This window comes from Zea mays, chromosome 2, assembly GCF_902167145.1.
Source record: "Zea mays cultivar B73 chromosome 2, Zm-B73-REFERENCE-NAM-5.0, whole genome shotgun sequence".
NCBI classification, from domain to species: Eukaryota; Viridiplantae; Streptophyta; class Magnoliopsida; order Poales; family Poaceae; genus Zea; species Zea mays.
Genome location: NC_050097.1, coordinates 106,712,003 through 106,784,091, shown reverse-complemented (window position 1 = coordinate 106,784,091; position 72,089 = coordinate 106,712,003).

The following is a 72,089-nucleotide window of genomic DNA, read 5'->3' as shown; positions in this document are numbered from 1 at the left end:
TAAAACTGAGCCAAACCGAAGTTTTGCTGACTCTGCATATTTGCTGAAATTTGTACTGTGAACGGTCCGCACCTGGACCCCAGATGGTCCGCACTACAAAATATTTATACTGAGGACAGTCTGCACTGAGGCCCCAGACGATCCGTAGTTCAAAAATGAAAAGCAAAACAGAACTTCCTGAGTATTGTCCAAACACTAGTCCTTCAACTGCAGATGGTCCGCTATATGGGACTTGACGGTCAGCAGTACAAAATCTTCGCGAAACAAAGAAACTCCAGGTTTCCATCCATCACCTCAAAGACCCGCAGACGGTTCGCCATGCTGGCCTAGACGGTCCGCGGTACCTCAATTTAGCCCACATTCAAAAATCGCTTTTGAATAAGTTTTTACTTCAAAAAACCAAAGTGTTGTTAGCCCCTGTGCACATGCATCAACTATATATTCTATGAGGCACTAAGAATCTCAACAAGAAGACATTAAGAATCTCAACAAGAAGACATTATTGACCCCTCTTGATAGTACGACTATCTAGCCTACTAACTCGGTCAATATTCTTCTCTAAACACCTTTTGACCGGTAAAACAAAAACCTATTGTTACACCTTTGCCTTGAGCAATCAATTCCATCTCATCAAATGATGAACAACGGTCATCCATAAGTGTAACCAACCATGCTACCTTTTACCATTTGTCCATAGCATGAAGTTCCTCCATCGTCATCATCAAGCCACTTGATCAATAGCCCAGATCAACACTTGGCTTGATATCTCTATAATGATATTCTTGGGGGTATGCTTCGTAGCCGAAGATCCTAAAGAAAGAGAACACATTTGGAAGATCTTCTTAGGAACAAGCGCCGAAGCTATTACCTATAGAGCTTCGGCATAATGACAGATCTCAAGACGAAGGGCCGAACCGACTTAAAGATGGATTGACTTAAAGACCCATGATGTTTTGTGTCATTATTGTAGTCGATTGTAAAGTACATAAATGTAATTTTACACAGGCTGCATCCTGTGCCTATAAATAGGTGAACAGTACCCCGACACTGTTCACAGAATCCTGTAATCGCTAACGCATTACGCTAGAATTGTTTTCTATCAAGACGAAGGTATAAATGTACTTGAATATTATGTTTTAATATTTAGGTTCATATTATGAATTATATGAATAATGTAATTTGTTTCTAATAGATCTTCTTTTAATGTCTAATATTTTATATTTTATATTTTATTTTACATTATTGTATGTCTGATCACGAAGGTATGACCTTCGTGGTATTCTGTCCATGGCCTTCGTCCGAAGTTCATTAAATCCTTAGGGAAATAATGCTTCAGCGGACGAAGGGCATTATTATTTAACATTTTGTGTTGCCTTGTTCTTAATTCATAGTATTTGAGAACAAGTCCCCAACATTGGCGCCCACCTCCAGTGAACTCACTTCCATATTTTTTGAGCTGATGGCTTCGTTCAACAACCAAGCTGGAGCTGCTTCGGCTCCGAAGCTGGTACTCCCGATAACAGGTGGTTCATGCTCAGAGCCAGCTAACAAGAAGTAGAAGAAGGAGGCACAGAGAAGGGTACAACATGTCGGGGTGCAAGGACCCTTCATCAAGTCAAGATGGTCCCACATCCCAATTACCTTCTTTCAAGAGGACCTTCAGCTCAAGGATTACCCTCACAATGATGCTATGGTTATTTCTTGTGTTATCAAAGGATTTCTGGTCCACAATGTTCTGGTTGACACAGGCAGTGCAGCGGATATTGTATTTGCTAAGGCCTTCAGACAGATGCAAGAGCCCGAAGATAAGATCCATGATGCTACACATCCCCTTTGTGGCTTCAGAGGAAGGCAAATTGTAGCACTCGACAAGATCACGATGCCAGTGACCTTCGGATTTATCAATAATACAAGGACTGAACAAGTTGTGTTTGATATTGTTGACATGGAATACCCTTACAACGCAATCATTGGTCGTGGGACACTCAATGCTTTTGAAGCAATTCTTCACCCAACATATCTTTGCATGAAGATACCTTCGGATCAAGGGCCTATTGCCATTCATGGAAGTCAAGAAGCTGCCAGAAAGGCCGAAGGAAACTGGACAGATTCAAAAGCAATCCATAATATAGATGGAGCTGAAGCTTGTGAGTAATACAAGTACAGAAGGGAGAAGGCTGCTTCGGCTGATCAGCCGAAGCCCATGCTTTTATGTGAAGATATAGCAGAGCAGAAGGTGTTGCTGGGGTCTCAATTGTCTAAGGAGCAGGAGAAAACCTTGACAAGGTTTCTATTCAACAATAAAGATGTCTTCGCATGGTCGACCAATGATCTCTGTGGTGTGAACAGGGATGTCATTGAGCACTCGCTCAATGTTGATCCATCCTTCAGACCCAGGAAGCAGAGACTTCGGAAGATGTCTGATGACAAAGCCGAAGGTGCTCGGAACGAAGTGAAAATACTTCTTAGTGCTGGCGTCATTAGAGAAGTAAAGTACCCGGAATGGTTAGCCAACACCGTTATGGTGAAGAAGGCCAATGGTAAATAGAGAATGTGCATTGACTTTACTGATCTTAATAAGGCTTGTCCGAAGGATGAATTTCCATTACCAAGAATAGATTCTCTAGTAGACGCAACAGCTTCGTCAGAGCTCATGAGTCTACTAGATTGTTATTCAGGTTACCATCAAATCTGGATGAAGAAAGAAGACGAGCCAAAAACCAGCTTCATAACCCCAGTGGTACATATTGTTATCTTCGGATGCTTGAGGGGCTCAATAATGCTAGAGGAAGCTTCAGCAGAATGACAACGAATGTCCTTCATTCTCAGATAGGCAGAAACGTGCTAACATATGTTGATGATATCATAGTAAAAAGCATGAAGCAAGAAAATCACATTACTGATTTGCAGGAGACATTCGCTAATTTTAGGCAAGCTGGTCTGAAGCTAAATCCAGAAAAAATTGTCTTCGGAGTAAAGAAGGGGAAATTCCTTGGTTGTTTGGTTTCAACAAAAGGGATCGAAGCTAATCCAAATAAAATCAAAGCTATCCTTTGGATGGAGCCGCCAAGCACAAAGAAAGGGGCTCAACGGCTAACAGGAAGACTGACATCTTTGAATCGATTTATATCCAGATCAGCAGAGAGAAATTTACCATTCTTTGAAGTGCTGAAGTCAGCCGAAGTTTTTCAATGGGGATCAGCTCAGCAAAAAGCCTTCGAAGAGCTGAAGCAGTATCTGATAGATTTAACAACCCTAATTCCACCAGCGCCAGGGGCTCCTCTGCTGCTGTATGTGGCAGCTTCGCACTCTGCAGTAAGTGCGAAGCTTGTCCAAGAGAAGCTTGAAGGACAATTGAAAAAGCAGGCTCTGGTATACTTCGTCTCCGAAGTTCTCAGTTTATCAAAGAAAAACTATACAGAACTGGAGAAGTTGTTGTATGCTGTCTTAATGGCCTCCAGGAAGTTTCGACATTATTTTCAAGCATACCATATAATTGTTCCTTCATCACAGCCTTTGAAGGATATTATGAGAAACAGAGAAGCTACTGGAAGGATTGGAAAGTGGGCTGCGGAACTCAACGAGTTCATCATTGATTATGTGCATAGATCTTCGATTCAGTCCCAAGCGCTAACAGACTTCATCGCTGACTGGACGCCAGGGGCTCAGGAGGAAGAAGCAAGTAAAGATGCCGAAGCTTGGACAGTGTTCTGCGATGGTTCCTGGGGAACCTTCGGGGCAGGTGTTGCACCTTCCAAAGTCAGAACATGCTATGCAGTGAAACTTGATTTCAGCTGCACAAATAATATTGCTGAATACGAAGCTTTGCTTTTGGGGCTTCGGAAGTTGAAGGCAATGGGGATAAGAAGGGCGGTTCTCAAAACTGATTCCCAAGTTATTTCTGGTCATGTTGACAAGAGTTGCAAAGCAAGAGATCTGAAGCTTGAGAAATATTTGGATACAGTTCGAAGGCTTGAAGCTTCCTTCGAAGGGTTTTCTGTCAAGAATATTCCATGAGGAGAAAATGAGCACGCTGATCTGCTAGCCAAGTCAGCGGCTGTGGCAGAACCTCCAAGTTATTGGGCCCACATGCACCTGTCCTTGTCTCAAAGACCTCAGACGGCTATGCATGTGCACCAGATAACTTAACAGGATCCGTTCGAGTGCCCCAAGGACCTCGGATAAACCACTTACAACCAGGGTCGCAAGATTAAGTAACACGAATCACACACACCAACATTTTGCAGCGGAAATCTTTTTACCAAATTTTACAAGTTACATCAAGTTTACATTGTACATGATCGGAGTGATTAAAAAAAGGTTCAAAGAATAAACTTTGAAATGTTATAAATTATTTATAGTTTTGAAATATATGCTAGCTTAAGTAACCATCCTCAATAAGAAGTATAGAAGAGTTACTTAGACTTATAAGAAGGCCGAGCCCACCGGCACTTAACACCATCAACAGCAGCACAAAACTATAACCTGAAAAACAACAGGGAATAAAACCCTGAGTATGGAATTACTCAGCAAGACTTACTCGACTAAAGAAAAGACTCTCAAGGGTATGCTGGCTAGAGGGATTCAAGGTAAAGCTCATCAAGTTTCAAAGACTCTTTTTGCAGAAAAGCTTACTAGAAGTGGGTCCTTAAGCCAAAATTTTACATCACAAGTTAAGTACTTTTCCTGAATCTAGATTTGCCTAATCTAGAGCATTCACTTGTCCTACACTAGCTTTCTTTTAAAATCCAACTTTTGTTTCGCTTGTTATCTACGATGAAGGGCAGCGATCCAGTCTTCATATCCGAGAAGTAACGGTGATCCGAATCGATTAATACCCAGCTGGGGATCTCCAACCACACGACATATGTAGCACTTAACCCTTGCATATGTCAACCATTCCCACGGATCCTCCACTACATGAACTGGTCCGCGCTACCCGGGAGCACATTACCCTACCATCCAGCCTCTTGCCAGGAGGATAACTGCTACTCCCACCATCTCCCACGCCCAGTGCGCGGTTGTCATTTCACGTATGGAATAGCCGGGTTCAGGCTTACCCATGATGAGGTATGTGGCCAGCTAAAAGGTCCTAGATCAACAGGCCTACAATTGGTACGGTCCTTAATCGACTCAGACGGAGACACTACACCGAGACTCCCTTCTCGTGCAAGTCAACCGCCCGGTCTCAGCTTTATTATTTTCAACCCAAAGTTTGGTACCTGACAGAGGTACATCTTTTCTGATGTTGAACCCATCACGGCCGTGATGGATCCACCATCAAGTTTTATTTTTGAAAACTTCCCACCCACTGAAGCATCACTTTTGTTTTAAAACAAAACATTTTTGTTTGCTAAAGCAAGGCTAAGCATCATAAAATTCTTTTCAAAACGGTTATCAAGGAAGGGTAATCAATTTTCAAGGAAGAAAATGCATCAACGGTTTAGCACACAACTCCTATCACCTAATGCATCAAACAAGGTGATAAAGATTTTAAAACATCAAGGAGGTGGCAAATGCACCGGGGCTTGCCTGAGTAACACTAGGTTAGTGTTGTTAGATGACGACCACTTGACGATCATCCTTGTCCTAGCACTTGATCAGGCAGATTCATCCATCAACATCACCATGCGGAGTAACTCGCGCTTGGGGTCGACTTGGCTCGTCTTCCGCATCACGCGATTAATGATCGTACCTCATGAGATGCACAATGCACATGTATGAGCATAAAGTAACCGGATGATACAGAAAAGAGAACCAAATACTTAGCGGCAAGACATCGACACAATCCTTCGTAAGCATTAGACACCTATAACTCACTAAACACCTATGCTACGAGCACGAGGACCGACATAATTAATATACCCAAACCATCAATCAAACACTATCTGAAACAATAAATCGGCTTACCTACGACTAAATTTGACGCGCTATCCGCGAGCACGGCAAGGATTCTGTTTCGGCCCTGGTGTTGAGTACTTGGTGAACATCACGCTGCTAGCTCCGTCTTCACTCAACTCTTGGGATTTCTTGATGACACACGAAATGACGACGAGATCGATAACACACAGGTGTGACGAGACAGGGTCTGTGGAGATGTGCACAAGGGAAGGTGAGCTCGTGGTGCCGAGAGTCAACGGTGTGGTTCGAGATGGCTGGGCACACAGGTGAGCTACGAACAGTCCCGCGCATAGCACGATGACCAAAGGCCAGAGGCACAGCTGGTGCTGTGGAGCTCGACACAAGCACACACACAACGTCTTCATTGCGTCCATTTCGCGTGCGCATCACGGACACTATGTCGCGCAGCACGCGCAAGCAGCTGGCCGAGAAGAGTAGGGAGGGCACCGTCGCTGTGCGGCGTCCGGTCTTATGCTCAGCAGCATGGCATGGCCGAGGGCCAGTACAGGACCGAGCGGTTGAAGCGATGCCGACAGCGAGCATCCCCACTGAGCATGGCGCTTCGGCAAGGATGTGCCAGCCCGAGGCAAGGCGAGCTGGGGAAAACCGCGACGCTGGGAGTAGAGCGCGCGCAGGGGAGCTTGGCATGGGCAGCGGCCCATGTCCATGACGAGCAGGTTGGGTGCAGGGACGCGACGAGGACGCAGGGGCAATGGAGAGCTGAGCCGTGAAACATGCCGGCGAGCTGGAAACAGAGGAAGGGCATCACGATCTGCAGAAACTGAGCGGCGAGAGGCGTCGTCCATGTTTTACCGAGGCTAAGAGCGATGAAGGGAGTCGTCGGTGGTACTGATAGGAGGGACTCGGACCTCGGTGACGCTTGCCGACAGGAGCTAGCGCCGAGTGGACTAAGGGAGGGAGACAAGGCCAGGAAGAGCGAGCGTGTAAGGGAGGAAGACAGGGAAGGCGCGGGCCAGGCTCGGCCATGGGCGCGACAAGCAGGCTGAGGCTCTGCGCGCGCGACGGGCGGAGCCGAGCGGGCGAAAACGCCATGGGCGAGCGCAGCACGGGGTCAGGCCAGGAAACTCTGGCCGGACGCCATGGGAGGGGCGGAGTTCAAGGAGGAGCTCGCGGACGAGGAAGCTCCATGCCCGGCGTAGAGAACAGCGACGCATAGGAGTCGCGCGGTCAGCCATGACGAGCAGAGAAGTACCGAGCGGGTCCAGGGAAATGGGTAGGAGCGACCGGCGCGCGCCAGGGGAGACAGAGGGAGCAGGGCTCGGCGCTAGAGAGAGATGGAGGGTGTTGGAACTTGCTCTCCTGGGCAAGTTGATCCAACGGGAGAGTGAAAGCAATGTAAACAGGGTTTTAACTCGAGATGACAATAGCTCTGTTAATCTAGCCTCTCAAGGGCACTGTGCGGGGGTATTTATAGGTACCTGAGTGCCCAACATCCTGAGTTAAGGACGCATGTGCCCTCAGCCACCTAGGTTATCCCCGGAATATTCCCATAAAGCAGGGTTACAGACTGTAATTACAGGGAAACCTTTACAAATTAGGCCCGTAATGCGCAGCGGCCACGCAGGGCCTGTTACAATGGGCCGGATCACACGTGGGCCTCCATGTCGGGCGAGGCCGCGGGATGGGATGACCTCGTCATAGGCCTTCATCCAGCGACGCGTGGGACGAAGGGTAAGTCTGCCAGTCATCTTGTCTTCGTTGGTGCAGCGAGGCTGGCGAAGGCATCGAGCGAAGGGTGGCATCTTCGCCTTCGCCCCAACATTTGCCCACCGAGGGACCAGTTCGACTAAGTCATCTGGTGCCGAAGGCGTCGCTAGATGGTGGAGACGCTGCCCTCGCTCGAAGTGGTTCCGCGGGGGTTTTTGACATGACCGTTGATTGAAGCTGCACTGTTGGACTGCGGGCTTCCCGAAGCGTCGCGCCCTATGTATATAAAAGGGGGCGGGGGCGGCGCAGATTGAAATTTACCTTTCTGCGCGCCGCGAAAACCCTAGCCTCCTTTTCAAACTGCATGCTTGCACGTCTGCCCTCCTTGCTCCTGTTCGTCGGAGAACTGGCCCGCGTGAAGCAGACCGCGCGCCGCCGTCAACGGTACGTAGCCATGCCGTCTTCCTCCTCGTCTGCTGCGACCACGCCGACGGTCGAGGCGTCTTCTGAAGATCTCTCGGGCACTGTGGCGGCGGCGGAATTGCGACCGGGTGATACAGTGGAATTCGGTGTTTCGCGGATGTCGTTGGTCCGCGTGCAAGATATGCAACGGTTAGGGTATTTTGGCGGCGGGGTTGGTTGGGTCCCGGGGGCAGAGAAGGTCCCCGAGCCCGAGGGCGAATTGGTTGTTTTTGAGGCATTTTTCATCGCCGGCCTTCGCCTGCCTCCGCATCGTTTTGTGTCGGAGGTTCTACAGAAGTTCGAAGTCCAAGTTCATCAACTGACACCAAACGCCGTGGTGGTGTTGGCGAAGTATGTTTGTGCAACGACGTCGTATGGCGGTCAGCCTTCGGTGGAGGTCTTCGCCAAGCAATACTGTCTGCACTGGCAGAAGAGAAAAATTGGACATAAGATTGCGCAATTCAGATCGTGCACTTTCACGCCGAAGTCCGGGAAGACTTCGATGGAAGTTGTGGAGCTGGTCCCCTGTGCCCGAAATAAGTGGGGCAACTGGTGGGACTACTGGTTCTATGTTTCGGAGGCTGAAGTTGAAGATCACCCAGGGCTCCCTGCCGCCATTATGTGTTCTCATTATTATGTGGTGTACCCGCCATTTGAAGTGGCGGAGGATGATGAAGATGAGAGGGCCCTTCGGATTGCTGCCCGCACGAGTAGTGGGCGCGATCTAGTTGAGGAAGTCATAGGGTATGGGGTGTGGCCCTTGGCGCATGGATGGGCGCTGGGCGAAGTGTGCCCTCGCGAGATGCCCTCCCTGGGTGGACGGAAGGTGCGAAGTCCGCTTTTTGCTTTGGATGTGCGAGGGCGGGATCCTGTCGCGGTTGTGCGTGAGGCGGAGGATGGGGTGGTGAGAATTGTTGGGCGCTATGTGCCGAAGACGGAGGCCCAACGGAGTTGGGATATACATGGATCCAACGACCACCTGAATAGGGTCTTCGAATTGAATTGTTTGTCGTATGGCGGTTATCCCGGGGAGGACGTCATCGACCGCCGTGGGAAGAATCCAGCGGCCGTGACTGAGGACGACCCTGCGCCGGAGGCCGCCCCAACCATTAAAAAGAGGAAGCTAGGTACTGCGGTGGGAGAACTGGGGGTCTCCGATAGCTTTGCTATGGAGTGGATGGGGACATGCGTGGCCCCCAAGGGAAGGATGTCTTCGCCCGAGCTCCGGGAGTCTTCCACGCGAATGCTGGAGGTTACCGGGGGTCGATGGCCCAGGAACGTTCCTGTCCCCCGCGCGGCTGGCGAAGACTTCTTTACGTCTCGCATGGCTCGTGACTTGAGAGTGTTTCCTTACGGACGGAATATTGCTGCTGTTGTGTCGGCAGTGATGAACAAGGATCGCCAGGAAGCTGCGCAGAAGCGCTGGGCGGTCATCAAGCTCCCCGAAGCTAGGCCGAAGAGGGCGCGGGGGACTGCGAAGGTTACCGTCCCCGGCGGTAGCCAGCCGACGCTGGCGGTGAAGGCAGCCGCCCCTGGGTCCAGCAAGATGCCGGAGAGCGCGAAGGCGGTCGGCGCTGGCGGAACGAAGTCTGCCCATACGGAGCTGCGAAGGTTCGGGAATTTCCTTCGCCGGGGAGAAGCGTTGCCGACTTCGGCACAAATATTAGCGTGGACGACTATCTCGTTGGTAAGTTTTTTTTTGACCGGTGATACGTTGCTGGGTCGGGCGAGGGGCAACTTATTGTCGTCCCGCCTGCGGTGGCAACCACGGCGTTGTAATACCCAATTTGTAAAGAGATCATGTAAAAGGAGAAAAATTATTTTTCCTTTAGGTATATGTGTATATTGTATCTACTTATCATCACAAGTGAGAATCATATTTAAAGACAAATAACTAATATAAAAGCTATACCACTAAAACATGCATCATGCTGGTTTTTCATTTTTGGGCATTTTGTGACAATGTGAAAATAATATAAAAATAAATATGTCAATATCCAAATGGGGATTTAAATCCTAAAGGAAATTCTAGAATAGAGAAAAAGAGAAGAAAACATTATACAAATAGGATAAAATAAAAATATAAATGAATTAAAAATTTAGTTCATATTATTATATAGACATTTAATCTAGGTTTGAACTTCACACATACAGATTCAAATTTGAAATTTAAATTTGAAAAAGAAGAGAGGAGGAAGAAAAGAAAAGATAAAAGAAAGAATATCTAACTGGGCCTTAGTCTGCACATTTGGCCCATCTCCCTTTATTCGCTCTCGCGCGCGTCAGCCCATTTACCCATCAGGCGCCGACACCACGTCCCCACTGGTCACTCACTCAGTCGGTCTCCGCGCGCTAGCCGCCACTGCACGACTAGCCCCACGCGTCAGCTGCGACAATATCGCACCGTGTCACTGGCCTCTGGGCCCCACTTGTCATTCCGTCGCCGTCGTCTTCAACCCCGCGCATGGCGGAACTTCTACCGGGTAAATCGGACCCGTCCGCCGGGGATTTTTGGGGCCGTTCCCTTCCCTGGCGTCAACTCCGTGCGCACTCCCTGTGCGGATTCCACGCCAACCGACCAGTGGACCACCTCGCTGCCAATGGAGGACTGGCGCGGGGAGATCGGGGGTTGTTGCGCAATTCCGGGTCGCACTGCTCCTACATGTAGCGCCCTAACCTCGAGACAACCCATCATCCACCTCTGCGCTCCTCTCCACTTATCCGTTTGCCTCGCGACTTCTTTCTTACCTCAACCACCTGCACACCGAGCTCGTCGTGGGGAAAACAGGGGCTGCCGCAGGGGAGCTTCGGCTAGCCGTCATCCACACCTCCAGTGTGGGGCTCGGGGTTCCTTTGGCTGTGGGGTAGGCGCTCGTGGCCACGCCCCCTGGGAGTGGACTGCGGTGCGGGCAATCGCTCGTCGGACTTCGTCAAGCGACACCACCGCCGTGGCCAGACTCGCCCGCGCAATAATCCGTGGTGAGAATGCCCTCATGCTATTCGCCCTACTCTTCGCTTCGCGTAGCACCATTCAGGGTGAACCGTAGGGCTCTGAGTCGAGCGTTGTGCACCTCCGGCGATGGCTCGCCGTGGCCACTGGGCGGCGCCGCCGCGCTCTGTTGACCAAGGTAGGAGCAATGTAGGTAGCCGTCGATCGTGAGTTGGACGACGCAGATTAGATCCTAGGTGCCGGTTCGGTCAGAAGAAATCCAAACCGTTGGGCTGTGGATGGACGCTCGGGAGTTGATATTGTTTAGTAAAATCTGGGTCCTTGAGCGTAGATCTGACGGTAGCAAGTGAAGGCTGGAATTTAACCATGGTCAATCTAATCGCGTTCGTCTGTAGCGGATTGGACGGCCGAGATCGGCGCGCCCCACTTCGCGGGACATATTCGCAATTGAGCCCCTAAGTGTACATGAAAACAACCCGACGTCCACCCTGTATAGTGCACTGAGTCTTAGAAATTCTTTCACAGAAGCCCCTGTACTTTCAAGAAATCGAGGCCCAGTCCAGAGGATTAGAAAATCAGAGAAATTAATTGAGAAATAGATTTTAGTACATATTTAATTGCAGAAACTTGTTTAATTTGTAGAAAATTCATATGAACTCCAAATTGGTCCATTCCAGTTCCTAAATTTTTGTAATATTATTTTCTATCAAATAGTACTACTGTTTTGGCATGAAAGACTCATTAGAATTTATTTCCCACTTAATCTTATATTAAATGCATAAAACATTAGAAAATCCATAACTTAAAATATATAACTCCAAATTTAATGATTCCAGTTCCTGTGATCTTATTTTAATGTCTAGTTTATTACTGTATATTCTATTTGCATGTTTGATGTGATGTTAATTTATGCTATGTTATGTATGTATTGTGTTGATGCGAATAGACGAGCAAGCCACTGTGGAACCTGAGGTTCAACAAGTAGAGATAGCTGAGCAGGAGCTCGTGGAAGGCAAGTTGTGCCCTTGATCACTTCTTTTACCCATTCATGTTCTTATTAATCATAATGATCTGCATAGGTTAATTTTGATGGGACCCAATAGGTTACCCTAGATTTTGACTATCTTTATACCTTGTTTCACCACTGGTTTTACTACTAAATTTTTGGGTAGTACATGCTATTGCTTTATGTGGCTTTGGGTATAAAGATATTCATCACTCATTGTTATACTTTTTATTATGTGTTTATTATTACTATGCATGATAAGATCATTATGTTAATGGGAACATGGAGAACCACCCGGGAAAACAGTGCTACCACAAGGGTATAATGGGACGCCCTTGGCTGATTAACTAGGAAAGCTAGTGGAGGGCTACCTTACCCGAAAGGGGCAAGGGCAGTAGGGGAGTGGTCAGTGTAGGGAGGTCCTTGGGTTGATTTTGCTGCGATGGCGGTCAGGCAAGAACCCTGCACTGGAGCTTCCTATAAACTGTAGCGGGTAGTCTGAAGCTAGTGAAACTTTGTAAAGGCCTCGTAGTGGTACCCTGCCTCGCTTCCTTGGTAGAGGTGTATGGGGTCTGATCAACTCCGTGGCAAATGGGTAACACGGCTTGTGGGTAAAGATGTGCAACCTCTGCAGAGTGTAAAACTGGTATACTAGCCGTGCTCACGGTCATGAGCGGCTCGGACACTCACATGATTAATCTATGGAACTTAAACTTAACCTGTCATTTCATTGCATCTGGGATTATTTTATTATTACTTTTATTTATTATTTCTAAGGTTTGGTATTTACTTACACTTAGTAACTGCTAATAAAATTTTGACCAACTTATAAAAGCAATGCTCAGCTTCAGCCTTTATATCATTGATCAGCCTTACACTTCATGAACTCCCACCTTTGGTGAGTTCATGCCACATTATTCCCCACAACTTGTTGAGCGATGAACATATGTGAGCTCACTCTTGCTGTCTCACACCCCCCCACAGGAGAAGAACAGGTGGTTCAGGAGGAGCCACAAGGCGAGGAGTATGATCTGATCTAGGTGGCGTTTCTCAGTTGACATTGGCGCCAACGATCCTTAGTTCGTTTTATGTTTATTCTTTTATTTTGTATTAAGTCTTCCGCTATGTAATAAATACTCTGATGTTTTATGACATTTATCTCTATACACTCTGTTATTGTATATGTTGTCTTCTTGGCGCATGTATGAGATGCACCCGGCTTTGTTCCTTAAAACCGGGTGTGACAGAAGTGGTATCAGAGGAAATGTTGACTGTAGGACGAAACCTAGATAGAAATGGACAAAACCCTTACCTACTTACCTTACTCTGATTCTTTCTTATCTTATCTTGATCCTGTCTCACCTTCTACTGTTCTACTCTGATCATTCTTACCTTTTCTACTCCAAGACAAGACGGATTTCACACCTTGGAATCCCTACCCCTATGACATTTTTAAGAGATAGGAGGCCTAAGACCAAACCAAAACTATTTTCTCTATTTTAAAAAAAATGTTGTTTGATTGTTCTGATGATAAATGTCTGATTTGCTTCTTTGATTGATTGAAATATTATATATGGACATCTTAGCATGTACCACCATAAGATAATGTATTGTCTTTATTAGGACACACTTAGCTAATAAATCACCCAAAGTAACATGCCTCGTAATTACATGCCTTGTCTACAACCCTTTCTTTCGTACCCTATGTTTCTAACCCAGATGGGCTACCCCTATAGTGTTAGAAGAGAGCACTATAGACGTGATCCTTGGTATGTCATGGTTAAGAAAGGCAAAGGTTGTTTATACACTGTGCTAAAGGAAACAATTGAACTCACCAGTTCTAAAGGAGAAAGATTTGAAGTTGGAATTGCAGCAAATACCGCCACCAGACTAGCGGCATTCTTAGTAGATGGGAAGTTTGTTGGTGACAACATTCGTGTGGTTAGAGATTTTCCGGATGTCTTTCCTGAGGAGTTACCAGGGATGCCACCAGATAGGGAAGTTGAGTTTGTCATTGATCTCTTACCTGGGACTGTTCCTATTTCTAAACGGTTATACAGGATGTCCTTAGAAGAATTAAAGGAACTTAAGAAGCAATTAACGGAATTACAAGAGGCTGGGTATATTCGTCCGAGTTCCTCACCTTGGGGAGCACCGGTGTTATTTGTGCAGAAGAAGGATGGATCGCAACGGATGTGTGTGGACTATAGATCACTTAATGATGTCACAGTAAAGAACAAGTATCCATTACCCTGTATTGAGGATTTGTTTGATCAAATGAGAGGAGCCAGGGTATTCTCGAAGATTGATCTCCGATCGGGATACCATCAGATGAGGATTAGACCATCGGATATTGTCACACCCGGATTTTAGGGGTCTAAAACCCGGGCTCGAACATAAACATCAGGTGTGCTGGGACCAAGTCTCACACATATGATGCATAGTGGCACAGGATCGAATGTCACATATTTACTATATAACAGGAGTTCTGTACAAAAATAATTAAATAATTACATCATATGAGGAAACGATCCAGCAACCCAAAGTTGACTGGGAGACGACGGCCTAGATCTCTCTCACGAACTCATCGCAGCATCCTCCATGCGCCTCATCCTGCGGTACCTGTTCTTGACCTGTGGGGGGGGGTGTGAGACAGCAAGAGTGAGCTCACATACGTTCATCGCTCAGCAAGTTGTGGGGAATAATGTGCATGAACTCGCCAAAGGTGGGAGCTCACGTGAAGTGTAAGGCTTACCAAAGAGGACGGTTAGAGCTGAGCATTGCTTTTAAAGTTGGTCAAAATTTTATTAGCAGTTACTAAGTATAAGTAAATACCAACCCAATTAAGTAGTAGAACAAAAGTAACAACATCACCTGCGATGCAATGCATATGACAAATTGAATTTAAGTTCCATAAATTAATCATGTGAGGGTCCGAGCCGCTCATGACCGTGAGCACGGCTAGTATACCAGTTTTACACTCTGCAGAGGTTGCGCATCTTTACCCACAAGTCATGTTACCCATCTGCCAAGGGATCGCGACTTCCCATACACCTCTACCGAGGAGGCGAGGCAGGGTAACACTACGAGGCCTTTACAAAGTTCCACTAGCTTCAGAAAACCCGCTACAGTTTATAGGAAGCTCCAATGCAGGAATCCCTTGCAGGACCGCCATCACAGCAAAATCCTCCCGAGGGCCTCCCCAGGAATCCCTTGCAGGACCGCCATCACAGCAAAATCCTCCCGAGGGCCTTCCCAGGAATCCCTTGCAGGACCGCCATCACAGCAAAATCCTCCCGAGGGCCTCCCTACACTGACCACTCCCCTACTGCCCTTGCCCCTTTCGGGTAAGGTAGTATTCCACTAGCTTTCCTAATTAATCAGCCAAGGGCGTCCCATTAAACCCTTGTGGTAGCACTGTTTTCCCGGGTGGTCGCTCCATGTTCCAATTAACATAATGATCTTATCATGAACAGTAATAATAAACAGATAATAAAAGTGTGATCATGAATATTATATCTTTATACCCAAAACCACATAAAGCACTAGCAAGTACTACCCAAAAAGTTCAGTGGTAAACAAGGCATAAAGATAGACAAACTAGGGTAACCTATTGGGTCCCATCAAAATTAACCTATGCAGATCATTATGATTAATCAGAACATGGCTGGGTAAAAAGAAGTGATCAAGGGCACAACTTGCCTGGCACTTGAGATTCCAGGTAAAACTTGCTTTTCAGATGACACGTGTCCTCGCGCTAGTCGTAGCAATATAAACAAACATGGTATAGATAAAATTAACACCACACCAAACATAAGAATATACTACATAATAATGATCTACGCGTTGCTACGAGACTAACGCAACTTGAACGGATCAAATCGGAATTAAAACGGGAGAGTTATGAATTTCTTAATGTTTTATGTACTTGATATAAGATTAATTAGGAAATAAATTTTAAAGTGGCTTTCATATGAAAACAGTGGTATTAGATGATAAACCATAATATTTCAAAATTATAGGAACTGAAATGGGCTAAAAAGGAGTTAGTATGAATTTTCTATGAACAAATGAGTTTCTAGAATTATTTATATACTAAAAATCATTTTCTATAATTAATTATTTATTTTCTCTGCTCCCTGGGCTGCGCACATAAAACAAAGAACCCGGGGGTTTAGCTCATAAAATTCCCTATGACTCAGATATTCCCCGTGGGGGATGGCGGGTTCTATTCCAAATAAAACTAGGGTCTCTTTAGTAAATATGCCGAGGCGAAGAGGTATGGTTTAATCTCGGGCGCTGGATCAGACTTGGACGCGCCAGATTAGAACGATGTATACGCGAACCGGTAAGGAATCGCGTCCGTTGGATCCATCAGATGCGGCCCGGATTTAATTACCCCCGATTCCATCCTATCCACTGGTGACTAGATCTACGGTCAGGATTTCTCGCTCGAAGGGGTAAGCTATGCCCTAATCCGCACCGCAGATCGCACGATCGACGGCACACATTGCCTCTTCCTTCCCTCGCCACGCAGCTACGGTGGAGACTAATCCCCACCCGACGGCGCTCCAAGTAGGGTGGTGACGCCATGGCCGGACTGCGTGGATCACCGGCGTGACGCACAAAACCTCCATCCGATCGATGCTACACGACGCACCATGCAAGACGAATAGGATGGATGGGTACTTACCCCACAATTCCCTACGTACTGACATGGCGACGGTAAGCGGCGGCTTGAGTTCCCCCGATGAGAAATCCCGACCGGTGTTGACCGAGTCGGAAATAGGGGTGGCCGGAGATGGGAACTGGGACGACGGAGACCAAAGCGCGGCGGAGTGGCGATACGGTGCCGAACTCGCCGCGGCGCGGATCAATACGACGGCGGCGGCACCGTCCTCCATCTACTACTGCCCATGGTGTCTTGGGACGAGAGGGGGAAGGAGCGGCAAGATTTATACCCAGGGCTGAGTCCGAGTTCAACGGTTTCAGGTTGACTGCGCGAGCGCGGAGAATTCGCTTTGAGCTCCACCATGTTTGGAAGCTGGGAGGAGATCCCGCACGGTTTGTTACGCGATGAAGGAGATGGCTACGGATGAGGATGAGGCCGACGGTGCGGACCCACCAGTCAGCGGCTTGGAGAGGAGACACACACGCGATGCGAGGGATGCGCCACAGACGTGCGGGCGGGATGAGACACGACCCAGCGCGCAGGAGTGGTGGCTGACAGGGCTGACCCTCCTGTCGGTGAGACGCCAGGGTGCGTGTGGGTTAGTGGGCCGCGGAGAGAAAGGTTGGGGTTTGGGCCGAGGTAGGGGAAAACCGGCCCAAAGTCATTTCAAGGCTTTTCTATTTTCTTTTATTTACAATTCTTTTGAATCCAAATTTTGAATGTAATCTCAGGTGCAAATTTAAACTCATTTGAACTATGCATATTGGTCATACCAAATTATGAGGATGTTATTTAATTATAATATTATTTTATATTGGATATTATTTCCTCCTTTCCTCTAATCTTCTTCTCCTCATTATTATTTTATCTTTGTTCATATCATTATTATTTTAAATGCACAAACAAAAATCCAAGATTATGCCACGGTTTATTTTTTTGTCTTAGTGGAGTTTTACTCATTTTTAATCATGATCAGGCACATGTGATGATAGATAGAGACGCACACACATACATAAACGAATGTAATTTCTCCTTTTTGATTTTCTTAAGAAGTGGGTATTACAAATCCTACCCCCTTAACAGAAATCTCGTCCTCGAGATTTGTAAGAAAAGGGATACAAAAGAATTGGTTTGTAATTCAGCTTGTAGTCTATAGTTGGTTCAAAAATCTGGAGTCTCATTTTTTTATAGTCAATAGGGGTTGATTAGAAGAGCATAGGTATCCGGCTACTTATTATGTGGATATAAGCTGGACAGGTTGTGGTAAGAAAGATTATGGCAAGGAGAAGACTTCATCCGAAATATTTAAATCTTGATTCATCTCGAGATTCGCTTGACTGTTATATCCTTTCTTGTCGAGGTTGATCTCCTCCTTTCTTTTGGTCTTGGTGTCTCCATCCGAGCTAGGGAGCTGTAGTTAAGATAGCTAGGGTCTGTGGATAGGATTTTTTTAATAGGTTTACATAGATGGATTATGTAACTTATTGGGAGTATATGGCTGAGTTGATCTATGGCACTAACTTAGGCTTAAGTGAATTAGGAGTATGGTTTTATCCTTTGTACCAGCATTAAGAATCACCCACAAGGTTAAATCATAATAGATTAGATAGGGCCTAATTTTTGTCGCCAACATTATCTAACTTATTTAAGTAACTCAAATTTGGATTAGATCATATTAGGTTAGACAGGATCTAGATTAGATTGGTATGACTAGTTTGACTAGATATGATCTAATTAATTTGTATTAGATCATGATTGTTAAACTAGGGTGGATAAGTATGCTTATTAGGATAAGACGGATCCATAAAGATAAGATAGAATCTTTTGAGGTCAGTTAGATCTATTAGGGTGACATAATTTTTTTTTAAGATAAGATGAATCTCCTAAGGTAATAGAGTATCTTTTAAGATAAGATGGATCTATGATGATAGATATATTTTAATGAGGGATAATCTAGTTTATCTAGTTATCTTATGAATTTTATTTATTTATATTTATACTATATATATGCAGATGTAGTTGTGGACATTACTCCACAACTCACCACACTCAATCAAAGATCCAAATCAGACATGTATCACAAGAACAAACATCCAAGCATACGAATATTTACAAAAATAGTTTTGATTTTTTTTTGTTCCTATGAGTAGGTTTCCTATTCCTAAAGGTCATCTTGGAGAGAGGATTTCAAAGTGTGAAATCCACATTTGTCTTTAGAAAGAAAAGATAAGAATAATCAGAGTAAGCGGAATTAGATGAGAAAAGATTAAGAAAAGTTTTTAGAAAAGAATCAGAGTAGCGAAGGTAAGTATACATTGGTTGTCCATTCTATCTAGGTTTCGTCCTACAGTCAACATTCCTCTGATACCACTTCTGTCACACCCGGATTTTAGGGGTCTAAAACCCGGGCTCGAACATAAACATCAGGTGTGCTGGGACCAAGTCTCACACATATGATGCATAGTGGCACAGGATCGAATGTCACATATTTACTATATAACAGGAGTTCTGTACAAAAATAATTAAATAATTACATCATATGAGGAAACGATCCAGCAACCCAAAGTTGACTGGGAGACGACGGCCTAGATCTCTCTCACGAACTCATCGCAGCATCCTCCATGCGCCTCATCCTGCGGTACCTGTTCTTGACCTGTGGGGGGGGGTGTGAGACAGCAAGAGTGAGCTCACATACGTTCATCGCTCAGCAAGTTGTGGGGAATAATGTGCATGAACTCGCCAAAGGTGGGAGCTCACGTGAAGTGTAAGGCTTACCAAAGAGGACGGTTAGAGCTGAGCATTGCTTTTAAAGTTGGTCAAAATTTTATTAGCAGTTACTAAGTATAAGTAAATACCAACCCAATTAAGTAGTAGAACAAAAGTAACAACATCACCTGCGATGCAATGCATATGACAAATTGAATTTAAGTTCCATAAATTAATCATGTGAGGGTCCGAGCCGCTCATGACCGTGAGCACGGCTAGTATACCAGTTTTACACTCTGCAGAGGTTGCGCATCTTTACCCACAAGTCATGTTACCCATCTGCCAAGGGATCGCGACTTCCCATACACCTCTACCGAGGAGGCGAGGCAGGGTAACACTACGAGGCCTTTACAAAGTTCCACTAGCTTCAGAAAACCCGCTACAGTTTATAGGAAGCTCCAATGCAGGAATCCCTTGCAGGACCGCCATCACAGCAAAATCCTCCCGAGGGCCTCCCCAGGAATCCCTTGCAGGACCGCCATCACAGCAAAATCCTCCCGAGGGCCTTCCCAGGAATCCCTTGCAGGACCGCCATCACAGCAAAATCCTCCCGAGGGCCTCCCTACACTGACCACTCCCCTACTGCCCTTGCCCCTTTCGGGTAAGGTAGTATTCCACTAGCTTTCCTAATTAATCAGCCAAGGGCGTCCCATTAAACCCTTGTGGTAGCACTGTTTTCCCGGGTGGTCGCTCCATGTTCCAATTAACATAATGATCTTATCATGAACAGTAATAATAAACAGATAATAAAAGTGTGATCATGAATATTATATCTTTATACCCAAAACCACATAAAGCACTAGCAAGTACTACCCAAAAAGTTCAGTGGTAAACAAGGCATAAAGATAGACAAACTAGGGTAACCTATTGGGTCCCATCAAAATTAACCTATGCAGATCATTATGATTAATCAGAACATGGCTGGGTAAAAAGAAGTGATCAAGGGCACAACTTGCCTGGCACTTGAGATTCCAGGTAAAACTTGCTTTTCAGATGACACGTGTCCTCGCGCTAGTCGTAGCAATACAAACAAACATGGTATAGATAAAATTAACACCACACCAAACATAAGAATATACTACATAATAATGATCTACGCGTTGCTACGAGACTAACGCAACTTGAACGGATCAAATCGGAATTAAAACGGGAGAGTTATGAATTTCTTAATGTTTTATGTACTTGATATAAGATTAATTAGGAAATAAATTTTAAAGTGGCTTTCATATGAAAACAGTGGTATTAGATGATAAACCATAATATTTCAAAATTATAGGAACTGAAATGGGCTAAAAAGGAGTTAGTATGAATTTTCTATGAACAAATGAGTTTCTAGAATTATTTATATACTAAAAATCATTTTCTATAATTAATTATTTATTTTCTCTGCTCCCTGGGCTGCGCACATAAAACAAAGAACCCGGGGGTTTAGCTCATAAAATTCCCTATGACTCAGATATTCCCCGTGGGGGATGGCGGGTTCTATTCCAAATAAAACTAGGGTCTCTTTAGTAAATATGCCGAGGCGAAGAGGTATGGTTTAATCTCGGGCGCTGGATCAGACTTGGACGCGCCAGATTAGAACGATGTATACGCGAACCGGTAAGGAATCGCGTCCGTTGGATCCATCAGATGCGGCCCGGATTTAATTACCCCCGATTCCATCCTATCCACTGGTGACTAGATCTACGGTCAGGATTTCTCGCTCGAAGGGGTAAGCTATGCCCTAATCCGCACCGCAGATCGCACGATCGACGGCACACATTGCCTCTTCCTTCCCTCGCCGCGCAGCTACGGTGGAGACTAATCCCCACCCGACGGCGCTCCAAGTAGGGTGGTGACGCCATGGCCGGACTGCGTGGATCACCGGCGTGACGCACAAAACCTCCATCCGATCGATGCTACACGACGCACCATGCAAGACGAATAGGATGGATGGGTACTTACCCCACAATTCCCTGCGTACTGACATGGCGACGGTAAGCGGCGGCTTGAGTTCCCCCGATGAGAAATCCCGACCGGTGTTGACCGAGTCGGAAATAGGGGTGGCCGGAGATGGGAACTGGGACGACGGAGACCAAAGCGCGGCGGAGTGGCGATACGGTGCCGAACTCGCCGCGGCGCGGATCAATACGACGGCGGCGGCACCGTCCTCCATCTACTACTGCCCATGGTGTCTTGGGACGAGAGGGGGAAGGAGCGGCAAGATTTATACCCAGGGCTGAGTCCGAGTTCAACGGTTTCAGGTTGACTGCGCGAGCGCGGAGAATTCGCTTTGAGCTCCACCATGTTTGGAAGCTGGGAGGAGATCCCGCACGGTTTGTTACGCGATGAAGGAGATGGCTACGGATGAGGATGAGGCCGACGGTGCGGACCCACCAGTCAGCGGCTTGGAGAGGAGACACACACGCGATGCGAGGGATGCGCCACAGACGTGCGGGCGGGATGAGACACGACCCAGCGCGCAGGAGTGGTGGCTGACAGGGCTGACCCTCCTGTCGGTGAGACGCCAGGGTGCGTGTGGGTTAGTGGGCCGCGGAGAGAAAGGTTGGGGTTTGGGCCGAGGTAGGGGAAAACCGGCCCAAAGTCATTTCAAGGCTTTTCTATTTTCTTTTATTTACAATTCTTTTGAATCCAAATTTTGAATGTAATCTCAGGTGCAAATTTAAACTCATTTGAACTATGCATATTGGTCATACCAAATTATGAGGATGTTATTTAATTATAATATTATTTTATATTGGATATTATTTCCTCCTTTCCTCTAATCTTCTTCTCCTCATTATTATTTTATCTTTGTTCATATCATTATTATTTTAAATGCACAAACAAAAATCCAAGATTATGCCACGGTTTATTTTTTTGTCTTAGTGGAGTTTTACTCATTTTTAATCATGATCAGGCACATGTGATGATAGATAGAGACGCACACACATACATAAACGAATGTAATTTCTCCTTTTTCATTTTCTTAAGAAGTGGGTATTACAAATCCTACCCCCTTAACCATCACACCCGGATTTTAGGGGTCTAAAACCCGGGCTCGAACATAAACATCAGGTGTGCTGGGACCAAGTCTCACACATATGATGCATAGTGGCACAGGATCGAATGTCACATATTTACTATATAACAGGAGTTCTGTACAAAAATAATTAAATAATTACATCATATGAGGAAACGATCCAGCAACCCAAAGTTGACTGGGAGACGACGGCCTAGATCTCTCTCACGAACTCATCGCAGCATCCTCCATGCGCCTCATCCTGCGGTACCTGTTCTTGACCTGTGGGGGGGGGGGGGTGTGAGACAGCAAGAGTGAGCTCACATACGTTCATCGCTCAGCAAGTTGTGGGGAATAATGTGCATGAACTCGCCAAAGGTGGGAGCTCACGTGAAGTGTAAGGCTTACCAAAGAGGACGGTTAGAGCTGAGCATTGCTTTTAAAGTTGGTCAAAATTTTATTAGCAGTTACTAAGTATAAGTAAATACCAACCCAATTAAGTAGTAGAACAAAAGTAACAACATCACCTGCGATGCAATGCATATGACAAATTGAATTTAAGTTCCATAAATTAATCATGTGAGGGTCCGAGCCGCTCATGACCGTGAGCACGGCTAGTATACCAGTTTTACACTCTGCAGAGGTTGCGCATCTTTACCCACAAGTCATGTTACCCATCTGCCAAGGGATCGCGACTTCCCATACACCTCTACCGAGGAGGCGAGGCAGGGTAACACTACGAGGCCTTTACAAAGTTCCACTAGCTTCAGAAAACCCGCTACAGTTTATAGGAAGCTCCAATGCAGGAATCCCTTGCAGGACCGCCATCACAGCAAAATCCTCCCGAGGGCCTCCCCAGGAATCCCTTGCAGGACCGCCATCACAGCAAAATCCTCCCGAGGGCCTTCCCAGGAATCCCTTGCAGGACCGCCATCACAGCAAAATCCTCCCGAGGGCCTCCCTACACTGACCACTCCCCTACTGCCCTTGCCCCTTTCGGGTAAGGTAGTATTCCACTAGCTTTCCTAATTAATCAGCCAAGGGCGTCCCATTAAACCCTTGTGGTAGCACTGTTTTCCCGGGTGGTCGCTCCATGTTCCAATTAACATAATGATCTTATCATGAACAGTAATAATAAACAGATAATAAAAGTGTGATCATGAATATTATATCTTTATACCCAAAACCACATAAAGCACTAGCAAGTACTACCCAAAAAGTTCAGTGGTAAACAAGGCATAAAGATAGACAAACTAGGGTAACCTATTGGGTCCCATCAAAATTAACCTATGCAGATCATTATGATTAATCAGAACATGGCTGGGTAAAAAGAAGTGATCAAGGGCACAACTTGCCTGGCACTTGAGATTCCAGGTAAAACTTGCTTTTCAGATGACACGTGTCCTCGCGCTAGTCGTAGCAATACAAACAAACATGGTATAGATAAAATTAACACCACACCAAACATAAGAATATACTACATAATAATGATCTACGCGTTGCTACGAGACTAACGCAACTTGAACGGATCAAATCGGAATTAAAACGGGAGAGTTATGAATTTCTTAATGTTTTATGTACTTGATATAAGATTAATTAGGAAATAAATTTTAAAGTGGCTTTCATATGAAAACAGTGGTATTAGATGATAAACCATAATATTTCAAAATTATAGGAACTGAAATGGGCTAAAAAGGAGTTAGTATGAATTTTCTATGAACAAATGAGTTTCTAGAATTATTTATATACTAAAAATCATTTTCTATAATTAATTATTTATTTTCTCTGCTCCCTGGGCTGCGCACATAAAACAAAGAACCCGGGGGTTTAGCTCATAAAATTCCCTATGACTCAGATATTCCCCGTGGGGGATGGCGGGTTCTATTCCAAATAAAACTAGGGTCTCTTTAGTAAATATGCCGAGGCGAAGAGGTATGGTTTAATCTCGGGCGCTGGATCAGACTTGGACGCGCCAGATTAGAACGATGTATACGCGAACCGGTAAGGAATCGCGTCCGTTGGATCCATCAGATGCGGCCCGGATTTAATTACCCCCGATTCCATCCTATCCACTGGTGACTAGATCTACGGTCAGGATTTCTCGCTCGAAGGGGTAAGCTATGCCCTAATCCGCACCGCAGATCGCACGATCGACGGCACACATTGCCTCTTCCTTCCCTCGCCGCGCAGCTACGGTGGAGACTAATCCCCACCCGACGGCGCTCCAAGTAGGGTGGTGACGCCATGGCCGGACTGCGTGGATCACCGGCGTGACGCACAAAACCTCCATCCGATCGATGCTACACGACGCACCATGCAAGACGAATAGGATGGATGGGTACTTACCCCACAATTCCCTGCGTACTGACATGGCGACGGTAAGCGGCGGCTTGAGTTCCCCCGATGAGAAATCCCGACCGGTGTTGACCGAGTCGGAAATAGGGGTGGCCGGAGATGGGAACTGGGACGACGGAGACCAAAGCGCGGCGGAGTGGCGATACGGTGCCGAACTCGCCGCGGCGCGGATCAATACGACGGCGGCGGCACCGTCCTCCATCTACTACTGCCCATGGTGTCTTGGGACGAGAGGGGGAAGGAGCGGCAAGATTTATACCCAGGGCTGAGTCCGAGTTCAACGGTTTCAGGTTGACTGCGCGAGCGCGGAGAATTCGCTTTGAGCTCCACCATGTTTGGAAGCTGGGAGGAGATCCCGCACGGTTTGTTACGCGATGAAGGAGATGGCTACGGATGAGGATGAGGCCGACGGTGCGGACCCACCAGTCAGCGGCTTGGAGAGGAGACACACACGCGATGCGAGGGATGCGCCACAGACGTGCGGGCGGGATGAGACACGACCCAGCGCGCAGGAGTGGTGGCTGACAGGGCTGACCCTCCTGTCGGTGAGACGCCAGGGTGCGTGTGGGTTAGTGGGCCGCGGAGAGAAAGGTTGGGGTTTGGGCCGAGGTAGGGGAAAACCGGCCCAAAGTCATTTCAAGGCTTTTCTATTTTCTTTTATTTACAATTCTTTTGAATCCAAATTTTGAATGTAATCTCAGGTGCAAATTTAAACTCATTTGAACTATGCATATTGGTCATACCAAATTATGAGGATGTTATTTAATTATAATATTATTTTATATTGGATATTATTTCCTCCTTTCCTCTAATCTTCTTCTCCTCATTATTATTTTATCTTTGTTCATATCATTATTATTTTAAATGCACAAACAAAAATCCAAGATTATGCCACGGTTTATTTTTTTGTCTTAGTGGAGTTTTACTCATTTTTAATCATGATCAGGCACATGTGATGATAGATAGAGACGCACACACACATAAACGAATGTAATTTCTCCTTTTTGATTTTCTTAAGAAGTGGGTATTACAGATATTCCCAAGACGGCTTTCTCGACTCGATATGGATTATATGAGTTTACTGTTATGTCATTTGGATTTACCAATGCACCGGCTTATTTCATGAATTTGATGAATAAGGTGTTTATGGAGTATTTGGACAGATTCGTCATGGTGTTCATCGACGATATTCTTATCTATTCTAAGAATGAAAGTGATCATGATCAACATCTAAGGTTGGTGCTACAGAAGTTGCGAGTTAATCAACTCTATGCTAAGTTCAGCAAGTGCGAGTTTTGGATTGACAAGGTGCCATTCCTTGGTCATATTATTTCTAATGGAGGAATAGCAGTGGATCCTGCTAAAGTGAAGGAGATAATGGGGTGGAGAGTGCCCACTACAGTTACTGAGATTCGGAGTTTCTTGGGATTAGCAGGCTATTATCAGAGATTTATTGAAGGATTCTCTAAGATAGCCAAGCCTATGACCTCGTTGCTGGAGAAAGGAAGAGAATTTAAGTGGGATGAGAAATGCCAAGACAGCTTCGATCAATTAAAGAAGAGGTTGATGTCTCCACCAGTGTTGGTGCCGGATCTACAGAAAGGATTTGACATTTATTGTGATGCATGTGGCCAAGGCTTTGGATGTGTACTTATGCAAGAAGGACTCGTGATTGCCTGCGCGTCTCATCAGTTGTGGAAACATGAGTTAAACTACCCCACTCAAGACTTAGAACTGGCAGCCATTGTGCATACGCTTAAGATCTGAAGACATTACATTATGGGAACTAAGTGCCAAGTATATACGGATCATAAGAGTTTGAAGTATATATTCACTCAGAAGGATCTCAACCTTAGGCAACGCCGTTGGTTGGAGCTCATTAAGGATTATGATTTGGAGATTCACTATCACCCGGGCAAGGCAAATTTGGTTGCAGATGCCTTGAGTCGGAAGGAGCATGTTCACTCCGCTTTTGTTGTCCAGCTACCCGATGAATTAGCAAAAGATTTTAAGAGGCTCAACCTGAGAATTGTTACTCACACTGAAGGAGTTACCATTGAGTTGGAACCTACCTTGGAGCAAGAGATTCGTAAAGGTCAGGTTGGAGATGCTAAAATTCAAGAGATTAAGGATCTGATTACGGAAGGTCGAGTTCCGGAATTCATGGAAGATGAACAAGGCACTGTGTGGTTCAAGGATCGGATATGAGTCCATAAGATTGAAAGCCTTCGTGAGACTATTTTAAAGGAAGCCCGTGACTTGGATTACTCTATTCATCCTGGTAGTACCAAGATGTATCACGATTTGAACAGAAATACTAGTGGTATGGATTGAAGAGAGATGCGGCTGCACATGTGGCTATGTGTGATGCATGTCAAAGAGTTAAGGCTGAACACCAGAGACCAGCGGGACTGTTGCATCCACTAAAGATACCCAAGTGGAAATGGGAAGAGATTGGTATGGACTTCATTACCGGATTGTACCTCTACGCGGTGTACTGAAGAAGATCATCTCGGATAGAGGATCATAGTTTACCTCCAGATTTTGGAAAAGTTTTCATGAGAGAATGGATACGAAGTTGAAATTTAGTTCAGCCTATCGTCCTCAGACTGATGGACAGACTGAAAGGACTAACCAAGTATTGGAGGACGTGTTGAGAGCTTGTGCCCTTCAACATGGTAGTAGTTGGGACAAGAGCCTACCTTATGCTGAGTTCTCATATAATAATAGCTACCGGGCCAGTCTGAAGATGTCCCCGTTCGAGGCTCTATATGGCAGGAAATGCAGAACTCCTCTATATTGGATCAAACTGGAGAAAGACAGTTCTTTGGACCTGAGTTTATTCAAGAGGCAGAAGAACAAGTTCGAATGATAAGAGAAAAATTTGAGAATTGCACAATCCAGGCAAAAGAGCTATGCTGATAATAGGAGAAGACTACTGGAGTTTAGGGAGGGTGATCATGTTTATTTGAAGGTGTCACCACTCCAGGGTATGAGGAGATTTAAAGTTAAAGGAAAGTTGTCCCCTCGCTTCATTGGACCCTTCTTGATCTTAAAGCGAGTGGGAGAAGTTGCATATCGACTGGAGTTACCCGATCATCTGTCAGATGTACATGATGTATTCCATGTATCTCAGCTGAAGAAATGTCTCAGGGTACCTGAGGAGCAACTACCAATAGAAGACCTTAGTGTTCATGATGACCTGACTTATGCTGAGTACCCTATCAAGATTCTGGACACTTTGACTCGAGTTACAAGAAATAAGGTGATAAAGATGTGCAAAGTACAATGGAGTCACCATGGAGAGAATGAAGCTACTTGGGAAAGAGAAGAAGAGCTTCGCATAGATTTTCCCCATCTTTTCCCTAGATCTTCTTAAATCTCGAGGACGAGATTATTTTTAAGGGGGTAGGATTTGTAATACCCAATTTGTAAAGAGATCATGTAAAAGGAGAAAAATTATTTTTCCTTTAGGTATATGTGTATATTGTATCTACTTATCATCACAAGTGAGAATCATATTTAAAGACAAATAACTAATATAAAAGCTATACCACTAAAACATGCATCATGCTGGTTTTTCATTTTTGGGCATTTTGTGACAATGTGAAAATAATATAAAAATAAATATGTCAATATCCAAATGGGGATTTAAATCCTAAAGGAAATTCTAGAATAGAGAAAAAGAGAAGAAAACATTATACAAATAGGATAAAATAAAAATATAAATGAATTAAAAATTTAGTTCATATTATTATATAGACATTTAATCTAGGTTTGAACTTCACACATACAGATTCAAATTTGAAATTTAAATTTGAAAAAGAAGAGAGGAGGAAGAAAAGAAAAGATAAAAGAAAGAATATCTAACTGGGCCTTAGTCTGCACATTTGGCCCATCTCCCTTTATTCGCTCTCGCGCGCGTCAGTCCATTTACCCATCAGGCGCCGACACCACGTCCCCACTGGTCACTCACTCAGTCGGTCTCCGCGCGCTAGCCGCCACTGCACGACTAGCCCCACGCGTCAGCTGCGACAATATCGCACCGTGTCACTGGCCTCTGGGCCCCACTTGTCATTCCGTCGCCGTCGTCTTCAACCCCGCGCATGGCGGAACTTCTACCGGGTAAATCGGACCCGTCCGCCGGGGATTTTTGGGGCCGTTCCCTTCCCTGGCGTCAACTCCGTGCGCACTCCCTGTGCGGATTCCACGCCAACCGACCAGTGGACCACCTCGCTGCCAATGGAGGACTGGCGCGGGGAGATCGGGGGTTGTTGCGCAATTCCGGGTCGCACTGCTCCTACATGTAGCGCCCTAACCTCGAGACAACCCATCATCCACCTCTGCGCTCCTCTCCACTTATCCGTTTGCCTCGCGACTTCTCTCTTACCTCAACCACCTGCACACCGAGCTCGTCGCGGGGAAAACAGGGGCTGCCGCAGGGGAGCTTCGGCTAGCCGTCATCCACACCTCCAGTGTGGGGCTCGGGGTTCCTTTGGCTGTGGGGTAGGCGCTCGTGGCCACGCCCCCTGGGAGTGGACTGCGGTGCGGGCAATCGCTCGTCGGACTTCGTCAAGCGACACCACCGCCGTGGCCAGACTCGCCCGCGCAATAATCCGTGGTGAGAATGCCCTCATGCTATTCGCCCTACTCTTCGCTTCGCGTAGCACCATTCGGGGTGAACCGTAGGGCTCTGAGTCGAGCGTTGTGCACCTCCGGCGATGGCTCGCCGTGGCCACTGGGCGGCGCCGCCGCGCTCTGTTGACCAAGGTAGGAGCAACGTAGGTAGCCGTCGATCGTGAGTTGGACGACGCAGATTAGATCCTAGGTGCCGGTTCGGTCAGAAGAAATCCAAGCCGTTGGGCTGTGGATGGACGCTCGGGAGTTGATATTGTTTAGTAAAATCTGGGTCCTTGAGCGTAGATCTGACGGTAGCAAGTGAAGGCTGGAATTTAACCATGGTCAATCTAATCGCGTTCGTCTGTAGCGGATTGGACGGCCGAGATCGGCGCGCCCCACTTCGCGGGACATATTCGCAGTTGAGCCCCTAAGTGTACTTGAAAACAACCCGACGTCCACTCTGTATAGTGCACTGAGTCTTAGAAATTCTTTCACAGAAGCCCCTGTACTTTCAAGAAATCGAGGCCCAGTCCAGAGGATTAGAAAATCAGAGAAATTAATTGAGAAATAGATTTTAGTACATATTTAATTGCAGAAACTTGTTTAATTTGTAGAAAATTCATATGAACTCCAAATTGGTCCATTCCAGTTCCTAAATTTTTGTAATATTATTTTCTATCAAATAGTACTACTGTTTTGGCATGAAAGACTCATTAGAATTTATTTCCCACTTAATCTTATATTAAATGCATAAAACATTAGAAAATCCATAACTTAAAATATATAACTCCAAATTTAATGATTCCAGTTCCTGTGATCTTATTTTAATGTCTAGTTTATTACTGTATATTCTATTTGCATGTTTGATGTGATGTTAATTTATGCTATGTTATGTATGTATTGTGTTGATGCGAATAGACGAGCAAGCCACTGTGGAACCTGAGGTTCAACAAGTAGAGATAGCTGAGCAGGAGCTCGTGGAAGGCAAGTTGTGCCCTTGATCACTTCTTTTACCCATTCATGTTCTTATTAATCATAATGATCTGCATAGGTTAATTTTGATGGGACCCAATAGGTTACCCTAGATTTTGACTATCTTTATACCTTGTTTCACCACTGGTTTTACTACTAAATTTTTGGGTAGTACATGCTATTGCTTTATGTGGCTTTGGGTATAAAGATATTCATCACTCATTGTTATACTTTTTATTATGTGTTTATTATTACTATGCATGATAAGATCATTATGTTAATGGGAACATGGAGAACCACCCGGGAAAACAGTGCTACCACAAGGGTATAATGGGACGCCCTTGGCTGATTAACTAGGAAAGCTAGTGGAGGGCTACCTTACCCGAAAGGGGCAAGGGCAGTAGGGGAGTGGTCAGTGTAGGGAGGTCCTTGGGTTGATTTTGCTGCGATGGCGGTCAGGCAAGAACCCTGCACTGGAGCTTCCTATAAACTGTAGCGGGTAGTCTGAAGCTAGTGAAACTTTGTAAAGGCCTCGTAGTGGTACCCTGCCTCGCTTCCTTGGTAGAGGTGTATGGGGTCTGATCAACTCCGTGGCAAATGGGTAACACGGCTTGTGGGTAAAGATGCGCAACCTCTGCAGAGTGTAAAACTGGTATACTAGTCGTGCTCACGGTCATGAGCGGCTCGGACACTCACATGATTAATCTATGGAACTTAAACTTAACCTGTCATTTCATTGCATCTGGGATTATTTTATTATTACTTTTATTTATTATTTCTAAGGTTTGGTATTTACTTACACTTAGTAACTGCTAATAAAATTTTGACCAACTTATAAAAGCAATGCTCAGCTTCAGCCTTTATATCATTGATCAGCCTTACACTTCATGAACTCCCACCTTTGGTGAGTTCATGCCACATTATTCCCCACAACTTGTTGAGCGATGAACATATGTGAGCTCACTCTTGCTGTCTCACACCCCCCCCCACAGGAGAAGAACAGGTGGTTCAGGAGGAGCCACAAGGCGAGGAGTATGATCTGATCTAGGTGGCGTTTCTCAGTTGACATTGGCGCCAACGATCCTTAGTTCGTTTTATGTTTATTCTTTTATTTTGTATTAAGTCTTCCGCTATGTAATAAATACTCTGATGTTTTATGACATTTATCTCTATACACTCTGTTATTGTATATGTTGTCTTCTTGGCGCATGTATGAGATGCACCCAGCTTTGTTCCTTAAAACCGGGTGTGACAGGCGTCTACCTCAGTGCTTGGGGTGAAGGGTGGCGCTTTCAGCGCTGGCGGCGAGATATCGGCGGCCACTGCCGTCAAGGATGAAGCAGGCACTATGTCCAGCCAGATGAGGGAGGCGTCGCAGCAGCTGGCGCAACAGCTGAGTCAAGTAAGTTGAGCTGGACTTCGGTGTGTGCCGCTTTCATGGTGATTGTGGTCTCATGTGTCTGTTAGGCGGCCGACTTCGCCGACTGCGTGGCGTCGGGTGCCCTTAGTGCAGACGTGGCTGCCGAAGTCGAGAGACTTCGTGTAACACCTCAGGTGTTACCATGGCTAGAGCACACCTTGGTGCTAAGGACTGTGATCACATGTGATAATAACATAAGGAAACACATAAGAACTTTGGAGGTCATGTGTTGATCAAGGTTTGTTAATGACCTAAGAAGTATTACTCAAACCTTTGTACACTTACTACCTTGGGCAAGAGGGGGCAAAAAACCCTAGACCTCTCTTAAACCCTATCTCCCAAAGCCATGTATAAGAGGGGGAAAGAGTGTGGGCAAATGTGCAAAACATGAGTAATCTTTAATCAAACCTTAAGTAACCTTATAACCAGCAATTAGGGGAAGGAAATATTGCAAAAAGACCCCTGGAGAAACCCCAAATCAAATCTCCAAGTGGAGAGAGAGATAAAGCTCTCTATTTCTCTCTAATACATGGTTTTTGTCACCCCAAGCACTACTACATGGTTTTTGTCACCCCAAGTGGAAAGAGTGTGGGCATGGTTTTTGTCACGAGGTGGGCAGTGTGACACACCCGATTTGGCGACCGAAGATCTCCCTACCTAGGCCATATCTGCCAGGGCAGCTCATGGATGAGAGACAGCCCTAGGTGCCAGGAAAAGACTCGCGCCGGATTTTTGCCAAGATTCGCACGTTTGCGACTTGGGTGAGCTGTGGAACACGGGCAGAAGAAAAGCTCCACGTGTTCGACGCGCTCTGTGTGCGCCAGAGCACGCCCGCGCGCGCCCCGCGTCGCGCCAACGGCCAGCCGACGCCATGGCCCGTGCCCGCGCCTATAAAGCCACTCGGGCGTCGACTGCACTCTTCCGCGCACACTCAACCCTCACCGGAGCTCAGCTCACCGCCGTTTGCCCGTGCGCGGCGTGTCCGCGGCCACCCGAGCCACTGCCACCGTAGACCGGCCAGCCCAGCCTTTCCCAACCCCGTCCAACCCTCGGAGACGAGTGTGCACAGCTCAGTGAAGCTCCCCGAGCGAGGAATCGAAGCCTGCTTCACCAGAGAGGCCAGTCCACGGTCGCCGGAGTTCACAACCCCGCCGGAGTACGTGGACCGGGTAATCCACTCAACCTTTTTCTGATTCCTTGTGCACACGGTCTCTACGTTACCATGTGAAGCTCACCGTGCCCTTGGATTGAACCAGATCACCGTGGTTTGGCTGGTACACTCGCCGCCGACGAGAACACCCGCCTGCGCACGTGGACCGAGCGATTCCGGCCATCCCCGCCGTCGAGCCGCACCTCGCTGTGACCGCCAGAGCCTCCCCGAGCCAACCCTGCCCTTCGCCGGACCTATCTCGCCGCCGGTAAGCCACGCCACCCTTTTCTTTCCCGCGGGTACTGTTTACATTGGGGGAAGGACCGCGGGTGAGAGGAAGAGAAGGTCAGGGGGCTTTTTGAACTGTCAGCGACCCAGGGGAATAGTGGCGCAGGGGTAGATTTGTGCGAGTTGATTTAGTTTAAACCCAGGGACCTCGGTGTAAACGGCTTTTTCAGAAAACCTTATTAAACCTGATTTTAAATTTGAACAGAAACTTTGAAAATCCATAACTTCTGTTTAGTTCATCCAAATTTGGTCAAACCAATTTTGTCAGACTCTAAATAATGTAACCTACTTAAGAAAAATATAAAACCCCCTTATGTACTATAGAAAACTTTAAAGTTCTGATTTAATTATAGTTTTGGCCAAAAGCTCAATAATAGAAAGAAAAATAGTTGTACCATTTGACTAGGGTTAGAAAAATTTGGAGAAGTTTATATCTATCTACTGACCTGTTTAAAAATGTTAAACCTCTCTGTCCACCCCATTAAGTTAGTTTTTACCCCTTATTCTATAATATGCTTAAGGTTAAGAAAAATAGAAAAGGTGATTTAAATAATGAACCAGAGAGCACCCCTATTTTTGTTAAGGTACTTGTCCAATGAAGTTCACTAGAAAAATCTATCCTACCCTGGTTTAGTATAAAATAAGTAGGATACCTTTTAATTGAATAAAACAAGGATAACTTAGAAAAAAACCTACAAAAATAACCCCAAGGTGAAAACACCCCCACCCTTGAGATAGTTAATGTTTTGTTATTAAGAACTTAGGAAAAATATGAAATCTGCTGTTTGACATTTTTCAAATAACCATGTAGTAGAAAGTGCCTTTTAGGCATTAAATTTTAGAAAATCATAACTGAATAACCACCCCTTAGCTTTCTGTGATTTTTGGCACAGAAGCCTATTTTTACTGTTAGATGCCAACAAAAATAACCTTTAGGACAGAACCCACCTCTAATTAAGAGTTGTAGTACAAAGTGGCTCATTTACCCAACTTTTATTATTTTTGTCTAAAGCACAACATTTTTATTTTGAACCTCAACTTCCTAGAAGGGGCTATAGTGACCAATGGCAACCCACTGTAATTTTTACAAAAGTTTTGGAGAAAGTTAAGCTACTGTTGCAGTTCAAACCCCACTAAATTTCATAAATAAAAATTAAAGAAAGGAAAATGAATAATGGAAATTAGTGTCATCCTAAAGCCCTTGTAAATTGTCCACTGAAATATATAAAGGCAATACAAATCCACTATGTTATCTTCAACAAAAAATCTAAACCTAGGAGTGATAAGCATAAACCACTAAAGGCCCCGTATGACCAAGCAAACCCTAGGTTACTCCTTAACTTAGTTTTTCCTCTCTCAACATAATGCTATTAAATCTTGCATAATCATGACATACATGTTCATTGCATTTCAATAGACTGTAACCTTGCTGACGGAGAGTACGTCCTCGTGCCGGAGCAAGGAGCTGCTCAGGAGGTAGCCCCTGATCCAGCCCCAGAGTCTGCATCAGAGGATCTGCCTGCCACTGCTTTGGAAGGCAAGCCCCGGTTTTATGCATAACCTGTTATTTATGCTATTTTACTTCACTTAACGATTGTAGGATTGATTGTGCACTTAGGTGTAGGGATTGTTTGAAACCCTAGTTGCATGATCCCAGGAATCTTGTTGAGATGAATACTAGTATGCTAGGTCGAGTAGCTGCTTTATTAATTAGTATCTCGGTAGAAGTCGAGTGATTTTCTAGCACTCGCGCGAGGTCAGGAATTGGCTGTATCCACTTTCTTAACATATTGATGTTGGTTTGTGGGCAACAATCCATGGGGATTGGTTGTCTACGGGATAAGAATTGGAATAAGGATTAAGGTGTGGTACCGTGAGTCAAGCGTTTGAACGTACTAAACACATACCGAGAAATATGGTAAATCGGTAAGCCTAGTACCTGAGTGAACCTGCCCGCAGATTGCCCTCCTCACGCGACCTGAGACGAGGTCTCCCATTCCGGTTATGGTGGGTACAAGTGCGGTCACTGCACGACGGCAGTCGGGGTCAGTGAGGCATTGTACGCCAAGGCGGTGAGCCCCTTTCTGTTGCCAGGGAATCGATGGGGACGGTTGATATGTGTGGGGACGGAGTGCCCCTACATGTCGTGTGTTTAGGTTTACCTTGCAAGGTTTAAAAACTCGATTCGAATCGTCTGCTTCTCGCAGCTAATGAGACTGCTTGATCCATGCTGCTACATTGAGTAATAAGTGGAATTGTGCTGAGATGATACAAGATGTTGATTGCTAAAAATGTTTGCTACTATGTATGAGTAGATAGTACACATTTAGCCTTAAGAGAGTCACACTTAAATTGGCAAAGTTAAAACTTGACTTAGAAACTCAGCTAGTGCTTTTGGCAATCAAACCCCACAGCCAAACAGTTGCATGTCTAGAGGTAGAGGAGTAGACTCCTCACACCGGGTAAGTCTAGCTGAGTATTAGTATACTCAGCCTTGCTTGTGGCATAATTTTACAGGTTCTCTGGAGGACATGGTTGCTGGAGTGACTTGGCCGTCCACCTTACCACCGGGCTGGACTGTCGAGTGGGACCCTACCTCGGCTGAGGAGGAGCATGAGGAGTGATGGGACAGGCTTCCCCATCTCTCTGTTTATTTACCGTTAGCTTTATTCCGCTGCACTTCGAACAATGATGACTACTTTTGCAAAACTCCGATGATGATGTAATAATTTAGTACTCTTTAATGCATGGTTTTATGCTTTATTGTATTTGCTCTGTAACTCACCATCGAGTGAGACTGTGGTACTTGATCCTGTCAAGTGGCCGTGTCGGACTAGATCCGAGGGATTGACGGGTTATTCCCATTTAAGTGTGGTCTAGCCTCTACGGCGGGGCTTAGACACTTAAGTTGGAATAATTTGGACAGTTCCGCCACAGCTGGTATCGGAGCTTGTACCACCACAGAGGAATCAATAAAATGTGAATACCATCATTTTTCCAAAATAAAACGTGATAGAAACAATGTTGGATAGATAGTATGACGAGCAGGATAGACCTAGGACGAGAAGCCTTAGGGTGATAGAAGGGTAGCTAGGTGGCTACGTAATTAGGCCCTATAGGCCACCTTAAGGGATGGGAGTTCTTCCCTATCCCCTTATATTGGTGAGGTTGTTCAGGACGAGCATGCATGCATTTCTAAATTAAACAAATGGATATTTGAGTAAAGACTTAAAAACAAGATGATAACCAACTAAGTCACCAGTACCATTTTAATTAACTAAAGAAAGGCTGAGTTTTATTTTTCTTGTTCTTTTTATAATTCTTTTTCTTTTACTTACGCTTAACCGTACACAGATGACTTCCCACGGATCCTCAGAGGACGGAAATGCACTGTCCCACACTGACGGGCTTGCACGAGAGGGCTTTCCCCGCATTTTGTGGGAGGTACTTCAGGGGGCCGGATACACGACACCCCCTCAGTACGCGGTGCAGCAGTTCGAGAAGCACCGAGTGCCCCGTTGTAGGGTGAGGATGACCTTGGAGCCTCATCCCCTGCAGCCAGGCTGGCGCTCTTTGGACTCCGAGTCTTTTGGATACCGAGCTGAGGACACGACCGAGGCGATCGCTCTGCACGGGTTGACCACTTTCTGCGGATTCCATCCTTTGGAGCTGGCTACCCACCCCATTGGCTTGTTCCCCGCTGAGAGGGAGGACGACCCAATGTGGAAGGATAGGGTGGAGCATGCCAAGGATATCTGGGCCATCTACCCAGGACAGACTGCGCACTTGATCGTACGGTGCATGAATGCTCTGTACCGTCTGCAAGTGATGCGCGGTGAGGCGATGTCCCATCTGATGGCACTATTGGAGGCAACAAAGATTACTTTGGACAACAGGGAGGAGCTCGTGGTTGATTTGTCCACTGAAATGGTGGAGAAGGACTTGCAGGTGGAGCAGCTATCCACTGATATCCAAGAGTTGGAGGAATTAGTGGGCACCAGGGAGAACACCATCGAGGTTCTCGAGGATCAACTCATTAACACTCAGCAGCAGCTTGCTGAGGCTAACGAGCACTTGGATATGCATCACCAAGAGATCCAGGATATGGAGGCCAACGAGGACGTCGACATCGAGGGAGGAGATGAGCCTGCCTCTAGTGTGGACACTACTGGCTCAGGGAGACCACCTTCCCCCGAGTCGAGTGTTGCCTCGTTCGCTCACTAGGTGTCCAGAATAGAGTTAGACGTCAGTGATGGTAGGACTCCTCGCAGCTAGCTTAGCTTTTGCACCCTTGGGGTACTGGGCTAGATAGAGTTGAGTCTTTTTGGGACAAATGATGTAATCGTGATAAACTCTCTTGGAAGCATGTTTGATGGATGCTGTTATCAGTTTTAAATTTGGAAGGAGAAATTTATGCCTTTTTAAATCCTTTTGTTGAAGTTGGAGTCTATCATTTTGCTTTTGACTCTTTTCGCCGCGATTAAACCTTGAACTTGGAGATATGGTGTTAAGTATGTATGTGGTTTTTCAGATGGCCGGGAGGCAACGTCGTGGCCAGAATGAGCGCGTTCCTCCACCGCCGCCACCGCCTCCCACTCTGTAGGAGCTAATGGCTCAGCAGAATGAGATCTTGAGGCAGCTAGCTCAGCGTCAGCCCCCACCTCAGCATTATGGTGGTGGAGACCATCAGCGTCACCCCGCGGCAGCTACCTACCAGGAGTTCCTCAGCACCCAGCCACCATTGATCACCAGGGCAGAGGATCCACTTGAAGCAGATGTGTGGTTGCGAGTGGTGGAATCCAAATTCCTGCTACTCCATGGAGCTTGCTCAGAGGTCACTAAAGTCAGGTTCGCCACCCAGCAGCTTCGCGGACCCGCAAGGACTTGGTGGGACCATTTTCTTGCCATGCAGCCAGAGGATCGAGAGGTGGAGTGGAGAGAGTTTAAGGCAGCTTTCAGGGGACACCACATACCAGCCGGGATTATGGACCGAAAGCTCAACGAGTTTCTGGCACTCACTCAGGGCAACAGGACAGTGTTGCAGTATGCCCAGGCTTTTAATGACTTGTGCCAGTATGCTGGATATCATGCAGATACAGATGAGAAGAAGAGAGACAGGTTCCAGAGGGGGCTCAGCACTAAGCTCCGTGACCGTCTCAACACCGTCAGGGCCAACAGCTACAATGAGTTGGTCAACATGGCTATCTCCCAGGAGGACTATATCACAACTCGTCAGGCAGAAAAGAAGAGGAAGACCCCTGTGGCAGGACCCTCAGCTCAGCCACAGCGCTTCAGGATTGTGTCTGACACTCAGAACAGGGGACCCCAGCAGCAGCAAGGGAGATGGGTGATCCGACCACAGTAGCAGTAGCAGGCACCCAACCGCACCCAGTTTCCAGCTCAGAGGAACAGTCAGCAGCAGCAGCAGTACCGCCAGGCAAATGACAACAGGTGTTTCACGTGTGGCAACACCGGGCACTATGCCAAGAATTGCCCCAGGAACCAGCAGAGGCAGGGGCAGAATGTTAATCAGAATCAAGGCAAGAGGCAGAAGGTGCAAGTGAGGCAAGGCAGGCTGAACTTCACCACCATGGCTGATATTCCCGAGGGAGCACCCGTCATGACCGGTATCTTTACAGTTTTGAATTATCCTGCTATTATCCTTTTTGATTCTGGTGCATCACATAGTTTTATCAGTGCCAAATTTAGTGCCAAGTGCCAATTACCTTTCCACCACACCAATGGGGGTATCACAATTTCAACACCAGGAGGCAGGGTTGCCACTTATCAAATCAACCGGCAAGTGCCTATAAAATTTGGTAGTATTGTGATTAGAACCACCCTTCTCATCTTAGGGTTGGATAGCGTGGACATTATATTGGGAGCTGACTGGTTGACCAGGCATCACACAGTACTGGATATTGCAGCCAGGGCCATTGAAATTCATTCCCCTGCTTACGGCGAGACTGTTTTATATTTGCCCGACCAGGGATGCACCCGTTCTTGTGCCTTTGTTACGTTAGAATCCCCAGTAGAAAAGATCCCAGTGGTCTGTGACTATCCAGATGTGTTTCCAGATGAATTGCCAGGGATGCCACCTGACCGAGACATTGAGTTCGCAATTGAGTTGCAACCCGGGACTGCTCCTATCTCCAAGAGACCGTATAGGATGCCTCCCGCGGAATTGGCAGAACTGAAAAAGCAATTGCAAGAGTTGTTAGACAAGGGGTTTATTCGCCCAAGTACTTCACCATGGGGATGTCCAGCTTTATTTGTGAAGAAAAAGGATGAGAGTTTGAGGATGTGTGTTGACTACCGCCCTCTCAATGCGGTGACTATCAAAAACAAATACCCGCTGCCCCGTATTGATGTTCTGTTCGATCAGTTAGTAGGAGCCAAAGTGTTCTCCAAGATAGACCTTCGCTCAGGCTACCACCAGATTAAGATCCGTGCAAGTGATATTCCCAAGACGGCTTTCTCTACCAGATATGGACTTTATGAGTTTTTGGTGATGTCTTTTGGGCTAACCAATGCCCCGGCTTATTTCATGTACTTGATGAACTCAGTATTTATGCCAGAGTTAGACAAGTTCGTGGCCGTTTTCATTGATGATATTCTGGTTTATTCCAAGAATGAAGCCGAGCACACCAAACATTTGCATACTGTACTTCAGAGACTGCGTGACCATCAGTTGTATGCTAAGTTGTCTAAATGCGAATTCTGGCTGAAGGAGATCAAATTCTTGGGTCACACAATTTCTCAGGATGGGATATCAGTTGATCCTGAGAAGGTACAAGAAGTGATGGATTGGAAACCCCCGACTACAGTGAAGCAAATTCGGAGTTTTCTGGGATTGGCAGGGTATTATCGACGATTTATTCCGGATTTCTCCAGGATTGCCAAACCAATGACTGAACTGTTGAAGAAAGGAGTCAAGTATGATTGGAGCCAAAAGTGTGAAGATGCCTTTCATACTTTGAGGCAGCATTTGACAACAGCCCCAGTGCTGGCTCAACCTGACAACACCAAGCCATTTGAAGTTTATTGTGATGCTTCTGGTACTGGATTGGGATGTGTCTTGATGCAAGATAACAGAGTGATTGCTTATGCTTCCCGAGCACTCAAGCCCCATGAGCAGAACTACCCTACACATGACCTGGAGTTGGCAGCTGTGGTTCATGCTCTTAAGATATGGAGACACTACTTGATGGGAGCTCACTGTAACATCTACACTGATCATAAGAGCCTCAAATACATCTTCACTCAGGCAGATCTGAACATGAGTTGGAGTTAATCAAGGACTATGATTTGGAGGTGCACTACCATCCGGGCAAAGCAAATGTTGTGGCAGATGCCTTGAGCAGAAAGGCCCAGTGCAATTGTATGAGCATGGATGCAAGGGTTACCACCCTGTGTGATGATTTGTGCAAGCTGAACCTGAAAGTTGTTCCTTCCGGTGAATTAAATTATATCTCGGTGGAGCCCACATTGCAAGAGCAAATAGTCAGGGCGCAGGTTGAGGATAAGGGTGTTCAGGTTATCAAAGACATGATCAAGCAAAAGGCAGAGAAATACAAGTGTTTCCGACAGGACATCAAGGGAATTTTATGGTTTGGAGATCGATTGGTTGTTCCCAAGGACCCTGAGCTCAGAAAGAAGATACTGGATGAAGCTCATCTTTCAAAATTCTCCATGCACCCTGGTAGCAACAAGATGTACCATGATCTCAGATCTTTATATTGGTGGACCAGAATGAAGAGGGAAATTGCCAAGTACATATCTGAGTGTGACACCTGCCAGAGAATCAAAGCCAGTCATTTGAAGACAGCAGGTCCTTTGCAACCCCTTCCCATACCATCTTGGAAATGGGAGGACATTTGCATGGACTTTATAGTGGGATTGCCCAATACATCCAGGCACCATGATTCTATTTGGGTTATTGTGGACAGATTGACTAAGACTGCTCATTTCTTACCAGTGCACACCACCCACAGGACAGAGAAGTATGCAGAGATCTACATTGACCAAATAGTTCGTCTGCATGGGATACCAAGGACTATAGTTTCAGACAGAGGAGCACCATTTGTGGCACGATTTTGGGAGCAATTGCAGGAATCACTTGGGACCCAGGTCATACGAAGCTCAGCCTATCATCCCCAAACCGATGGCCAGACAGAAAGGGTGAATCAGATTTTGGAAGACATGTTGCGGGCATGTGCACTACACTACGGAAAGGATTGGGACAAGTGTCTTTCCTTGGCAGAGTTTTCTTACAATAACAGTTATCAGTCTAGTCTGAAGATGGCACCTTTTGAAGCCTTATACGGGAGAAGGTGTAGGACCCAACTGAATTGGTCTCAAGCAGGAGAGAGGGAAATTTTTTGGCCGGATTTGGTACTTGAAGCAGAGGCAAAGGTCAGAATCATCAAGAAGAACCTAGAAGCTGCTTAGGCCAGGCAAAAGAGCTATCATGATAAGAGGCGGAAGCCTCTACAGTTTGAGGTGGGAGATCATGTTTATCTTAAGGTGTCACCCACCAAGGGTGTCCAGAGATTTGGGATCAAGGGCAAGTTAGCTCCTCGCTACATTGGACCCTACGAGATCAAGGAAGCTTGTGGACCCGTAGCCTATCAATTGGAATTGCCACCTCACATGTCAGCAGTTCACAATGTGTTTCATGTATCTCAATTGCGGAAATGTGTTTGCCTACCCACTGAAGTGCTGCCAGAACCAGACATTGAGATAGAACCAGACTTGTCCTACCAGGAGTACCCCGTCAAGGTATTAGACCAAAAGGAGAGATCAACTCGGGCAAGGTCAATCAGAATGTATAAAGTTCAGTGGAGTCACCATTCAGTAGAAGAAGCTACATGGGAGACTGAGGATTTTCTATGCTCCCGCTTCCCCGACTTTCTGCCCAAAGGAGTCAGTATGTACCCCAAAACCCCACCCCCACCTGCCCTTTGAATACAATTATAAGAAAAACTTAGATAACCAGGATAGTCTAAGTTGTGGATTTAACTTAAAAAGGGCATCCTTCTGAAGTTGCAAAGAGAATGACATTCGAAGAGCAGTTAACAAGAGAAACTTGAGTATAAGAAAGAGTAGCACACCCGTTTGTCTCGTAGCACCCTCTAGAGGACTCTGCCTAAAATCTCGGGACGAGATTTCTTAAGGGGGAGGGCTGTAACACCTCAGGTGTTACCATGGCTAGAGCACACCTTGGTGCTAAGGACTGTGATCACATGTGATAATAACATAAGGAAACACATAAGAACTTTGGAGGTCATGTGTTGATCAAGGTTTGTTAATGACCTAAGAAGTATTACTCAAACCTTTGTACACTTACTACCTTGGGCAAGAGGGGGGAAAAACCTAGACCTCTCTTAAACCCTATCTCCTAAAGCCATGTATAAGAGGGGGAAAGAGTGTGGGCAAATGTGCAAAACATGAGTAATCTTTAATCAAACCTTAAGTAACCTTATAACCAGCAATTAGGGGAAGGAAATATTGCAAAAAGACCCCTAGAGAAACCCCAAATCAAATCTCCAAGTGGAGAGAGAGATAGAGCTCTCTATTTCTCTCTAAGTTAAAAACTACACCTACACTAAAGATCAGTCGTGTTCACCTCGAAGCTGGCAACAAATCCACCTATGTTCTATACCAAAAATGTGGCATACCACCTAAGGCACTCACTAGAAAAAGCTGAGCCCGAGACTTGGACGTTTGACATGCCTTGGCATGGTTTTTGTCGCGAGGTGGGCAGTGTGACACACCCGATTTGGCGACCGAAGATCTCCCTACCTAGGCCATATCTGCCAGGGCAGCTCACGGATGAGAGACAGCCCTAGGTGCCAGGAAAAGACTCGCGCCGGATTTTTGCCAAGATTCGCACGTTTGCGACTTGGGTGAGCTGTGGAACACGGGCAGAAGAAAAGCTCCACGTGTTCGATGCGCTCTGTGTGTGCCAGAGCACGCCCGCGCGCGCCCCGCGTCGCGCCAACGGCCAGCCGACGCCATGGCCTGCGCCCGCGCCTATAAAGCCGCTCGGGCGTCGACTGCACTCTTCCGCGCACACTCAACCCTCACCGGAGCTCAGCTCACCGCTGTTTGCCCGTGCGCGGCATGTCCGCGGCCACCCGAGCCACTGCCACCGTAGACCGGCCAGCCCAGCCTTTCCCAACCCCGTCCAACCCTCGGAGACGAGTGTGCACAGCTCAGTGAAGCTCCCCGAGCGAGGAATCGAAGCCTGCTTCGCCGGAGAGGCCAGTCCACGGTCGCCGGAGTTCACAACCCCGCCAGAGTACGTGGACTGGGTAATCCACTCAATCTTTTTCTGATTCCTTGTGCACACGGTCTCTACGTTACCCCGTGAAGCTCACCGTGCCCTTGGATTGAACCAGATCGCCGTGGTTTTGGCCGGTACACTCGCCGCCGATGAGAACACCCGCCTGCGCACATGGACCGAGCGATTCCGGCCATCCCCGCCGTCGAGCCGCACCTCGCTGTGACCGCCAGAGCCTCCCCGAGCCAACCCTGCCCTTCGCCAGACCTAACTCGCCGCCGGTAAGCCGCGCCACCCTTTTCTTTCCCGCGGGTACTGTTTACATTGGGGGAAGGACCGCGGGTGAGAGGAAGAGAAGGTCAGGGGGCTTTTTGAACTGTCAGCGACCCAGGGGAATAGTGGCGCAGGGGTAGATTTGTGCGAGTTGATTTAGTTTAAACCCAGGGACCTCGGTGTAAACGGCTTTTTCAGAAAACCTTATTAAACCTGATTTTAAATTTGAACAGAAACTTTGAAAATCCATAACTTCTGTTTAGTTCATCCAAATTTGGTCAAACCAATTTTGTCAGACTCTAAATAATGTAACCTACTTAAGAAAAATATAAAACCCCCTTATGTACTATAGAAAACTTTAAAGTTCTGATTTAATTATAGTTTTGGCCAAAAGCTCAATAATAGAAAGAAAAATAGTTGTACCATTTGACTAGGGTTAGAAAAATTTGGAGAAGTTTATATCTATCTACTGACCTGTTTAAAAATGTTAAACCTCTCTGTCCACCCAATTAAGTTAGTTTTTACCCCTTATTCTATAATATGCTTAAGGTTAAGAAAAATAGAAAAGGTGATTTAAATAATGAACCAGAGAGCACCCCTATTTTTGTTAAGGTACTTGTCCAATGAAGTTCACTAGAAAAATCTATCCTACCCTGGTTTAGTATAAAATAAGTAGGATACCTTTTAATTGAATAAAACAAGGATAACTTAGAAAAAAACCTACAAAAATAACCCCAAGGTGAAAACACCCCCACCCTTGAGATAGTTAATGTTTTGTTATTAAGAACTTAGGAAAAATATGAAATCTGCTGTTTGACATTTTTCAAATAACCATGTAGTAGAAAGTGCCTTTTAGGCATTAAACTTTAGAAAATCATAACTGAATAACCACCCCTTAGCTTTCTGTGATTTTTGGCACAGAAGCCTATTTTTACTGTTAGATGCCAACAAAAATAACCTTTAGGACAGAACCCACCTCTAATTAAGAGTTGTAGTACAAAGTGGCTCATTTACCCAACTTTTATTATTTTTGTCTAAAGCACAACATTTTTATTTTGAACCTCAACTTCCTAGAAGGGGCTATAGTGACCAATGGCAACCCACTGTAATTTTTACAAAAGTTTTGGAGAAAGTTAAGCTACTGTTGCAGTTCAAACCCCACTAAATTTCATAAATAAAAATTAAAGAAAGGAAAATGAATATTGGAAATTAGTGTCATCCTAAAGCCCTTGTAAATTGTCCACTGAAATATATAAAGGCAATACAAATCCACTATATTATCTTCAACAAAAAAATCTAAACCTAGGAGTGATAAGCATAAACCACTAAAGGCCCCATAGACCAAGCAAACCCTAAGTTACTCCTTAACTTAGTTTTTCCTCTCTCAACATAATGCTATTAAATCTTGCATAATCATGACATACATGTTCATTGCATTTCGATAGACTGTAACCTTGCTGACGGAGAGTACGTCCTCGTGCCGGAGCAAGGAGCTGCTCAGGAGGTAGCCCCGGATCCAGCCCCAAAGTCTGCATCAGAGGATATGCCTGCCACTGCTTTGGAAGGCAAGCCCCGGTTTTATGCATAACCTGTTATTTATGCTATTTTACTTCACTTAACGATTGTAGGATTGATTGTGCACTTAGGTGTAGGGATTGTTTGAAACCCTAGTTGCATGATCTCAGGAATCCTGTTGAGATGAATACTAGTATGCTAGGTCGAGTAGCTGCTTTATTAATTAGGATCTCGGTAGAAGTCGAGTGATTTTCTAGCACTCGCACGAGGTCAGGAATTGGCTGTATCCACTTTCTTATCATATTGATGTTGGTTTGTGGGCAACAATCCATGGGGATTGGTTGTCTACGGGATAAGAATTGGAATAAGGATTAAGGTGTGGTACCGTGAGTCAAGCGTTTGAACGTACTAAACACATACCGAGAAATATGGTAAATCAGTAAGCCTAGTACCTGAGTGAACCTGCCCGCAGATTGCCCTCGTCACGCGACCTGAGACGAGGTCTCCGATTCCGGTTATGGTGGGTACAAGTGCGGTCACTGCACGACGGCAGTCGGGGTCAGTGAGGCATTGTACGCCAAGGCGGTGAGCCCCTTTCTGTTGCCAAGGAATCGATGGGGACGGTTGATATGTGTGTGGACGGAGTGCCCCTACATGTCGTGTGTTTAGGTTTACCTTGCAAGGTTTAAAAACTCGATTCGAATCGTCTGCTTCTCGCAGCTAATGAGACTGCTTGATCCATGCTGCTACATTGAGTAATAAGTGGAATTGTGCTGAAATGATACAAGATGTTGATTGCTAAAAATGTTTGCTACTATGTATGAGTAGATAGTACACATCTAGCCTTAAAAGAGTCACACTTAAATTGGCAAAGTTAAAACTTGACTTAGAAACTCAGCTAGTGCTTTTGGCAATCAAACCCCACAGCCAAACAACTGCATGTCTAGAGGTAGAGGAGTAGACTCCTCACACTGGGTAAGTCTAGCTGAGTATTAGTATACTCAGCCTTCCTTGTGGCATAATTTTACAGGTTCTCTGGAGGACATGGTTGCTGGAGTGACTTGGCCGTCCACCTTACCACCGGGCTGGACTGTCGAGTGGGACCCTACCTCGGCTGAGGAGGAGCATGAGGAGTGATGGGACAGGCTTCCCCATCTCTCTGTTTATTTACCGTTAGCTTTATTCCGCTGCACTTCGAACAATGATGACTACTTTTGCAAAACTCCGATGATAATGTAATAATTTAGTACTCTTTAATGCATGGTTTTATGCTTTATTGTATTTGCTCTGTGACTCACCATCGAGTGAGACTGTGGTACTTGATCCTGTCAAGTGGCCGTGTCGGACTAGATCCGAGGGATTGACGGGTTATTCCCATTTAAGTGTGGTCTAGCCTCTACGGCGGGGCTTAGGCACTTAAGTTGGAATAATTCGGACAGTTCCGCCACACTTCGGGCGCAGCACGCGGACGCCATCCGGGAGAAGTCGGTTGCGAAGAGCAAAAGCCGCAAGCTGGCGGAGAAGGTGGCCGCCCTGGAGGGCGAGAGGACGGACCTCCGGCGCCAGCTCGTGGAGGAAAGGAGGGAGGCCAACCAGGCCATCGCCAAGGCGCAGGCGGCGCAGGCGGAGGCCAAATTGGCGCGGGTGGAGGGGAGTCTCGCCAGCCAGCGCGCCGAGGAATGGGAGGTGCGGTTCAACGCTCTGCAGGCCTGCATGGAGAGGGCCGAGGCCTCTACGCGCTCGGAAGTTGAGCGGATGCGCAAACAGCTCGTGGACTCATACCGCGAGCTAGGTGCGCGGACTGCTGACTTCGAGGTGCCCGACCGAGAGGCGGGCCTTCGCTTCCTCGAGTGGCTGCAAGAGGAATTGCTGGCACTCCCGACCATAGTGGAGGGCTTCATGTCCTTTGCCTCCCTCATCACCTGCGAGGGGGCCATGAATGCGCTGTCCCGCGAGGGGTGCAGTCACTATGAGGGCATCGACCGATCCGATGAAGACTTTGGGCGCGAGATTTTTAAGGTCGAAGACCCTATGGTGAAGGACTCCGCGGGGGCCCTCTTCGACCGGATGTGGGGCCCCCACGGTCGGGAGGCGGTTAGGGAGCGGTCTGACCGGGCGAGGGATCAGGTAAAGTTTGTCTTTTGTTTCATGTTGTTGAATGTGGGGTATATGTGGGTTTGCTGAAGCGGTGTGCTGTGTTGTAGATGGCGCGTGCCGAGGACGTGGAGGACTTCAGACGTCTGAACAGCGCGCCGCCCGAAGCGGAGGTCAACCCGGTGGTGGCCGAGGCTGAGGTCGACCCGGCACTGCCCCCGGAAGCTGGTGAAGGCTCCCTCGCTGCCCCTGTGTCTACTGTGTCTGGTGGAGGCTCGTCACCAGCCACTGTGTGCCGATGGTAGAGGATCCCCCGAAGGCGGCGACGGAGCCGGCAGCGGAGGATCCCATGGCTGCGGCTGGGTCTTCGCAGGTGGCTTAGTGGGTGTGGGGTAGTTAGAGGATTTTGTCTATGTTACTGAACCTTGGTTGCTGCGCAGGTTCAGGATTTTGGGCCTGCGCACGCAACCGCTACTGCTAATTTTGTGGCGGCTTCGACCGTGGTCGCTGGAAATGAATCGGATGAGTCTTCGTCTAAGTTTTCTGAGTTTGATGACTCTGGGAGTTCGGTTGTGTGGACGGAAGAGTCTTCGGATGAGGACTTGGATTACTTTGCAGCCTTGGATGTGGCTGTGGCGGAGGCTTCTCCGCGTGTTGTGGATGCTGAAATTTTGCCTGGTCCGAGTGCTGGGCGTAGGCGGTGGCGAAGCGTAGAGTGAGTGAAGTGGATGGTGGTCGGCTTCGTGTGGGCAGGGCTAGCAAGCGGGAATTGTTGTCCTCACCGGTTGGGGCGAGTGTAGGTGAGGGGGAGTTGCGAAGTCTTTTTGAGGGTGAGGAGCTGAGGATAATGCTGTTTAACTATAGGGAGATGGGAATCATTCCAAAGGTTGAACCAGTGTAAGGTGTGATGCCCTCGCTGTACGTGTGTAACTATAGTTTGTACGATGAGGTTGTGCGCCTTCGCGCATCTGGCTATGTTCATAGGGGCGTTGCACACTTGGTCTAGCACGTTTGTTATGTCGGTCCGGCTGTGCCTGTAGTCGGTCTTTGCGCGGACAGTTTCTCGATGTAGACTTTTGCATGTGTGTAATATGCCTTTGATTTTGCGCACTCGTTGTGCTAGTCCGGCTACACCCTTAGGCGACTTTTGCACGGATATTCTTTTGAAGAGGACTTCGATTTTGCGCACTTGTTGTGCTAGTCCGGCTGCACCCTTAGGCAACTTTTGCACGGATAGTCTTTTGAGGAAGACTTTGATTTTGCGCACTTGTTGTGCTAGTCCGGCTGCATCCTTAGGCGACTTTTGCACGGATAGTCTTTTGAGGAAGACTTCGATTTTGCGCACTTGTTGTGCTAGTCTGGCTGCACCCTTAGGCGACTTTTGCACGGATATTCTTTTGAAGAGGACTTCAATTTTGCGCACTTGTTGTGCTAGTCCGGCTGCACCCTTAGGCAACTTTTGCGCGGAGTGTCGCACGCGAGGGTAGCCAGCGCTGCCCCTCGCGGTGACTTTGTATTGGTCGAATGCCGAAGACCGTCGATGCGGTCTTTTTTCGACGTAGATTTTTGCGGGGGATTTTTCGCGTGTATATTACATGGCTCCGCCTCGTTAAAAACCTCACCCCCCCGGGAGGAAAAGAGTGCGGGCCAGAATAAAATTGTTTTGCGAATTACAAGGGCGAGCTGGCCCTGAGGAGTCAAAAAAAATTTGCGGAGATTATCAATGTTCCAAGAATGCTCTAAGTCCTCACCGGACAGCGTTGTGAGCCTGTACGCGCTGGGGGACGCCTTCGTCTTGACGATGAAAGGGCCCTCCCACTTGGGCTCCAGCTTGCCCCGGGACTCTGTCCGTGCTGTCCGGACGAGTACGAGGTCTCCTTCGCTGAATTCCCTCGGGATGACTGTGTGGTCGCGCCATGCCTTTGTTTGAGCTTGGTATTTGTTTAGAGCCTGTTGGGCGAAGACGCGGTCTCCGTCGATGAGGTCCTTCGAAGTGGGCTCGTCCATGTCGGGGACGGCTGACGGGACTGTCCGTGGTGATCCATGTTTTATTTCTTGCGGGGTCATGGCCTCCGATCCATATATAAGGCGGAAAGGGGTGAACCCAGTCGCCCTACACTCAGTCGTGTTCAGTGCCCAGACCGCTTCACGTAACAGGTCGGCCCACTTGCCCTTTTTGTCGTCGAGGAGCATCTTCTTGACGGATGTAAAAATTTTGCCATTTGCGTGTTCCACAACTCCGTTGGATTGTGGGTGGTACACTGAGGCGAAGGCAAGCTTGGTGCCAATGGAGAAGCAGAAATCCTTGAAGTCTTGGCTGTCAAATTGCTTGCCGTTGTCAACTGTGAGTTCGGACGGGACTCCGAAGCGGCAAACAATGTTTTGCCAGAAGAATTTCTGTGTAGTCTTCGATGTTATTGTGGATATAGCCCTCGCCTCGATCCATTTGGTAAAATACTCGACAGCGACGAAGGTGAACTTGAGGTTCCCCTGGGCCGTAGGCAGGGGCCCGACAATGTCCAGGCCCTAGCGCTGAAGAGGCCATGTGTGGGCGATTAGCTTCGTGAATTGCGAAGGGCTTCCCGAGCGTGGAGAAAATTTCTGGCAGGCTTCGCAGGACCGTGTGACCCGATTTGCGGTGCAGATCATGGCGGGCCAGTAGAATCCTTGATGGATTACCTTTGCGGCTAGGGCCCTGGGCCCTGCGTGAGAGCCGCAAGTCCCGCTGTGGACTTCGCGCAGAATTTGGACGCCTTCGGTCTCGGTGACACATTTAAGCATGGGTTGACTGACCCCCTTCTTGTAAAGCTGGCCTTCAATTAGCGCGAAGTCCCGGCTTCGATGTTTGAGGCGCTTGGCCTCGTTGATGTCGGTTGGATGATAGTACCCCTGCAGGAACAGGGTTATTGGTGCCCGCCAGTCTTCGGTCATGATAAGGTTGACTATGCGGTGGCCCTCGCTGTCATTGGTTATTTGGAGCCTCTCTGGGCTGCGGACGGCTGGCGTGCCAATGACATGGTAGAATACGTCGAAGGGCAGGGCCTCGCCTCTGGCGGCTGCCTTGGCCAATGCGTCGGCCTCCTCATTCTTGGCTCGGTCCACATGCTGCATGGTGAAACCTTTGAATTGCCTCTCGAGACTACGGATAGCCGCGAGGTACTGCATAAGTGCGGGGTCCTTCGCTGCGTAGTCTTTCTCGACTTGGCCGGCGACTACCTTAGAGTCTGTTCTGATGATGCAGGTGGTGACGCCAAGTGCCCTTAGCTTGCGAAGGCCGAGGATGACAGCTTCGTATTCTGCTATGTTGTTAGTGCATCTGTCAGACTCCAGAGCAAAGCTGAGGCGTGCTGCGTATCTGTGCTTGACCCCTGTGGGTGAAGTAATGACTACAGCGGCACCTGCCCCCGCATGGCACCATGCGCCGTCGCAATGGATTGTCCACACCTTCTCTGCGGACGGGTCCAGCTATGTTATTGGCCCAGTCCAGTCAACGACGAAGTCTGCCAGGACTTGTGACTTGATGGCTGTCCTGGGTTCAAATGTGATGTGGTAACCGGAGAGTTCGGCCGCCCATTTGTCAATCCGGACTGATGCCTCCGGGTTTCTAAACAATTCGCTGAGTCCCCTATCTGAGGTGACCCAGACCTTGAATGCTTCAAAATAATGGCGCAATTTGCACGAAGCCATAACTACTGCATAGGCGATTTTTTCCAGTTCCGTCATATTGCATTTTGATGTCGTTAGTACTTCGTAGACGTTGTAAACTGGACATTGCCTGACCATGCCCTCTCTGCTCTGCTCTTGAATCAGTGCTGCGCTGACCGCGTGCGGCGAAGCTGCTATGTAGAGCAAAAGGGGTAGCGAGGGGTCTGGGCTTGTAAGAATCGCCAACTCTGACAGGTACTGCTTCAATGAAGCGAAGGCCGCCGCCTGCTCTGGTCCCCATGCGAAGTCCTTTGCGCCGCGGAGTGTTTGGAGAAAAGGGAGGCTTCGCTCTGCGGATTTAGAGATGAATCTGTTGAGGGCGGCCAATCTGCCTGTCAGTCGTTGGATGTCTCTGGCTGACTGTGGGGGCGTCATGTTGATGATGGCCTGGATTTTGGTTGGATTGGCTTCAATCCCGCGGTGCGACACCAGGTAGCCCAAGATTTTCCCCCTGGCGAACGCCGAAGACGCACTTTTCGGGGTTTAAGCGAAGTCGTGCGTCCCGCATGTTCGCAAACGTTTCGGCGAGGTCAGCTAGATGGTCTTCCTTGCTTCTGCTGGCGACGACGATGTCGTCCACATACGTTAATATATTTCTGTCGACTTGGCTCTCGAGCACCGTTTTGGTGAGCCGAGAGAAAGTGGACCCGACGTTCTTAAGTCCCTCCGGCATTCTGATGAAGCAATACGTGCCGAAGGGTGTTATGAAGCTGGTGCTGGCCTTGTCCTCCTCCTTCATATATATTTGATGGTAGCCGGAGAAGCAATCAAGGAGTGACATGACTTCGCACCCGACCGCGCTATCGACTATTTTGTCAATCTGGGGCAACGGGAAGTTGTCCTTGGGGCAGGCCTTGTTAAGACTGGTGAAATCGATGCACATCCGCCATTTGCCGCTCTTTTTCTGCACCATCACAACGTTGGCGAGCCATGTAGGGTAGGCAACTGGCTCGATAAATTTGGCCTCAAGCAGGCGATGTACCTCAGCCTTGGCGGCTTCTGTCTTCTCATCAGACATTTTGTGGAGCCGCTGTTTTTCGGTCTCACCGAAGGGTCGATTCCGAAGCTGTGCTCGATGATGGAGCGACTGACTCCGACCAGGTCGAGGGCGGACCAGGCGAAGACGTCTTTATTCTTGGACAGACAGCAGAGGAGTCTCTCCTCGTCATGCGAAGTGAGTTCTTCGCTGATGGTGACCGTCTGCTTGGGAGTCGCCTTGTCAAGGGGGACATTCTTGGTCCCGTCGTTGCTCTGCAGCTGTGCTTTGTCATGTTCTTTGGCGGTTGGGCTGGCAAATTCGGGGACTTCGCGCTGGGCCGTGAGGCAGTGTACGTTCCTTTGCCCGGGAACGAAGTCTCTTTCTATGTTACGCGCAGTCTGCTGGTTGCCGTAGACTGTGATGGCGCCCTGCGAACCTGGGATCTTCATGCACAGGTAGAGTTCATGAATGGCTGCCTCAAACTTGTTGATGGAGCCCCGACCCATTATGGTGTTGTACGGGTACACCATGTCGACGATATCGAACGTCACTTGCTCTCTTCGGGCATTGGGTGCTACACCGAAGGAGAGAGGTAACTGTATTTTGCCAACGGGAAACGTGCCCTTGCCGCCGAAACCACACAGTGGGTTGTCCTAAGGCTAGAGCAGGCTGTGGCTTATGCCCATGCGGTCGAAGGCATGGAGGAAAATGATGTCTGCTTGGCTGCCATTGTTGACTAGGACTTTGTGCAGGTCCCAGCCTGCCACGCTGCAGTTGGTAACCATGGCGTCGATGTGGGGGGCGCTGCGCAGATCGACGTCTCGGGCGTCGAAGGTTAATGGCACATGGGACCACTTCGTCTGCACGACTGGACCGGTGACGGCGATGTGGTTGATGCTGTGGTAATGGTCCCTCTTCTGTCGCTTTGTGTCGAAGTCGGCGCTGGACCCCCCAGTGATCATGTGAATGACTCCGCGATACGGCTGATCGGCTAAGTCTTCTTGCTTTGGGGCTTGGGGGTAGTTGTGGTGGTGGGCGTTTTGCTGTTGCTGGTGTGGGGGTGGGGGTGGGCGAGGTACGATTTGTACCTCCTGGTGATGCTGGTATGCGTGGTGCGGTGGGTGCGGAGCGGGGCCGTGGTTGTATGGCTGAGGGGGGTGCTGGTATGTGTGCACGACAACTCTGGGGTTGTCGGTTGGTTGCGCTCGTGCCATCCTGTCTCTGGTGGCCTTCGTTTCTGGGCAGTCTCTTATAGGGTGGACGCAGTCTTCGCCGTGGAATAGGCAGTAAAATCTGCGCGGCTGCTGCGCGCGTCCCTGGCCCCGACCACGAGTTTCGTTTCCGCGGCCCTGGGGGGATACTCCTGGCGGCGAGGGGCCTCGCCAGCGGGGCTCTAGTTGGCGATGTTGTGCACCTACTGCTGATTGCGGCCGTCCCGACCGGAGTCTGTCTGTGAGGGCCTCGTCCACGTGCGGCTGGACTGTGGAGTGTCTTTGGGTTTCCTCTGAGACTCGACTTTGCGCTGGTGGAGCTCTTCGGATATGGCGTATTTTTCAAATAGCTGATACAGCTCCTGGAGGTTCTTGGGCGGATCCCGGATGCAGTGGCTGTAAAGGACGCCAGCCCGAAGGCCACTGATGGCATAGTGGATGGCGATCTAGTCATCGACCGAAGGCAGTTGTGACTTGAGGGTCAGAAACTTGCGGTAGTACTCCCGCAGAGTCTCTTTTTCCAGCTGCTTGCAGAGTGAAAGTTCAGCCAAGGCGTCGGTGTTTGGGCGGTACCCTTGGAAGTTGAGCAAGAATTTGTCCCAGAGACTTCTCCAGGAGTCGATGGACAATGGGGGCAACCTGGTGTACCAGGTGAGGGCTGGGCCTTCGAGGGCGATGATGAATGACTTGGCCATCGTGGCGTCGTCCCCTCCGGATGATGCAACGGCGACCTGATAACTCATGATGTACTGTGCTGGGTCAGTGCTGCCGTTGTACTTGGGATAGGTCCCTGCCATGAAGTTGGCGGGCCATGGTGACACTTGCAGGTGTGGCGCCAGGGGACTTCGCTCGTCAAGGTAGTTGACACCTTGGAATGTTGCGGCGTGTGGGATGGCGTGGCCGCGCTGAGGGAAGTACAGGTCTTCGATTTGTGCGCGCTGTTGTAGGGGTGAGCCGTGTTGCAGGCCGAGGTGGCCTTCGCGCTGCATGAGCGCGATATCTTGTTCGAGCTCCTAAGCCTTCTGCTCTTCGTCGCGTATCATCTGTCGCACCTTAGCTTGTGCAGACACACATTGGCGCTTGGCCTAAAGGATCTCTTTTTGCTTCTGAAGGTTGCGGTTCTTGATGCGCAAGGCGCGCAGCTGTAGCTGCTCTTCCGCTGAAACGCCGATGACTTCGCCGTCCTCGATGGCGTCCGCGCCCTCCGGTGGAGCGAAGCCTGGGGGAAGTTGCGATTGTCCTCCAGAGCTGCAGGTGCGGAGACTGCCTTCGGGAGTGGGTTGTTCGTTGAGCTGCCTCTTCCTGAGTGTGTCGTCTTCGGTGGCCCCTTGGTGGGTGGTGTCGACGAGGGCCTTGCCCTTTTTCTCGGCCAGCAGTGCTGCCTTCACAGCCTCGTCAGCCTACGAGCTAGCTCTCTTGGGTGCCATCGCTGGTGGTTTTTCCGTAGCACTCACGGTGGGCGCCAAATGTTGGAACTTGATTTCCTGGGCAAGTTGATCTAACGGGAGAGTGAAAGCAATGTAAACAGGTTTTTAACTCGAGATGGCAATAGCTCTGTTAATCTAGCCTTTTAAGGGCACTGTGCGGGGTATTTATAAGTACCTGAGTGTCCACCATCCTGAGTTAAGGACGCATGTGCCCTCAGGCACTTAGGTTATCCCCGGAATATTCCCATAAAGTAGGGTTACAGACTGTAATTATAGGGAAACCTTTATAAATTAGACTCGTAATGCGCAGCGGCCCCGCAGGGCCTGTTACAATGGGCCGGGTCACACGTGGGCTTCCATGTCAGGTGAGGCTGCGGGATGGGATGACCTTGTCATAGGCCTTCGTCCAGCGATGCATGGGACGAAGGGTAAGTCTGCCAGTCGTCTTGGGACGAAGGGTAAGTCTGTCAGTCGTCTTGTTTTGGTTGATGCAGCGAGACTGACGAAGGCATCGAGCGAAGGGTGACGTTTTTACCTTCGCGCCAACGGAGGGAGAGAGAAGCAAGGGCCGAGCGTAGTGAACGACGACCGACGCTAGGGAAGAAGCGCAACTGCAGGGCATGCCCACGTCCGCGCTGGGGAAAACGGATTGCAGGGGAGCAGCGCCCAGGGAAGATGCGCGCGTGAAACGCCATGGCTGGGCGCGGCGGCTGGAGAAGAAGCAGCTCCGCTGCAGGAAACCAGAAGCGGCCGAGCGCCAGGAGGGAGAAGTGGAAGGAGCAAGACTCGGGCGCGCACCATTGGAGGACTGGACGGAGCTTGGTGGCCATGGCTGGAGCACCGCAGCGCGCGACGCAATGGAGAAGAGGAGCGATTGGCGCGTGTGGGAGATAGAGCAGAGATGCGCGGGCCTAGCTGGGAGGCCGCGACAGGGGGAGAAGACGAGGGAGCCTAGCTCCGGCTGGGCTGCAGTCAGGCGCGGGGAGCAGACGAGGAAAGCAGCCGAGCGAAACAATTAATATCAGGGAGAGTTTTGAGCGGTGGGGGAGATAAGGACTGCACGCGACTTAGAAAAAATCAGAGAGCTGGCGCTTGGGGAAGAGGGCGACGCGGTTGGAGAAGCTCCACGCGCGCGTGCGCAGGGACGAGCAGGGAGGACACAAGCTCCATGCTGGAGAAGAGCAGTGCGAGGAAGATGGCTGGTAAAAAAAATCCCAGGGAAGGAGACGAGATCCAAGGCTGGGGCGGTGCTCTGCTGTAGATTTGGAAAAATCATCGACGAGATAAGACCATGCGGCTGCAGGAAAAAAAATCAAGGAGAAGAAGAGCGGTGGATTGGATGAGCAGCGGCTTGGAGGATATTTTCCTTTTTTTGCCTTAACACAAACGTGTCCCATGATAAGTTTTAAAAAATTTCTAATGGACCAGATTTAAACGTTATCGTGATAGTTTAGATTGTGTTTAATTAATCTGGAATCAAATAAAAATCCACTCGCTACCCGAACAGTTGGATCAGAACAGTATTAAATACAAAATTTGGATATAATTTGATTTAACGAATACTCTAGAATTCAGATGAATTTTTACCAGTCACTAATATTCGAAGATTTGGATTTGGGCGAGAAACACATGGAGCGAACCCAACAAAAATCGGGTCCGATATTTTAAACTGTATTTGATATGGCTTAAGATCAGATAACTTCATCTGCAACTCGACACCTGATACCTCTGTCGACGATAATTTGCTGGAAAGCAACCATGATTATAAATCCTCGGACGTGATGTCTGGGTTGACGAGATGGGTCTAAATTATTTTATACCCAAAAACTTAGTCGTTGAATTCTAATAAATTTATTTGGGATACGAATCGCAACGGTGGACCGAGCTTCCAAATTCGTATTCTCGCGAGCGATGAATTTTAAATAATCACTGGACGCACCGATTTTCGGAACAACTAGGAAGAACCCGGATAAATAAAAATAAAAACAATGTCAAACTAACGACAGACGAAACAGATTAAAACAGAGAGATTTTTATTCTTATTAATATCCCGTACTTACGTCCATATTCGCTGTTTACGTACAGTAACACCTGGGGTGTTACAGCGGCACATGGGCTGCCTTTACCTTCGGAAGTATTCTTTGAAACAATAAAAGCACCTTCGGTCGACTTTCTTGAAAGAGCAGTGCTCAATATATCTCCTGTTTATAGCGAAGATTGGAGAACTGAGATAATGTCTTTTCTCCAGGGCAATTCCTTTCAGACGACGAAGCTTATAATAAGAGAATAGCGGCAAGAGCCCATCCATATGTAATAATAGAAGGGGAGTTATACAAGCATGGAGTCTGTTCTCCATTACTCAAATGTTTACCCAGAGCTGAAGGTATAGAGCTGATGAAAGAAATACATGCAGGGCTGTGTGGATCTCACATCGGATCTAGGCCCTTACTGGGTAAAGTTTTTCGTTAAGGATTTTATTGGCCGAAGGCAGCTTCGGATGCAGCAGAATTAGTCCAAAAATGCGAAAGTTGTCAAAAATGTGCAAGAGATCAGAGACAACCTTCGTCTCTAACTCAATTAATACAGCCCACTTGGCCATTGCAAAGGTGGGGCCTTGATTTGCTAGGCCCACTTCCACCAGCACAAGGTAATTTAAGATATGTTGTGGTGGCAGTAGAATATTTTTCCAAGTGTATTGAGGCGAAGCCCTTAGCCACAATAACTTCGGTCACTGTTCAAAAAATTTTCTGGCAAAATATTGTGTGTCGCTTCGGAGTGCCGAAGGCTATCACTGTGGACAACGGAACACAGTTTGATGCCGAAGCTTTCAAAGAGTTTTGTGAACAAATTGGCACGAAGATCCATTTTACATCGGTTCGGCATCCGGTGTCAAATGGACTTGTCGAAAGAGCTAATGACATTATAATGATAGGAATAATGAAGTTAATCTTCAACCAGCCTAGGGTGAAGTGGCCAGACGAATTAATCAAAGTGGTGTGGAGCCACAACACAACAATGTCAAGGTCAACAGGTTTTACACCATTCAAATTGTTGTTTGGTGACGAAGCAATAACCTCAGAAGAAGCTAAAGCGCGATCAATAAGAACATTGGCTTCGGCAGAGGACAAAGCTGATTATTCTGTGGCAAAAGATGCTATAGAAGGGATTAGGCTTCAGGCTGTGGAGAATATCAATAAATATCAAGCCGAAACAATAAAATGGCGTGACAGAAAAGTTCGGTTAAAAACTATTAAGCCAGGACACTTGGTACTTCGGAGAGTTGCCAACCCAGATACAGTAGGCAAGCTACAGTTGAAGTGGGATGGACCTTTTCTGGTAGTATATTCGTTAAGACCCGGTTCCTACAGGTTGAAGGATATGGACGGCAACGACATTCCTAGATCTTGGAATGCGGATGAACTTCGGCGGTATTATGTGTAACCTGATGTAATCTTTTTTATTCTTTCCTATGACACCCTTTTCCTTTCCAAAGGGGGGGAAAGGTTTTTAATGGGGCCATAGCATGTAATTTATCTTTTTCTTATATCAGCTCTACAAGAGCAATATCCCCCAAAGATGTAAATGTAAAAACTGAGCATGCACCATCGAGTGCAAAGAGAAAAGGAAAAACAGAGAGAAGCTCGAAAGACGTCCCTAAGGGGATGCAGAGCACAACGAAGCTACAAAAAGCCTTTCCTAAGGGAGCGCAGCGTAAGTTTTTTGCTCAAAAGTCGTTCCTAAGGGAATGTAGAGCTTACAGCGAAAAGTCAACGCTGATTCTGCCGAAGTATAAGGCGAAGCGCGAAAAGTCAACATGATACCGCCGAAAGTAAAAGGCGAAGAAGTTCAAAAGATGTTCCTAAGGGAATGCAGAACTTACAGCGAAAAGTCAGCGCTGATACACCGAAAAATAAGTGGTGAAGCCGAAAAATAAACGACAAAGATTTGTTATTCCTAAGGGAATAAGAGTTTTGATTGTGGTTTCGTATGTGTCTTTGAACATTCATTTGCACGATACATTACATCATTCATTTGCATTCATAAACATTCACTTAGACATACATAGGATCATCATCATCATAACATACACACTTGCTTCGGCTCTAAAAGAGAAGGCTTCGGAAAAAAGGGAAAAGAGGCAATTTTATGCTTCGCTGTGTACGAAAAGAAGGGAAGGTGTTTTTCGCCTTCGGCTCAAAAATATTAATTTCGGCCACACCAAAGCACTTTATAAATTGACGGAAAGGTAACACTATATTACAAGGTATGGATAAAGTCCACGAAGTGAAATTTAATTACATCATACTTTATACAAGTTATTAGTGGAGTTTTTTGAGCTATTCCTACAGACTACTCGAGCTTCGTCAGCATTCATGGAGCTTCGTCTTTTTACTCCGTAGCTTCAGCTTCGGCTTCGTCATCCTGTATGTAAGTATTATAAGCTAAATTCAAATTCAAAGGAAAAGGTAAGCATAAGGTATGATTTTGTTACCGGTTTAAGGTGGCTTCGAGCTTCGTCACCAGCTTTGCTTCGTCCACCCTTTGTCCATACTAATTTTACAAATCTATTCGTAATACTTCGGGCAAGGTTGGGAATGTTATCTAAGTCTGCTGGTGATAAGCTGAAGTTGGGTCTATTGATAACCTTTCCGTGTTCACAGCCAGACTTCAGAAAGGCAACAACTGTGCCCCGAGAAGCTACCAGGGCACAAAAGTCACCATGTCCAGCTATAACTTCGTCAAGATCATTAATTTCACCTTCAATATGCTCGAAGGCACCAGACAGGTCTTCAGCCGAAGGAGTAAACTTCTCGCTGCTGGCTCCAACAAAATAGAACACCTGCTTCAGCCGTTGAACGCACCGATTGCTGAACTCCAGACATTTATTCTGAAGGCTTGTCTAAGATTTTTTCAGCTCTGAACTTTTTTGGACTTCGGCCTCAAGTTTTGCATTAAGCTTCAGCTTTTCTTGTTCGAAGTTTTCTGATTGAGAGAGAAGCTTCGAATTTAATTCTGTTATTTTAGCTTCAGCATCCGCTAATAAGCCTTCGGTTGTTTGAAGCTCGAAGTCTTTCTTTTCGATATCAACTGATTGCTCTTTTATCTTTTTCTCTAAGTTCTCAATTATAACTTCGTGCTTTTTATCTTCTAAGTACTGCTGCATTTTTAAAGCCTTGCTCAACAGCATACTCTGCGGACAAAAATAACCTTCGTTAGAAAACATCTATGTTATTAAAAATAACAAAAGTTAGACAAAAGTTGTTTACCTTAAAATTGGAATAAAATAAACTACCGACAATGTGTTGTCGTCGGTAGCGGCTGATATCTGCTTCGAGCTTCGGGAAACCGATACTCTTTGATAGAGTACCGATAACCTTCGTGCCGGTCTGATCTCGTACGCAGCCCAACCTTTCATCATCAATGCCACCAAAGAGAAGCGCTCCCAGCCGATACCCGCAAGATATAGCATATTCTTTTAGTTCTTCTTTTTCAGCTTTTGTCAGCTCTTGGCCAACTAAGTTTTGAAAGTTAAATGCTTCATATTCCGAAGTATCTTCGGTCATTTCTTCCTTCTCGGGGTTTGCGGCTGTAGTTTCTTCGGTGGCTGCGGCAGCCTCTTCTGCGGCAGCTTCTTCCGCGGCCATGTTTAGTAGTATCTTGTCTATATCAGCAACCATGCTTTCTAAATTAATATCTTCGGATTTGGCATCTTCGGCTCTGGCCTCTTCTGCGGCAGCCTCCGAAGGTACAGCTTCAGTAGCTGTCATGCTTTCGATAGCCGACATCTTCGGAGCTGAAGCTCCTAGTGGTGTTGCTTCAATGACTTTTGTCACAGTAACGATTCTTTGCCTTTTTGGCCTAGGTGCCTTCGTTTTTGTGGGCTCCTTTTCCTTCTAAAAAGCTTCGTCAGATGTAGTCCCAGTGGACTTAGTTTGACAGGCAAAGTTTCAGTCATTACCTTTAAGATTTCCTCTACTTCGGTAGCAGAGGATGTCGCAGAAGTCCTTTATTTTTCATCAATTGGTTTTTGCTTCGGAGTCGAAGCCTTTCTTTTCTTCGGAGCAACTGTTTTTGCCTCAGACTCTTGTTTTTTCTTCTTCGGTTGATCTTCATCGTCCTTATTCAGAGCACTAGCTACTCTCTTCCTTTTTTGGCCTTCGGCAACCTTGTCCAGCGGCTCGTAGTCAGGATATTCAAAACCTATAGCATCCATCACTCGGTTTAGCCTTCGCTTCGGGCGGGTGCCGAAGGCCGCAGTCATCAATTGGTCTTCTTTTTTAGAATAATTTCCAAGTATTTCATTGCACATTACTTCGATTGTATCCAACCATTCTTGGCAAGGCACTTTGAAATGTCTCTTGAATTTGTAATGGTAGGGCAACCGGATAAGTTCTCTTTCCTTCTTTTTTCCTTCAAGCTTTGGCATGGCCCACTCTTTCATAGTTGGAAACACTTTGAAAGCCAAAAATTCCTGCACTAAGTCCCTAGTGCCGATGTGCTCTACGATAACCCTAAATTTAGCCAGCGCAATTTGGGTTGGACCCTCTGGTGTCATATTGCACGGGGGTCTGGTCTCTCCGAAGATCAACTCTAACGGACTCTGAACCAGCTTCTCCTTATCATCGTAAACTTTGACGTAGAACCATTCAGATTTCCAGCCAGCTGGCCACTTGCTTCGGTAACTGATCACTGGAAATTTTGTAGTCTTGCGGTAGGCAAAATTGTAGCAGCCGAAGTTTTCATGTAACCCATCTCCTCTAGCCTTAGTCTGATAATGCAGCTCGTGCACTCGGCAAAACCTTCGGCAAATGGTTCCACCCCTTGGCTTCGGAGAGCCCAAATGTAGACGCTAAGCCTAACGATAGCGTTAGGAGTTAGCTGATGAAGGTAGATCCCAAACTTCTTCAGCCCATCAGCAATCATCTTATTCAAAGGGATTCTCAAACCAGCTTTAAAGAAACTTTTAAAAACTACTACTTCATCTTTTCCTGGCTTCGGAGTAGTTTCTTCCCCACCAAAGCGAACCAACACTTTCTTTTCTTCATTAAAATATCCCAATTTCAACATTTTAGGTAGGTCGCCTTCGGAGATGGTGGATTTTTCGAAATCCAGATGGCTGGGTTTGCTCGGCACCGCGCTGCTATAATCATCTTCAGACTCGGTCTCCTCAACATCAGCTTGCTCTGTTTCAGCGGTAGGGACGTCCTCCGATGTTACCAGCCCAGACCGCTTCATTGCCTCGGAAATCGGAACAATCTCAGTAACTTCGGTCTCATCTCCCTCACGATCAACCCTAGCAGTGGAGCGAACTCTGGCCATTTGATTATGACTTTCTTGAAATTTTTGTTGTTGACTTTTTTGATTTTCCCGAAGCTCTTCCTCTTGTGACGAAGCAGAATCAAAAGCGAAGTTTCGTCTGAGCACGATGATTAAGCTTCGGCTATGACTAAAATTTTGGCAGCAAAACAGTGCAATAGCAATGAATGCTCTGGTAACTTCACACCTACCCGTCTGTTTATATAGTGCCGCAGGTGGGAAGGTGAATCGTCAAGGTCTCCCGCATCGAACAAACAGTCACTCGCACTCGCTGAACGGTGGGCCACAGGGTCCGAGAAGGTGAATCGCTGGGGCGCGCGTAACTGCTGCAAGATGGGGTCACCGCGCGCGCGCCGATTATTTTAATCGTTTCTCACCAACGAGCTCAGGGAAGGTGTTTTTCGGATCTTCGATGTCCCGAAGCCTAGAAGATTTTTTCACGGATCAAGCTCGTTACGAAAAACGATCTAGCACCGCAAAGGGGCTACTGTTGGGGGTATGCTTCGTAGCCGAAGATCCTAAAGAAAGAGAACACCTTCGGAAGATCTTCTCCGAAACAAGCGCCGAAGCTATTACCTATAGAGCTTCGGCATAATGACAGATCTCAAGATGAAGGGCCGAACCGACTTAAAGATGGATTGACTTAAAGACCCATGATGTTTTGTGTCATTATTGTAGTCGATTGTAAAGGACATAAATGTAATTTTACACAGGCTGCACCCTGTGCCTATAAATAGGTGAACAGTACCCCGACACTGTTCACAGAATCCTGTAATCGCTAACGCATTACGCTGGAATTGTTTTCTGTCAAGATGAAGGTATAAATGTACCTGAATATTATGTTTTAATATTTAGGTTCATATTATGAATTATATGAATAATGTAATTTGTTTCTAATAGATCTTCTTTTAATGTCTAATATTTTATATTTTATATTTTATTTTACATTATTGTATGTCTGATCACGAAGGTATGACCTTCGTGGTATTCTGTCCATGGCCTTCGTCCGAAGTTCATTAAATCATTGGGGAAATAATGCTTCAGCGGACGAAGGGCATTATTATTTAACATTTTGTGTTGCCTTGTTCTTAATTCATAGTGAAAGTCACCTAGAGGGGGGGGTGAATAGGGCGAATCTGAAATTTACAACTTAATCACAAACTACAAGTCGGGTTAGCGTTAGAAGTATAAACGAGTCCGCGAGAGAGGGTGCAAAACAGATCGCAAGCGAATAAAGAGAGTGACACGCGGATTTGTTTTACCGAGGTTCGGTTCTTGCAAACCTACTCCCCGTTGAGGTGGTCACAAAGACCGGGTCTCTTTCAACCCTTTCCCTCTCTCAAACGGTCCGTCGGACCGAGTGAGCTTCTCTTCTCAAATCACTTGGGAATCAAACTTCCCGCAAGGACCACCACACAATTGGTGTCTCTTGCCTCAATTACAAGTGAGTATGATTTCAAGAAAGAATGCGAAAGAAAAGAAGCGATCCAAGCGCAAGAGCTCAATTGAACACTACAAATCACTCTCTCTAGTCACTAAAGCTTTGTGTGGAGTTGGGAGAGGATTTGATCTCTTTGGTGTGCTTTGCAATGAATGCTAGCTCTTGTATAGTGGTTGGAAGCTGGTAAACTTGGATGACTTGAATGTGGGGTGGTAGGGGGTATTTATAGCCCCAACCACCAAACTAGCCGTTTGGTGGTGGCTGACTGTTGTATGGTGCACCGGACAGTCCGGTGCACACCGGACATGTCCGGTGCGCCAGCCACGTCACTAGTCCGTTGGGATTCGATCGTTGGAGCTTCTGACTTCTGGGCCCGCCTGGCTGTCCGGTGTACACCGGACAAGTACTGTAGATTGTCCGGTGCACTGTCTCGCGCGTGCCTGACTTCTGCGCGCGTCTGGCGCGCATTAAATGCGCCTGCAGGTGACCGTTGGCACGAAGTAGTCGTTGCTCTGCTGGTTCACCGGACAGTCCGGTGTACACCGGACAGTCCGGTGTACACCGGACAGTCCGGTGAATTATAGCGGAGCGAATTCCCGAAGCTGGCGAGTTCCAGAGTTGCTCTTCCTTAGGGCACCGGACACTGTCCGGTGTACACCGGACAGTCCGGTGAATTATAGCGGAGCGCCTCTGGATTTCCCGAAGGTGAAGAGTTCAGCGTGAAGTCCCCTGGTGCACCGGACATTGTCCGGTGGTGCACCGGACACTGTCTGGTGGCACACTTCGGTTATCCCTTTGCTCTCTTTGTTGAACCCAATACTTGGTCTTTTTATTGGCTAAGTGTGAACCTTTGGCACCTGTATAACTTATACACTAGAGCAAACTAGTTAGTCCAAATATTTGTGTTGGGTAATTCAACCACCAAAATCAATTAGGAAAATAGGTGTAAGCCTAATTCCCTTTCAATCTCCCCCTTCTTGGTGATTGATGCCAACACAAACCAAAGCAAGTATAGAAGTGCATAATTGAACTAGTTTGCATAATGTAAGTGCAAAGGTTGCTTTGAATGGAGCCAATATAAATACTTATTAGATATGCATGGATTGTTTCTTCAATTTTTGACATTTTGGACCACGCTTGCACCACATGTTTTGTTTTTGCAAATTCTTTTGCAAATAGTCAAAGGTAAATGAATAAGATTTTGCGAAGCATTTTCAAGATTTGAAATTTTCTCCCCCTGTTTCAAATGCTTTTCCTTTGACTAAACAAAACTCCCTCTCAATGAAATTCTCCTCTTAGTGTTCAAGAGGGTTTTGATATAATTTTTGAAATGCTACTTTCTCCTCCTTTTGAACACAATAAGATACCAATTTGAAGTTTCCAATTTGAATTTTTTTTTTAAAATTACGTGGTGGTGCGGGTCCTTTTGCTTTGGGCTCATGCTCTCTCCCCCTTTGGCATAAATCGCCAAAAACGGAATCATTAGAGCCCTTAGAATTACTCTCTCCCCCTTTGGTCATAAATAAATGAGTGAAGATTATACCAAAGATGGAGTGATGCTCGGAGTGATGGCGAAGGATGAGTTACGGAGTGGAAGCCTTTGTCTTCGCCGAAGACTCCAATTCCCTTTCAATATACCTATGACTTGGTTTGAAATAGACTTATTAGTCATAGTACATAAAAGAGACATGATCAAAGGTATATGAATGAGCTATATGTGCAAATTAACAAAATAAGTTCCTAGAATCAAGAATATTTAGCTCATGCCTAAGTTTGTTAAAAGTTTGTTCATCAAGAGGCTTGGTAAAGATATCGGCTAATTGATCTTTAGTATTAATGTATGAAATCTCGATATCTCCCTTTTGTTGGTGATCCCTTAAAAAGTGATACCGAATGGCTATGTGTTTAGTGCGGCTATGCTCAACGGGATTATCCGCCATGCGGATTGCACTCTCATTATCACATAGAAGAGGGACTTTGGTTAGTTTGTAACCGTAGTCCCTAAGGGTTTGCCTCATCCAAAGTAGTTGCGCGCAACAATGGCCTGCAGCAATGTACTGGGCTTCGGCGGTAGAAAGAGCTACCGAATTTTTCTTTGAAGCCCAAGACACCAAGGATCTTCCCAAGAACTGGCAAGTCCCCGATGTGCTCTTTCTACTAATTTTACACCCCGCCCAATCGGCATCCGAATAACCAATTAAATCAAAAGTGGATCCCCTAGGATACCAAAGCCCAAACTTAGGAGTATAAACTAAATATCTCAAGATTCGTTTTACGGCCGTAAGGTGAGCTTCCTTAGGGTCGGCTTGGAATCTTGCACACATGCATACGGAAAGCATAATATCCGGTCGAGATGCACATAAATAGAGTAAAGAACCTATCATCGACCGGTACACCTTTTGATCTACGGATTTACCTCCTTCGTCGAGGTCGAGATGCCCATTGGTTCCCATGGGTGTCTTGATGGGTTTGGCATCCTTCATCCCAAACTTGCTTAGAATATCTTGAGTATACTTCGTTTGGCTTAGGAAGGTGCCCTCTTGGAGTTGCTTCACTTGAAATCCTAAGAACTACTTCAACTCCCCCATCATGGACATCTCGAATTTTTGTGTCATGATCCTACTAAATTCCTCACAAGTAAATTCGTTAGTAGACCCAAATATAATATCATCAACATAAATTTGGCATACAAACAAATCTTTGTCAAGAGTTTTAGTGAATAGAGTAGGATCGGCTTTTCCGACTTTGAAGCCATTAGTGATAAGGAAATCTCTTAGGCATTCATACTGTCGGCGTTTCGAGGCCGGGGGGTCCCTAAGCCGACGAGTGAATGTCGCCGCGTGCCCCAGCCCAGATGGGTCGACGCGAGGCCGAGCGCGAAGGGGGGAAGTGAGGTGGCCGGAGACAGGCGTGAGAGAGGTGGAAATCCCGCGGCCTTCGTGTTCGTCCCGCGCCCAGGTCGGGTGCGCTTGCAGTAGGGGGTTACAAGCGTCCACGCGGGAGAGGGAGCGAGCGGCTTCAAGCGGGCGCCTGTCTCGTCCTCGTCCCCGCGCGGCCAACCCTCTCTAAGAGGGCCCTGGTCCTTCCTTTTATAGGCGTAAGGAGAGGATCTAGGTGTACAATGGGGGGTGTAGCAGAGTGCTACGTGTCTAGCGGAGGAGAGCTAGCGCCCTAAGTACATGCCGTTGTGGCAGCCGGAGAGATTTTGGCACCCAGCTGGTGTGATGTCGTGGCCGTCGGAGGAGTGCCGGAGCCTGGCGGAGGGACAGCTGTCGAAGCTGTTGAGTCCTTGCTGACGTCCTCTTGCTTCCGTAAGGGGGCTAAGAGCCGCCGTCGTCACAAAGTATGCGGGGCGCCATCATTGCCTATCTGGCGGAGCGAGCCAGATGGGACGCCGGTCTTGTTCCCGTGGCCCGAGTCAGCTCGGGGTAGGGTGATGATGGCGCCTCCTGTTGACGTGGCTGGTCTGCGCCCTAGGTTGGGTGATGTGTAAGCTCCTCCGAAGCCGAGGTCGAGTCTGTCTTTCGTGGCCGAGGTCGAGTCCGAGCCCCTGGGTCGGGCGAGGCGGAGACCAACGGTTGAGGCCAGGGCGGAGTCCGAGCCCCGGGGGTCGGGCGGAGCGGAGTTCGTCGTCTTCTGGGGCTGAGCCCAAGTCCGAGCCCTGGATCGGGCGGAGCGGAGTTCGTCGTCTTCCGGGGCTTAGCCCGAGTCCGAGCCCTGGGTCGGGCGGAGCGGAGTTCGCCGTCTTCCGGGGCTTAGCCCGAGTCCGAGCCCTTGGTCGGGCGGAGCGGAGTTCGCCGTCTTCCGGGGCTTAGCCCGAGTCCGAGCCCTGGGTCGGGCGGAGCGGAGTTCGCCGTCTTCCGGGGCTTAGCCCGAGTCCGAGCCCTGGGTCGGGCGGAGCGGAGTTCGCCGTCTTCCGGGGCTTAGCCCGAGTCCGAGCCCTGGGTCGGGCGGAGCAGAGTTTCCTATGGTGTCTGCGGCCGGGCCTGACTGCCTGTCAGCCTCACTCTGTCAAGTGGCACCGCAGTCGGAGCGGCGCAGGCGGCGCTGTCTTTTTGTCAGGCCGGCCAGTGGAGCGGCGAAGTGACGGCGGTCACTTCAGCTCTGTCGGATGAAGGGCGCGCGTCAGGATAAAGGTGTCAGGTCACCTTTGCATTAAATGCTCCTGCGATTTGGTCGGTCTGTGCGACGATTTGGTCAGGGTTGCTTCTTGGCGAAGACAGGGCCTCGAGCGAGCCGGAAATATGTTCGCCGCTGGAGGGGGCCTCGGGCGAGACGGAGATCCTTCGGGGTCGGCTGCCCTTGTCCGAGGCTAGGCTCGGGCGAGGCGTGATCGAGTCCCTCGAATGGACTGATCCCTGACTTAATCGCACCCATCAGGCCTTTGCAGCTTTATGCTGATGGGGGTTACTAGCTGAGAATTAGGAGCCTTGAGGGTACCCCTAATTATGGTCCCTGACAGTAGCCCTCGAGCCTCGAAGGGAGTGTTAGCACTCGCTTGGAGGCTTTCGTCGCACTTTTTTGCAAGGGGACCAGCCTTTCTCGGTTGCGTTTTGTTCCGGTGGGTGCGCGCGAGCGCACCCGCCGGGTGTAGCCCCCGAGGCCTCGGAGGAGTGGTTTGACTCCTCCGAGGTCTTAATGCCTCGCGTAATGCTTCGGCTGGTCTGGTCGTTCCCTCGTGCGAGCTGGCCGTAGCCCGGGTGTACGGTCGGGTCCCAAGTTCTCAGGCTGGTATGTTGACGCTGTCAACGGTTCAGCCGGAGCCGGGTTTGCGAGAGCAGCCCCCGAGCCTCCGCACAGGGCGAGAGGGCGATCAGGGACAGACTCAACTTTTTTACATACGCCCCTACGTCGCCTTTCCGCAAGGAGGAGGGGGGAAAGCGCCATGTTGCCCTCGGTGGGCGCCGAACATGGTGTCTCCGGTGAGCTGCAGGCGGGTAATCCGAGTGGACGTCCGTGCCCCATTCGTTAGGGGTCGGCTAGAGGCCCAGAGGCACGCCCAAAAGTACCTGCGGATGATCTGCCGGACCCGGTCCCCTGGCGACGGGGTCCGAGGGCTCGATGCCTCCCTCCGATGGGATTCTGTTACAAGATCGTTCCCGCTGGTCTCGGAAATGTCCTAGGGTACCTCGGGAGCGCAGCCCGAGCCTTGGTTATGTATCGAACGTACCCATGGTCATCCCTCGCTCTGTGTCTGAGGCGGCTGTGAACCCTTCGGGGGCCAGCCTTCGAACCCCTGATCAGTAGTGGGCGCGGAGCCCGAGTAGCCTGAGGCGGCCGTTGAACCCTTCCGAGGGGCCGGCCTTCGAACCTCTGACCAGTAGTGGGTGTGGAGCCCACGCGCTCTGAGGCGGCTGTTGAACCCTTCCGAGGGGCCAGCCTTCGAACCTCTGATCAGTAGGGAGGCTCGGAGCCTGGTTCCTTCACGGGGAAGGATCCTTTTCGGGGTATCCCCCTTTCCCGGTCCCTGTTGCAAGAGAGAGAAAGAGGAAAAAAGGAAAAGGATATGAAATCGAACGACGCGGCGTACCTTTTCTGACGCGGTCATTATGGCGAAGGCGAAGCGTCGCCCGCTTCTCCTACCAGAGGCGCCGCCTGTCCCGCTGCGGAGTTAATGCGACGGGGCAAGTGGTTCGCGGGGCGGCCGTTGCGCGTGCGCGAGCCGTTCGAGGAACGGAACACGGGCGCGTTGTCTTCACGCCGTGAGAGAGGGTTCTCTCATCGCCCCTGGATGGGACGTAGGCTTGGCTGACGACGTGACCGCTGCTCCTGCCCGCCTGCCACCGCCATTACTGCCGGCCCATTTTTGGCCGTATTGACCGTCGCGCCAGGCTGGCGCTGCTGGGTCGTGCGCTGGGTCGCCTCGAGTCGCGGTATTGGTTCCGCAGTCGAGGAGGCGCGGTGGTGGCGCAAGTGGCGGTGCAGCTGCATGCACGAAGCATTCGGCGCGCCGGTTGCATGACGCGTGGGCCTGGGCCTCCATGCCAGGCGTGTTGGGAGTCGGAGAAGTGCGCCCACTTGGCGCGGTTGCATGCCGCCTGCATGGCTGCCCGCCCTTTCGCCTGCTGGTCTGGGCAAAAGTGGAGGGCCGCTTGTAACCGCTGGGCGGTTGTACGCACCGCGCACGGCGGTTTGGCTTCTTCTGCTCTGAGTCGGCTTGCATGACGTGTGGGACCTAGCCTCCGCGCCGTAGGGGAGGTCCTTGGGGTGTGTTGGAGAAGACTCAGCCCACGACGGCTGGGGACGCAAGTAGGGAGAGCCGCCTTTGAAAGGAGGGTGACCCCCTTGGAAGGCGACCATGTCTTCGCGCTCCTTTATGCATCGTGTCTTTCCACCTTCCAAGCCCCCAGATGGGGGATACCCGCCGTCTTTCTGCCTCGTCGTTGGTGGAACACAACTCCATGGGAGTTGGTACCTTTCAGCCATCGTTCGGCTTCAAGGATTTTCATCATGCAGCCCGGTTGCACCCCTCCGCCGGCGGTCACCCAAGATGGTGACCTCCAGTTCGATGGCGGGGGAAAGCGAACCGAGCTGCGGCCTCTGCCCCTCCCTTAGCCTCAAGGATTTTCCTCACCAGGACTGGGGAGGGGAGTGTGCCGAGTTGGGATCGGCCCCTGCGTGGGCGGTGGCCCGCTCCTTCCCTCAGTGATCGGGGGGAAGGGCGGTTGTCGTCCGTGGCGCCGGCAGCTGCCGCGTGCCTGGCTCTCGGACCCGAGTGGCTTCGGAGCCGCTCTCGGCGCCGGCTTCCGCCACGGCAGCTGGAAGAGGTTCTTCCGCCGACGAGATAGCCAGGGCCACCCACGGACCGACCTCCAACTCTACGGCCTTCTGCCCGTCCTTGCCTCACGAGTTTGGGCACGAGCGGGGGCCTCCTGGCAGCGGCATCCGCCCTGAGGTCATCGCTGTCGCTGTTCGGCCCCCCTGGAGCAGAAGTCGTCGTCGTCGCCGCTGCCGGAGCGGGCGATGGCGCGCCGTTCGTCGGTCTTCCGTTGCTCCGCAGGCCCCCCCCCCGTCGAGTGGGGTTGTTCGTGCCTGCGGAGGTGGAACTGGAGTTCCGTTTTGTAATAGCACCTTGAATGCCAGTGTTTTTGTTCTTTGTGGCTGTCGGGGCCTGAACATGTATGTATTTTTGGCACGGAGCCGTGTTTTTTCCTCATTTTCGAGCACTAAGACTCGCCTGTTGGTTGTCTGAACCGCTTCACCAAGCGTGAGTCGCCCCGTGTAAAGGTGACGAGTAAGGTATCCGTATCCCGGAGGCGTAGGAGTCCCTCGGCTCGGCCAGCCTTGTTGCTCGAGGCTTCTCTTGCTCAGTTAAAGGAACCCCTCGGCCGCCCTTCGATGAGCCGAGGCCAGGGGTAGCGGTGTCAGCGCGAACAGAGGCGGAGTTGGCTCGAAAAGAAGACCTGGTCGACCGGAGCCTGGTCGGGTCGTCCGTTAGCGGGACCGACGCTGGAATTGACCTGCCGAGGCCTCAGGCCGGGCTGATGTCCTTGGAGGACAGCTGGCCGAGGCCCCGGGGTGACCGGCCGAGCCGCCTGCTCGGGCCGGATTCTCGGAGAAGACCCCGACGACGATGGCCCGGGCGTGGCGATGACGTCGCCTTCAGAGTGGAGATCTTCAGACCGCGTCGCCGTTCGAGGCTAGGTCAGACCTCGCCGAAGGTGTCGTCGACGCCGAGGGTGCTGCTGCTCCCTTCAAGCGTCAATATCCGAGCCTGCAGGATCGGATTGTCTTGTAGTGTGTGTTCCTGCGGCCGCCGAGGCCAAAACACACCCTCGCCGTGTTGTAAAGTTGCGTCTCTTTTCCTCTTGTTTTGAGTACCAGGACTTTTTTGTCGGTAACAGAATTGTTTGTGCGAGCGAGAGCTACTTCTCACGGAAGGTGACGAGTGAGGTATCGGTATCCCGGAGGCGTAGGAGTCCCTAGGCTCGGTCGGCCTTGCCGCTTACGCGCACTCTTACCCGTCCATGGGGTTCTGTCACCGACGCAGTCGAGAAGGCTCGAAGAATCGCTCCGGCAGAAGAGCTTCCGAATGTGAAGACTTGTTCGGTCCGCGGAATCACTTATCCGAACGTGAGTTACTTATCGCAGAAGGTGATGAGTGAGGTATCCGTATCCCGGAGGCGTAGGAGTCCCTCGGCTCGGTCAGCCTTGGCTGCTTACGTGTACTCCGTCATTTTCAGGATCCACTTTCGAAGTAGTCAAAAAGCACGAAAGACATTCTGGCAGAAGGGATCTTTTTTCGAGGAAAAAATTCGACGCAGAGGGGGTTCCCCCCTTTTAGCCCCCGAGGGAGAGTCGGGCTTTGCCGAGGCGAGGCCGACCCTTCCTTGATGACTAAACTTTGCGTGGGAGCGAGGTATATGAACAACTTGAAAACATCTTAAGGGTAGAAGCGACGTAGCTGTTGGATGTTCCAAGCGTTGCTGTAGACCTCGCCTTGACTGTTGGCCAGCTTGTACGTTCCGGGCTTCAGAACTTTGGCGATGACAAGCGGCCCTTCCCAGGGGTGCGTGTAGCCCCCGGGTGTCTCCAGCAAGGGCTCGGGGTGCTGCGTGATGGTTGTGATCTTCTCCGGGTTGGCTTCGATGCCCCGCTTGGAGACAAT